A 72089-nucleotide genomic window follows, 5' to 3' on the forward strand; every position below is an offset into this window, starting at 1 on the left:
AGAGAGCTGAGGTACCTCATAAAGGACGAGGCGTTGGATGGGGGAAAAGTGCAACCACGGCATATCAAGGAATGTTAAAGGAAGAGACATTTCAGTGGCCGCCGCAGACGACGGTGGTGACACTAAAGAATGGTTAAGCACGGTGACTGCATCGGCTGTAGCCATTTTACCTTGGTTGGTGCTATTTGTGTTTGATGGAAAGATGTTCTTCTATTAAGAAAACAATAGGAAAGATGTTTTCTCTTTTGGTCTGGTTGGCGGATGGATATATCATAAATATGAGCTCGTGGCCTCGTATTGTAGTGAAGAGCGGCGGAGCACAGGCACGGGTGAAAAAATAAAATTTTTTTTTTTGTCGATACAGGGTGTTCGGGTCTATCCTTACGGGCCCGACTAATCCCTTGCGATTCGGGCCCGGCGCCCCAACTCGACCCGAATGTGATAAGTGCGCGGAGGAATCCAGTGGAGCGGAGACTCGAACTTGGGATCTCAAGGGTCACCGGTGAAAGGCGCTACCGCTAGACCATTCACGCGGGGCGGGTGAAAAAATAATTGAGAATGCTTCAGTTGAGTTTTGCCTAATTTTGTGCGGTTTGTAAATTTTTTTTTTGTGTAATTTTATGTGTATAATTCTATACTTTTTAGTAAGTTTTAACGTACATGGGAATTTCGTTCCCGACATCTAATTTTAGCACAGACGTAACTAGACCAAATTCCAAGATGTCACTGTACATCCGCCATTTTTTCTGACTTCCTAACTACGGCTCTTTGCGGATGTATGTCAAATCTTGTAAAATTACGCTAAGAGACGTAACTAGACCAATTCCAAGATGTCACTGTACATCCGCCATTTTTTCCCGCTACCGGATTACGACTCTTTGCGGTTCCTGCAGAGCAACTTTAATCTGCAGGGCCACCTATTGGCTTCTAATGTACCGTCTGTTGAAATAAGGGATAATTTTAGAAACCTCCTCTAAGGTTGCTGACAGTCTCACTCTCCGCTTATGAGGTTCTCAAAATAATTAGAAATTTCCTCTGACAGAATATTGAGTCCCAATTCTTACATCAACATGGGTGAAATGATTTAAGTACTCGCACAATTTAGCAATTATTTCACAATTATCTAGACAAATTTACCTAAGTTAGTTATAAATACGGTTAACATAATAAATGATAATTTATAAGTACAAATAATATCGAAAATGCCATGAGAAAATGGGCACCAAATTCAGGCACCATTTTCTGATTGATGTATAGCATAGAAAGTTGCAGGGGTAAGACGTCACTTCAATTAGAACAACAGAAGCAGGGGTTTTTAAACCATATGTGAGGATTCTCATTTTTGTTGAAGAGGATTCAAGAGGTCTTTAAGGCTCACCCTTTTGTCTCTAATTATTTTATATTGAAAATTTTTAATTCTTTGGCAGTTTATGTGGGTATAGTTGTTGTTTGTGTATGGTAGACTATGCTTAGGTAATTTTCTGTTTCCCGTGTGACTTGGGTTGCTAAGAATTTTAATTGAAAATTTTTATGCTTTGGCAACTTATGATGATATAGTTGTTGTTTGTGTATGACATGGAAAGGTGTGGAAAGTTAAAAAAAAAAAAAGAGTTACAATCGTAATGGTATCCATGAGAAGCAGTGCATTATCAACTTCTAGAATAATGCTGCTTTTCTAATCTGCTTTTCCTCAGTCTTCTATGAATATATGTGGTCAAGATCAAAATTTTCTTCTTAAAATTAAATTCACTACTTAGGAACATTAGTTTGGTTGCTTTTCTTGTACCTGACCAATCAATTAATCTATCACATATTAGTAGTTCTTATTGTTGCACTAAATGATGAAGCAACTGCTGTGTGGATGATTTGCTAGAATTTCACTCGCAATATCAAGACTAGCTACTTTTGATTACGTATAAAATCAACATTCAAGTAAGCATCGAGTAGCGGATTCACTGTTGAAGTACAATTCTTGTTACAATAATCATATTTTTCATATTTAGCTTGGCTTATCAAATAGATCAAATTGTAGTAGAAACATTTTGTTCTGGATGGACCAATCACCCTTCCCTACACGTAACTTATTTGCTCCATGGACTGCCTCTATAACCTTGGTGTTATTTGCTACAAATAAGCATGTTTCGAAAACATTTGATTCGGCCTCAGCCATTTTCCCTCGGTGTTATCTGCGTAAATGATGGAAAGATTCCTTCGTTTTCATGGGAGCATTTGTAGTTTTTCAAATTATCCAAATGTTAAAATAAATACGGGAAAAATGCACTTTTCATCCTCAATATTTAAGGTGTTCACTAATTTCATCCCTAAAGTTTCATACAAAACACATTTCATCCTCATAATTTTGTAATTTTGATCAATTTTATCCCTAAAGTTTATGTGGAACACATTTCATCCTCATAATTTTATAATTCCTACCAATTAAGGACAATTAAAGGCTTGTTAACCAATTTAGATATAATATCATCACATGTCCCATTAATAATTGTATTATTAATACTTAATTCAATTATTGATTAAATTATAGAAATAACAACAAGTGTTTTTAGATAGGAGATTATCTTTTTTTTTTCCCTTTAAATTGTGATATGATATATTTGAGACTAAATAAATAGATTGAAAGATAAATAGATGATTGAAAAACATGTATATGATGCAACAAAACAAAATTTTGCAAATAAATGACAATCTAAACCATTCATTCTTTTGCAGTAATATTTTTCTCCAATTAGTTGTAATGGGCATGTTTGACATTTTTCTTCAATTGGCTATTGTGGGATTGTTTCTTTCCCACTGACTTCATTTTCTTTGGATTTTCTTGTTCGATTGTGATTAAGAAGAAAGTAATGGTGGCTAAAAATTTCTTAGTCTTTTTTGTACTAAAATGAGAAAGTGAATTAAGAAAAGATTTTTGAGCTTTTAGTTAATCCATTTTTTTTACTAATGGGCATGTTGTGATCAAGTGACGCTATCCCATTCAAATTGCTTGACAATCTACCAATTGTCCTCAATTAGCCAAATTTAGGAAATTATGAGGATGAAATGTGTTTGCGTAAAACTTGAAGGATGAAATTAATCAAAATTATAAAATTACAAGAATGAAATGTGTTTTGCATGAAATTTTAGGGATGAAATCGGTTAACACCTTAAACATTAGGGATGAAAAGTGCATTTTTGCCACATAAATACTACTATAAAACTTTTGACATCAAACACAGGTCCAGAAAAAATTAACAAAAACTTAGAAAAAGCAAAAAGAAGAAAAAGTATTTGAAAACAGAAAATTGAAAGAAAGTGCTTTTTTCCGTATACACTATCAGTATTGTATAAATGATAGCTATGCAAAATTTGAATTTAAAATTTAATTTTTGAACATATGTTATGGATCCAACGGTGTAAGTGTATATGCTGTTAATGTATATAAGATTTACTCCTATTTAAAAGGAATTAAAAAAGATAAAGGAATTTATTCATATTAGGCAATCTTAGAATTCAAGTCAAATATTTTTTGGACTAATAAGAAGTTCAAGAAAAAAATCAAAAGAAAAGAAAAGACAAGAGCCAATAGTTATATGTATATGAATCTTTTGAAGGTGAAGGTCATTCTTTGTTCAAATTAGAAAAGCAAATATATGAGTTAATTGATAAAAAAATAAAAAAAGTACAATTAATACAAATTTATATAATGTAGATTATCTATAGATTTGTTGAAACTGACTATAAATTAAAAAAAAATGGTAAAAAAGGCTATAATCAATTGTTACAAAAAAAATTCCAAACAAAAAATATAATGTAGGTTAATTTTCTTACAAGCATTTGTAGTTTTTCAAATGATCCAAAATTTAAAATAAATACCATAAAATTTTTGACATCAAACACAAGTTGAGAAAAATTAAGGAAAACTTGAAAGTTTGAAAAAATAATGTGTGTGTCGTGTCAACTTCTACATTACTCTTACCCTTACTCTTATTCTGATTTATTTAAGAGAGGGTCCAACTAAATCAGTGAAATAGAAAAAGCGATTCATCTTGATTTTGCTATAGTGCAGTACAATCAGACCTGCACTTTGTGTTTTATTTGATGACCAACTTCGTTAAAATTGAAAGAAAGGACTTTTCCAGGTTTGACTGGTCAACCGCTGTTTGGGACTTGCATAATCATGTAAGCTAAAAAGACTTTTCTCTGGTGATTGTATATCAAATATTGGGATAATTTCAGAAACCTCTCCTTGAGGTTTCTGTCAATTTCACTGACATCTTTTGAGATTCTAAAAATTTCACTTATCTCCATTGCTTTTGAGTTTTTGGTAACAATACAGTCCAAATCACATTACAACGTTATTTTCACAAGTGAGATGATATTTTTATTCCATGGATGCCCTTTTGATCCTTGTATTAGTAGAAAATTGAAAGAAGATTAACTGATTACAATGATTACTAAAGCTGAGGGCGTATAAGTGCAATACAAAAACTTGTAAGCACCAAATTTTTCTTGAAGCAGTGATTTGGTAACAATTGCAATGGCTAGCTGCAAGTTGCAACGGCCAAATATTTCTTTCAATAGCAATAGTATATAGAGCATCTTAACTACCTCTACATCCCTCAAGCTATTATCATTCTTTGTTGCAAGTTTTGGAGTGATAACAAAGTTAATCTGTTGTGCTTCATTTAGAGCTCAGAGTGAAAAGATTTTAGTAGAAATTATGGCATCTTCAGGCCATAAGGGAGAATCATGGAATTCATCCACATCTTTCACCATTAAAAACAAATATTGCCATTGTAATCGCAAAACAACAATGAAGATATGTGAGAATGAAAAGAATCTGGACAAGTTGTATTTCTGTTGTGCAAAGTGCAGGTATTTTGAATGATGTGATGGAGGTGAAGAAGAAGAAGCTAATAGTAGAAGAAACAACCTCAATGTAGGACTTAAGTGTCTATGATCAACTCGATAATCTACTTAACAGACATATAATGTTCAATAGCAAGACTTAAGTAACAGCAAGATGTGGTATGGCTGATCAAGCAACACCAGTAAAGGAAAGTTAAGATAAGAGTGAAATTTGTACTTGTACTGTTGTGGTTGCAACTATTTCATCCAGTCAAATTCTTCACTTTGTTGCTACTAGTCCAACGCATATCAGGAGCACAAAATCTTTACTTTGCATCCATTTTGTTCTTCTTTTTCCTCTGTTTCTTCTCCTCTATATATTTCTTCCCTTGCACTTTATATGGTTAGGGTGTCACATAATTGATCCCATCTCATTGTCAAATCATAGCAGTCGCCAATTTTGTGACTCGTTGGCACCTTCCTCACTAATCCAGGTTAAGTTCATGCATTAGACATCAAAATTGTGTTATTACTGTTAAACTTAATTAACTACTTTAGATGCCTTTTTCCCCAACTATACAGAAGTAACAAACCCCAACTTCATAGGATATACTAGTAATTTTAGCCTTCATGACGTTAGCAAAAGGCCCCAATTTTCTGTAAAGGGAGGTCAGTGGAAATTTTAGAATCTCAGGAGATGTCAGGGAAAGTGTCAGAAACCTCAAGGGAGTTTTTTGAAATTATCCTATGAAATATTCCATCCATCCACCGTATGGTCATTATCAAAATTTTCTTCTTGCCAAGCCACTAATTTTGACTACACTATCCTTCAATTATCGTCCATATTATTGAGGCTCTAAGCCTCTAACTGGATCACGCGTCTTTTTTGCAAAGGCTTCCTAATCCCACGTGGGTTCAGAATGTGTCTCCAAGGAAAGGCGGTGGCTCCAGGGATAAGGTCCTCGATCCGGCTTTTTCACGCAGCTATGCGATCTCTAGCGCAGGCACGCTCTGAAAGGACTGGTCTTCTGAAAATTTGGCCTCTTTTTACTACTTTTGACACCAATTGCCTGCAACTGACACAAATACCAATTATGAGTTGAAACCCGTTACTCTGCACAATAATTGGCCAAAATTAGGACCAAACACCAATGTAATAAACACTCAATTATCGTCCTATCAGTGGACTCTGGGATAACTTTGACTTATGAATCATTCCGTGAATTGCCTTGCTTGGTGAGAGGTGATATCGCTCTTGATCGGTTGGGACTTCCAAGCTTTAGTAGAGTTAAAGTGTAGCAAGTCAGTTAGCAATAGTGCTCCTCTGCCTTTTGCTTTAAGAGTATGACCACCTTATATTTTATTAAATAAAGTCAAAGTCGTTCTTTAAAAAAAAAAGAAATATATATATATATATGGATTCAATGGAGCATCATCTTACCAGGAAAGTCAACGTTTGAGTTTTTTTAATCAATTTTACATCTGGACAAGCGAGAAACATACGTGGTCTAGTAATTCGACTCCAAAAGATATGTCAACTATAAGGAATTTGGTGAGATTCGAACGTATTCGAGTGTCTCTTCAGACAAATTTTACAACAACCAACTACATAGATATAAACTGAAATTACATTCTCAATAACTACATTCAATTGCACTTCCCTAGTACTTAAAAGACATTTGTTTCATTGTGATTTCTCTTGTTTCTTTAGCATGCTAACAAGTTTGATGACCAACCGTTTCAAAATTGGTTTGATCAATGTCTTAATGAAGGTTACAAAATATTTATTATTTCAATCTCTTTTCTTCGTCCAACCCTCTCCCCTCACCGGCACCCCCATATTTTTGGATTAGGAGCTTGAAAGCCTATATGGCGTGTAAATAGCTAAACATGCATGGACATTTTCAATTCCAACAACAAAATTGAAACCTATACTTGCACTTTTTTTAAATTAATTTTTTTTTTATAAGAGGAGGCTAAAAGCCTATTAGTGACTAACAAGAAAATGGATGGCTCTTATGCAATTTGCAAACATGAATGGCTCCAGCCTAAAAGGTGAAATTTAAATTTAGAGTGCAAAATGTTCAAAATTAAAATTTACGGTGCAAAATGAAAAAGTAGTATAAGTTCGAAAATACAAAGTGGAGTTAATCTTTTTTCAGAACCTTATTAAATGTGTTTCATTGTTTTTCTTACGTAATTGTGCTTCAAGTTTCCAAGGTTTTTCATTATCTCACTATATAACAAAAGAAATTCTTGACTATCAACTTTAAATTATATATCTGCTGAGTATACCACATTATTCTAGCCTCCCATTGATGTTTAATTCACTCTTAAAACATTTTATTCTCTACCTAACTGTTAGAAATGTAATCCTATTTCATTAAACCATTTATATGTAAAAAAATCAAAAGTCAAGATTGATTTATCTACTGAGTATAAGTTCGGAACCTTATTAAAGTGGCACAAGTTCAAAGATGCAAAGTAGAGTTAATTCTTTTCCAAAACCTTGTTAAATGTGCTTCATTACTTCTTTTTTTTTTAGGTAATTGTGTTTCAAGATTTCAAGGTTTTCCATTATCCCACTATACAAAAAAAAAATTCTTTGACTATGAACTTTGAATGATATATCTGCTAAGTATATCACACTATTCTACCGAAACCTACTGTGGTAGGTGGCCACCCATTGATATTTAATTCTCTTTTAAACTTTTTATGCTCAACCTAACTCTTTGAAATGTATTCCGATTTCATTTAAACCATTCATATGCCAATAATTTAAAAGCCAAGATTGATTTATCTGCTAAGTATAAGTTCAGAATCTTGTTAAAATTGTAAAAATTCAAAGGTACAAAGTGAAGTTAATCATTTTCCAGAACCTTGTTATATGTGTTTTTTAGGTAAAGGTGTTTCAAGTTTTGATGGTTTTCCATTATCACACTATATAGCGAAAGAAATTCTTGAATATGAACTTTCAATGATACATCTACCGAGTATACCACGCCATTCTATACAAACCTACTATGATAGGTGCCAACTCATTGATGTTTAATTCTCTTTAAAAACTTTTTATGCTCTACCTAACTCTTTGAAAAGTAATCCAATGTCATTTAAACCATTGATATGCAGAAAAATCAAAAACCAAGATTGATTTATCTGGTGAGTAAAAGTTCAGAACCTTGCCAAAGTGGTACAAATTCGAAGGCTCAAAGTGGAATTAATCATTTTCTGGAACCATGTAAAATGTGTTTTATTTGTTTAGGTAAATGTGTTTGAAGTTTTCAAGATTTCATTATCACGCTATAAAGCAAAAGAAATTCTTCACTATAAACTTTGAATGATAAATTTGCTCAATATATTACACTATTCTACCCAAATCTATTGTGATATGTGGCCACCCATTGATGTTTAATTCTCAGATAAAATTTTTCTTCTCTGCCTAACTTTTAGAAATGTAATCCTATTTCATTTAAACCATTTGTATGCAGAAAAATGATAAGTCAAGATTGATTTATCTACTAAGTATAAGTTCAAAACTTTGTTAAAGTGGTATAAGTTTGTATTGAAGATTATCTTGTAGATACGTGTTTCTTTGTACCTTTAGTTATTCTCTGTAGTCTATCTCTGTATGCATTTGTATCTTTAGTTCGTATCTGTGGTTGTTATCCCTGAAAGTTCTCTTAGGAGTAGTTGAGGTATGATAGAACTCTATCATTGAAGCGTGATAGGATTCTAATTTCAGATGGGTACGTGATAGAACACGGCCCTTGCTATTGATATATATGAAAGGCATGGCCACAAGAGGGACAGAGGTCCCAGGTTTTTCACATGGTATCAGAGCCATGGATGACGATGGGAAACACAAGAATGTTGGGAAGAAACTTGTCTCACCGTACATCTTGAGTTTGAATGACAATCCTGGGACTATCATTACCCAGGTACAGTTGAAGGGTGACAACTATGATGAATGGGCTAGAGCCTTGCGCACCGCATTAAGAGCCAAGAAGAAAGTGGGATTTATCGATGGAACAGTGGAGCAACCAGATGATGATTCTGCCGATCTGGAGGATTGGTGGACTGCCAATTCAATGGTAGTTTCGTGGATACTCAACACGATAGAGCCAGCCTTGCGATCCACCATAGCTCATGTGGAAACCGCAAAGGACCTGTGGGAAGACATCCAAGAAAGGTTCTCTGTCGCTAACGGGCCTCGGGTACAACAGATCAAAGGAGAGATTGCAGAGTGGAAACAAAGGGGACTTCCAATTGTGACTTACTATGGGAAGTTGAAGCAATTATGGGAGGAGCTTGCAAACTATGAACAAACTCCGACATGCCAGTGTGGAAGATGCACGTGCAATCTTTCGGTCCAACTTAACAGGAAACGTGAGGAAGAAAAACTTCATCAGTTCTTGTTGGGTTTAGATGACATGGTGTATGGAACAGTTCGTTCCAACATTCTTGGCACAGAACCTCTACCCAGCGTGGGTAAGGCGTATTCGTTGATATGCCAGGAGGAGCGCATCCGAAGCATGTCTAGAGGGAAAGAGGGACGTGGAGAGCCCGTGAGTTTTGCTGTTCAGACTAGCGTAGGAGGTAGGAAGCTTGGGACTGCAATAAAGGACAAGTCTGTGTTGTGTTCATATTGCAATCGTAGTGGACATGATGCTGGGAATTGTTTTCAGCTTATCGGATACCCTGAATGGTGGGGCGATCGGCCCAAAGGAAATGGACGCAGCTCAGGACGAGGACGCGGAAACCAGAATTCAGGACATGGACGTGGGGGTGCGCCTAGGGCTAACTCCATTCAGACGATTGGTCAGACCTCCTCATCAACGGTAGCCGCAGAAAGGGAGCATACGGCACAAGGATTGTTGAACGGTGAACAGTGGGCAGCTTTCCTGAGTCTGCTGAATTCTTGCAAACCTGGTACCAATGAAAAGCTAACTGGTAAGAATTGTTTGAACTGGATAATTGACTCGGGTGCATCTCATCACATGACTGGCAGTTTAGAATGTATGTCTGAATTAAAGGATTTGACGGGGTGTGCAGTAGGATTGCCTGATGGCAGCCAAACAAAGGCACTAAAGGAAGGGTCAGTTCAATTGGGGAAATATTTGAAGTCGAAGAATGTGCTTTATGTTCCCAATTTGAACTGCAATTTAGTTTCAGTGTCACAGTTGCTTGATGAATTGAATTGCAATGTTTTATTTACTAAAGAGTTGTGTTTTATACAGGACCGCACTTCGAAGATGGTGATTGGAGCGGGTGAACGACGTGAAGGGCTTTACTACCTCAAGACCATGGGAGAAATTAAGGCATGCAATACAACATGTCGGGATATCAACGGGCTGTGGCACAGACGAATGGGACACCCATCTACAAAAGCAGTAGGATTACTTCCTGATGTGAGTTCAAGTAGTAATAAGTATGATAAGAGAAAACCTTGTGAAATTTGTTTAAGAGCCAAGCAGACAAGAGAAGTATTTTTTCCTAGTGATAATAGAGCAAATGCAATTTTTGAGATGATACATTGTGATATATGGGGACCCTATCGAACTACTGCTTCTTGTGGTGCCTCGTATTTTTTAACTATTGTGGATGATTTTTCAAGAGCTGTGTGGATATATATGTTGGTCGTTAAATCCGAAGTAGAATATGTACTCCGTAATTTCTTTGCAATGGTCAAAAGACAATTTAACAGGGAGGTGAAAATTGTTAGAAGTGACAATGGCGTAGAATTCACTTGCTTAGATAGTTATTTTGCTGAGAATGGAATGATACATCACACATCATGCGTTGGAACACCCCAGCAAAATGGGCGCGTTGAAAGAAAACATCGCCATATTTTGAATGTGGCTAGAGCATTGCGTTTTCAAGCAAATCTTCCTATTGAATTTTGGGGAGAATGTGTGCTGACTGCCAGATATTTGATTAATCGGACTCCATCCAAACTTTTAGGGAATAAGACGCCATATGAATGTTTGTTTGGACAGCCACCCAATTACAAACATATTCGTGTATTTGGATGTCTGTGCTACGCTAGAAATGTGAATCGAGAGAGAGATAAATTTGCTAATAGGAGTCGGCGTTGTTTATTTGTGGGATATCCCTTTGGTAAGAAGGGATGGCGGCTGTATGATCTTGAAAATGGTGACTATTTTGTATCCCGAGATGTGGTGTTTTCAGAAGATGAGTTTCCGTATGCAGATGCAAGTGCAACTAATACAACCAATGATGTTCTAGGGACACGTCCAGTTGGGCCAATTGATCCTGCTAATGATGAGGTGGTTGATGCAAGGGAATATGATTTGCTTGCAGAAGTTACGAGTATAGTGCCGGAGATCACAAATCGGGATCACAATTCTGAGAATGACGATGAAAGGGGGGGCACCACCGGCGACGAAGTTGAATCGGTTGATGAGCACCTTGGGAGAGGTCAACGATTGAAGCGCCCATCTAGTCGTTTAAAAGATTATGTGACATACACAACTCAGTGCATAAGCCCTTCCGCACGTTCACCCAAACCAACCCCATCCTCAGGTACTCCTTACCCTATAGCACATTATGTCACGTGTGATAATTTTTCTGTGCATCATCAGTCTTTCTTAGCAGCTGTGACAACCGGCAAGGAGCCAAAGTCCTATAGTGAGGCAGTGAAGGACTCTCGGTGGCGACAGGCCATGCAAAATGAAGTCGATGCACTTGAGAATAATGGAACATGGACGGTAGAAGACCTACCACCGGGGAAGAAAGCCATAGGTAGCAAATGGATATACAAAATTAAGTACAACTCAGATGGCACTGTCGAGCGGTATAAGGCACGTCTGGTGATCCTTGGCAATAATCAAATTGAGGGAATTGACTACCATGAAACATTCTCTCCTGTTGCAAAAATGGTGACTGTTCGCACTTTCTTGTCTGTGGCGGCAGCAAAGGAATGGGATCTTCACCAGATGGATGTCCACAATGCGTTTTTGCATGGTGACTTGGCAGAGGAAGTCTATATGAAGATGCCTCCGGGTTTTACAACTCCACAATCTGGAAAGGTGTATAGGTTACAAAAATCTCTTTATGGGTTGCGACAAGCTCCTCGTTGTTGGTTTGCTAAGCTCACAACTGCCTTGCGACAATATGGTTTCTCTCAATCTCATTCCGATTATTCGCTATTTACTCTGAGTCAGAATAACATACAAATTGGTGTGCTTGTGTATGTTGATGACCTTGTGATTGGGGGCAATAACAGGGCTGCAATTCAACAATTCAAGGACTATTTGTGCCAGTGCTTCCATATGAAAGACTTAGGCGTGTTAAAATACTTCTTAGGATTAGAAGTTGCTAGAAATAAGGCTGGAATTTTCTTATGTCAACGGAAGTATGCGCTGGATATTATTACTGATGCTGGGTTATTGGGTGCTCGGCCAACAGGAATTCCGATGGAACAACATCATCGGTTGGCAATGACAGAAAGCATGCCTTTGATAGAGCCAGAGAAGTATAGGCGGTTGGTGGGCCGGTTAATTTATTTGACATTAACGCGACCTGAGTTGTCTTATGGTGTCCATGTGCTCGCTCAGTTTATGCAGCAACCCAAAGAGGAACATTGGGAAGCTGCCTTGCGGATGGTTCGCTATTTGAAAGGCAATCCTGGCCAAGGCATATTCCTTCGATCAGATTGCAATTTGCAATTGCAGGCATATTGTGATTCGGACTGGGCCGGTTGTCCTTTGACACGTCGATCCCTCACTGGATACTTTATTTCATTGGGCAACTCTCCTATCTCTTGGAAAACCAAGAAGCAACATACAGTGGCAAGATCATCTGCTGAAGCAGAGTATCGGTCTATGGCCGTGACTATCTGTGAGCTGCGCTGGTTGAAGGGTCTGCTAGCTTCCCTTGGAGTGGTACATTCTGAACCTATGCAACTTTACTGTGACAGTCAAGCAGCCATGCATATAGCAGCTAATCCGGTGTTTCATGAGCGGACAAAACATATCGAGGTACATTGCCATTTTGTGCGTGCTGAAGTTCAAAGTGGAAATGTTACCACTAATTATGTGCGTAGTTCAGAGCAACTAGCCGATATTTTTACCAAGTCGCTTGGGAGACATCAGCACGAGTATCTTCTTCACAAGTTGGGCGTTCGAGATCTCCACGCACCAACTTGAGGGGGGGTATTGAAGATTATCTTGTAGATACGTGTTTCTTTGTACCTTTAGTTATTCTCTGTAGTCTATCTCTGTATGCATTTGTATCTTTAGTTCGTATCTGTGGTTGTTATCCCTGAAAGTTCTCTTAGGAGTAGTTGAGGTATGATAGAACTCTATCATTGAAGCGTGATAGGATTCTAATTTCAGATGGGTACGTGATAGAACACGGCCCTTGCTATTGGTATATATGAAAGGCATGGCCACAAGAGGGACAGAGGTCCCAGGTTTTTCACAGTTTGAATATGCAAAGTGGACTTAATCCTTTTCCGGAACCTTGTTAATTGTGTTTTTTTCAGATAAATGTGTTTCAAGGTTTTCTATTATCCCACTATATAGCGAAAGAAATTCTTGGCTATGAAATTTAAATGATATATCTGCTGCGTATACCACACCATTCTACACAAACCTATTGTGATAGATAGCCACCCATTGATGTTTAATTCTCTTTTAAAACCTTTTGTGCTACACCTAACACTTTGAAATGTAATCCTGTTTCATTTAAACCATTTATATGTAGAAATATCAAAAGTCAAGATAGATTTAATTGTTCTACTATAACCATTTGTAACTGCCACTTCTTCCATCCAATAAATATAGTCATTGAACAAATTATGTTCACCAGCTAACTATTTGTTCTTCCTTCTTTGTTTATCATCTAGCCTTACAAAATGGCAAAAAGTTCAGCTTTAGCATCCATCCAAATTTCCCTTGTGCTATTACTAGCAATCGTTGTTTGTTTAGAAGTTAATCTTCTTGACCCTTACTGTTGCTACCGTGGGAAGGAAACAAAGATCACTGCGTACGTTCAACTATTTTTAGGCGGACCAAATGTCACAACTGTCCCAGTTGCTGGAGCCCTCGGTAGGCCGAGAATTCCTAAGGAATTTGGAACCATTTCTGTTAATGATGCTCGCTTAACAGAAGGCATCAGCATCAATTCTCTAACTGTCGGTCGAAGCCAAGGTCTTTATGTTTCTGCATCCCGTGATAATGTAAACTCATTTGACCTATTTTCCTTCCTTTTTACCAACGCACAATACAACGGTAGCACATTGGAATTCCAAGGACCAGGACTTGACTTACAAAATGTTACTACGGTGAGAGAAGTTTCGGTAGTTTCTGGCACCAAAACGTTTAGGTATGCTCAGGGATATGCAACTTTTCAGACAGTTCTACGAAGGCCAGCAATGAATTATACGGTTATAAGGGGCATTGTTACCATAAGGCACTACTGAGGAGGATGGGAAATTTGATTAATAAAGGGAAAACCAAAAATTAAGAAAGCCAGTTACAGATATTTAGTTTTATTTCAGACCATATACGTACTTGGTGGTCTATGTTTCTTTATGTACTCCTTGTTCACTCGACTATCTTAATAAGAACTACATCTAGAAGGATGGGAAAAAAAAATAAAAGTAAAATAATAATTAAGAAAACCAAGTATAGATTTTTATTTTTATTGCGGACTATTATGTATACTTGGTGATCAATGTGTGATGTTTCTTCTTGTACTTCTAGTTTCATCAATATGTCCATCGTAATCAATGTTTTAAAAATCGGACCGTTAATTGAATCGGTGAAATGAAAGGATCGAGATTCAATCGGTCGGATTGGTACAACCCCGGTTCAATAAATTTTTTAAAAGATAATTTATATAAATATATATATGCACAAAATAAGACATGTAATGGACTAATTTAATACTTTATATGATGAAAAGTTTACTATTTTTTAATAACTTGGATTTTTAAAAATAAAAAATTTAAATTATAAGTTAAAACAAGTAAATTTCATTTCAATTTCAATTATATCTAAATCCAACCCAAAAATATCACAATATTTTGAAATTATGCAAAATTCACGTCTATGAGAATTTAGACATTGTGAACTTAAATTTTAATTTACGCTTTGGGATTTAGAGATTGCAATTTATAAAAGAAAGTTTGGAGTTCGAAGGAAGTCAAGAGAATCGAAAATAGAAATGTAAACTTAATAAGAAACAAAAATGAGATAAAAGTGAGTGGTTGTGACATTAAATAATTTGGGTTAAAGAAAAATAATTCTTTTTTAACTTTTTTCAATTTAATGGACAAAAACAAAATTAAAAGATGGAAGAAAACATCAATAAATTAAAAATAAAGAGGTTTGATTAAAAAGGGAGTGACAAAAGAAAAGAGGATAGCACAAGAGAGAGAGAGTTGAAAATTAAAAAGAAAGAGCCATGAGAGGATGAGATTTTGTAAGAAAAATGAAAAAAAGAAATATGAGTATTTGAAATATGAAGAAAATTTTTTTTTAAAAAAAATCAAGATGCGAGCTGGAGAAGCCGAGAGTGAGAAACGGAGGAAGTGAAATTGAAATGAAATGTGTCGTCTGCACTTTCTTGATGCTAGGGTTTTTTTATTTAATCTAATTTTACTTTTTAGTTAAGTATAATTCTACACAACAATACCTCGTCCTTGGGCTGTGGTGTAGTGGCAACGTACCTTATTGTTGGCTCAGAGACCCGAGTTCGAATTGGTAGTCTCCATTCTTGCTATTATTTTGAATTTGAGGTTATATTGTTTGAAAATTTGAGAACTGCCGGTTCGCAGTTCATACGGGTTTTAGCGGTTCGTCGGGTTCACGCGGTTCGTAGCGGGTTTGATATTGGACCGGACCGATAGCTTGGCCGGTTCGCGGTCGGACCGGTCGAACCTGCCGGTCTGGTCCGATTCTGAAAACATTCGTAATAAAAACATTGTTGGTGTTCTTCAATTACACTTGACTTCGTATTACGTAAGCTTGTGAATGTGTTAACATAAGCTATGTGCATTTACCAATAGAGATGTGTATTGAAACTTAGATAAAATCTACACCTAATTGTGGAATTTGCTTGCACCGATGGTGTACATTGATTATTGCTTTTTGCACATGCAAAATCCCCGTCTCAATATTTTGGGAAAATTTTTAATAATCTCCCCTAAAATTTTTGAATATTGCAGCTACCTCCTCTAAGGTCTTAGAAATTTATGCTTACAATACTTGATGTTTTGAAAAGACTATAATGGTCTTCACAAAAACTTAAGATACTAAGTGAAAATCATGTTGAAAAAAGGAAGAGGGAAACCCTTTTAAGCTGATGCCTCTCTATTCTAAAAGTTCTAAGTCTATCTGATGTAGTACATTATATTCCATTCCCAATTGTGCTAAATGGATTTCTTTTTGAGTTCTATGAAGAGCTAACCAGCTAGTAGGAAAACATTTGTTAAAAGAGATCTCTTCACAAATTAATTAGAAAAAAGGTATAGTCCAAGGACCAAAAAATGATGCCTTCAAAACATGGTTCAAACTACAAAGAACTATTAAAAATTTTTTACCCAGTAGGTATTTTTTTATTTTTTGGTAATGGTGATATTTGACTTTTTTTAGCATCTAATTTGTTTTAGAAATCAGATAGGGGCAATGGCTCATGTTATGACATGTTTAACTTGCATAAAAAAAATTACAACTGAGATTTGATGTGCTTAAGCACGGCCTCCCCATTTTATGACATGTTTATGAAGCCACACATTTGATGTGCAAGATTTTCAGTTTTTCACTTGCACAATTGAGACCGCATAGATTTGCTTGTAAGCATGAGACTGGAAGAACCCGTTTAGGATTTGTTGTACATAAGTTTTGAATGGATTTGTTCTTTAATCTTTCATTTCTCGAATGAGGATCAAACCTGCATGATACTACGCCATATTACTCTGTCCGAAACCGTGTTCAGTATTGAGAAGTCAATTGACTGAAATTTAAAAGCATTGAGTAAATTTTAGTTCTTACTTGTTGCTATGTTAAACCTATATGGACTTCTCAGATATTTTAGATATTTCAATCTTTTGAAAATTCCACGTTTATTCTATTTCATTTCCAAGTTCCAACAATTCTCTCTAGTTTTATTCATGTCTTTCACAAAAAAAATTATTTCAAAAGGAACGAAATTGGTTTCTTACAATTTTTTCTTGTCAGTGTTTGAGTCCTGTAAGAAACAAATACCTTGTTAGATCTAAATAAATACCTTGGATAAGGAGAGACTTATTCCAATCTCCCCCACCAAAGTCACTTGATTATCAAATGCTCCTCGATCCTCATGTGTATGTATCTATCTCAATGGTTGGTGATTTTCCCTTATTATAATCGTCATTACACATATATATATAGTACTAAAAATAAGTTTTTATGTAGAAGCCAAAATACAAGTGTTCCAGTAGAATTTTACAGCCCATTTGTTAAAAATAGCAGTTAAAAGCATCCATTCTTGGCTTGGAAAGGGATAAACCAACCTCAATATCTCCATCTGTTTCTCTACTCCCACTAAGAGAAATGGCCCCTGAAGTATCAATCGAAACGAACTCGAACTTTTTAGGCTTTCCCCATCCAAAATCCAGATTGTAATAGTTATACCTTGGTGAGCCAGCCACGGAAACCAGCCTGTCCAAATTTATACCCGCAGTATCCGGCAACCACTTGTCAGCATCGTCGAAGAGTGAATCATTGTTCTTCAATCTCTGATGAATGCACTTGGAATTCTCGGTGACATGTTTTTCTATGCCAATCCAATGCCACCTATAGTATTGCACAAAGTGTCCTGTTATTATTTACACTTATGTTAAACCAAACCAAGTTGAATTATTAGAAAATTAACCAAACCAAGTTGAATTATTAGAAAATTAACCAAACCAAGTTGAATTATTAGAAAATTAAAGTGTAAATAATAACAGGACACTTGGCACAATATTATAGGTGGCATTGAATTGGCATAGAAAACATGTCACCGAGGATCCCAAGTGCTGATGAATGGCATCCCCGATTAACTCAACTGCAATTGGAAATCCTTCTTCTCCAATTAACTTTCCATTTTTTCATTTTTCCTAATAAGTGTTTGGCAATTGCCAAAATAATTGGAAGGTAAAGGTGGATCCATACGTCCTCTACAATCAGCCAGGCAATAAAAGTATTCCACCTCACCTTTATCCACTTGTTCTCCACTTGGACCACGACATTTTACCAAGCAAGTCCAAACATGGGCACAAATTACCGTAAATGATGATAAATGAACTAATTGTGGCCGTTTTTGCCGGGCTAAGTTCTTGAGTTTTTCAATATTGTTTCTGCTAATAACAAAAGATCTGCGAACTTTTTCTGTTTTGGTCGTAGGTTTTGTTGTAGTATCAGTAGAACTCTCATTTTGAAAAAACTTTAAGAAGACGACCCCTTGGTCCCGAAAAATTGAGTTAAGTCCCTTTGTGTCTTTGATCATAGTCCTATCGTAACATGGTGGAGAATCACTTGCTAGAGTTGCTGCAACATCATCTCTGTCGATATTATCTTCAAGACATTTGGAGCATAAAGCAGCCCACGTCTTCATAAATCTGAAAATGCTGCCGGCATCTCCGACAGTGTGGTGATTTGAGATTCCAATAGACATTCCACAGTCTGGAAATAATGTAACCTGAAGAGCAAGAACTGGGGTAGTCCTGGCTGTGGATCCGGAATCATCCTGATTAGATAGTTTCAATTCAGGAATCAGCGGATGAAAATCACAACAATTCCGTGCATGGTTTGCTGTAAGATAATTGAAATCAGTCGTGGTACACTCGGCAATGATTAGTGCTAGTGAACTTCCATTTTTGTAAAGAATTTCGGGCGTGCCAGAATTTGAATTGGAAGGAACTATCAAATTCCCGGCTAGGGGAAAAAAAGGTTGGAGTGTCAAGGAGAGTGAATGTTCAAGGTTAGGAATAATGTGCTCGATGAAATGTGCTCTAGAGAGCTGAGGTACTTCATAAAGGACGAGGCGTTCAACAGGGGGAAAGTGCAACCAGAGCATATCAAGGAATGTTAAAGGGAGAGACATTGCAGTGGCCACCGCAGACGACGGTGGCGGCACTAAAGAATGCTTAAGCACGGTGACTGAATTTTCTGTAGCCATTTTGGTCTAGTTGGCGAATGGATATATGAGCTCGTATTTGTGATCAAGAGTAGAGGAGCACAGGCACGGGTGAATATAATATATATATATATGTATGTATGTATGAGGGCAAAATGCCTCAGTGACCCTCAAATTATTATGAAATTTAACTTTTAGCCCTCAAATTATTAATTGATAAGTTTTACCTCTCTAACTAATTTAAACATATAATTCTACCTTTCAGTCAACTTGAGTGGTTATGTTTAACAGATATAAAGGATTCATGAGATGTTAGTGGAGCTCAAACTATTACAAATTTTAACTTTTGACCTTATAATTATTAACTGATAAGTTCTAGTTCTCCAACTAATTAAAATGTATAATTCTACTCTTTCTATAAATTTGAGTAGTTATGTCGAACAGAAATATCTATTAATAAAGAATTTGGAATGTGCCCAACTAAGTGTTTGATATAGTGATATAAAGTTTGGAGAAATCTTACTAGAGAATTGATTATTTGAGACATAGAAAGTTCAAACTTGGAAGTAAACCAAGACTTTTGGAATGTTCCTAGAAAATGAATCGTGCCATATTTATGTCATTAAGAGAAGCAAATGAACCCAATGGATTTGGAAGAACAGCAAAAAATGAGTGAAATTCCAAATCAACTCAATTAATTCAAGTTGCCTCTCTTTGCTAGAATTTCTCTATTTAGGGTTTTGGTTTTAGGTTTTCAATTGATTTTGGTCAAATTCAACAATTGGAGATTTGGTAAATTAATTTATGAGTCAAATGGAGTAAAATAATTTTACCCCAACACATGTCCTGCAAAGATGAAAACACCCCTCGATTATTGCCTTGCCATGCACGTGGTGATTTTTTTTGTTCAACATAAGGATTCAAATTGGCAGAAGAGTTAGAATTATATGTTTTAATTAGTTGGAGGTGTAAAATTGATCAGTTAATAGTTGGAAGGTTAAAAGTTAAATTTTATAATAGTTTGAGAGCTACTGCTGCGCATGTGCTGCTATTTTTGTTAAACATAACAGCTCAAGTTGATAGAAGAGTTAAAATTATATGTTTTAATCAATTGGAGGGTTAAAACTTATCAATTAATAGTTAAAGGGTCAAAAATTAAATTTTATAATAGTTTGAGGGCCATTAGAACATTTATCCTATATATTATTAAGCGTCAATAATCTATATCTGCACCTATTCCTACTCTTAGGAAGGGGATAGACCCAGTTAGATTATTAGGAAGCGGAGGAAACTAAACCACCTTTGAACTAAATGGATACCATTCAACATTCGTTAAATTTAGAGAAGCCACGTGGAGTGACAATTGATGAAAATAAAATTCGAAACCTTAACCTTTCATCCACAAAATCCTTAAGTGCCTTTGTGGATGTCAACCGCCCTAAGGGGCCGTTGGATGGATGAAAAAAATAATTGGGAATGTTTCAGTCAAGTTTTGCCTAATTTTGTGCGGTTTGTAAATGTTTTTTTGCGTGATTTTATGTATAATTTATACTTATAAGTTTTAATGTACGTGTGAATTTCGTTCACGACATCTACTTAATACATGATAATAAATAATTATTTTGATGTATATTAAATCTTGTTAAAATTACACTAACAGACGTAACTAGACCAAATTCCAAGATGTCACTGTGCATCCGCCATTTTTTCCTACCACCTGATTACGACTTTGCGCGGCTCCTGCAGAGCAACTTTAATCTGCAGGGCTACCGTGCTTCTAATGTACCATCTGTTGAAAAAGGTTATAAATTTAGAAACCCCTCAAAAGGTTGCTAACAGTCTCACTCCCCTCCTCTAAGCTTTTCAAAATAATTAAAGATTTTTTTGACGGAATATTGGGTCCCAATTCTTATATCATTGTAGGCAAAATGACTTAAATATCCATACACCTTAGCAGAGATTTCGCAATTATTTAGACAAATTCACTTAAGTTAGTTATAAATACTATTAATGTAATAAATGATAATTTTTAAGTGCAAATAATATCCAAAATGTCATGAGAAAATGGGCGCCAAATTCAGGCACAATTTTCTGATTGATGCATATCATAGAAAGTTGCAAAGGCTACTTTGGTTGCTAGTTTGGTTGCTTTTCTTGTACTTTACCAATCAATTAATCTATCAGATATTAGTAGTTCTTATTGTTGCACTAAATGATGAAGCAACTGCTGTGTGGATGATTTACAAGAATTTCACTCGAAATATCAAGACTAGCTAATTTTGATTACGTATAAAATCAACATTAATAAGCATGTTTTTCATATTTAGATTGGCTTATGAAATAGATCAAATTGTAGTAGAAACATTTAGTTCTGGATGGACCAATCCCCGATCCCTACACGTAACTTATTTGCTCCATGGACTGCCTCGATACCCTTGGTGTTGTTTGCTACAAATAAGCATGTTTCGAAAGCATTTGATTCGCCCTCAGCCATTTTGCATTTCCCCTCGGTGTTATCTGTGTATATGATGGAAAGATTCCTTTGTTTTCATGGGAGCATTTGTGATTTTTCAAATTATCCAAATGTTAAAATAAATACTATAAAACTTTTGACATCAAACATAGGTGGAGAAAAAATTAAGGAAAAATTACAAAAAGGAAAAAGAAGAAAAAAGTATTTGAAAATAGAAAATTGAAAGAAAGTGCTTTTTTTTCTGTATATACTGTCAGCGTTGTATGATTGATAATTATGCAAAATTTAAATTTAAAATTTAACTTTTGTATATATGTTATGGATCCAACGGGTAAGTGTATATACTGATAATATATATAAGATTTACTTCTATTTAAAAGGAATTAACAAAGATAAAGGAATTTATTCATATTAGGCAATCTTAGAATTCTAGTCAAATATTTTCTAGACTAATAAGAAGTTCAAGAAAAAAATTAAAAGAAAAGAAAAGAAAAACAAACACACATAAAATAGGTTAATTTTCTTACAAGCATTTGTAGTTTATCAAATGATCCAAAATTTAAAATAAATACTATAAAAGTTTTGACATCAAAAACAAGTTGAGGAAAAAAAATTAAGGAAAACTTGAAAAATTAAAAAGAATGTGTGTGTATGGTGTATACATGCATGCACGTCAACTTTTGCATTATACTTACTCTTACTCTCATCTTGATTTATTTAAAAGAGGATCTAGCTAGATAAGGGGTTTGATGCTGTCTGGGACTGGCCTCGTCACAAACGTCACGTAAGTTCAAATGACTTTTCTCCAGTGCACTTGACTGTGGCCATTATCAAGTTTTGATCTTACTAAGCCACTACTTTTTGACTACACAATCCATCAATTATCGTTCATATTATTGTGGCCCTAGGTCTCTAAAAGGATCTCAATTATCTGTCAGCAGCAGGGACGTAATTGCAATTGGAGCAAAAGTTTTAGGGGTGTTAGTGTAATTAGCTTATGGAGCCAAAAACTATTAAAAGTTAGTTATAACTGAATTTGTTAACATCAGTTCATTGCACGGGAATTCTGTGGCAAATGGATTCGGATCCATCATTGGAGTTGTATAAATCCAAGACAATGTAATGGATTGGACAACAAGAAATACAATCACAATTTTCTCCCAAATTCTTATTTTCTCTCTCTCTCTCTCTTTCTCACCTCTTTCCTCCTTTCTGTTCTTTTCTTCTTCATTCAAATCTCCCCTGAATCTGCTGGTCACATTTCTTTCTCAATTCTACTTTGGAAGGGCCTGACAAATTGGTATCAGAGCTGACGATCCTTCGGCAGCTCAAAGATCAATCAATTGCAGAGAGCACACGCTTCAAAACCTTAGAAGATCATCTCCGAAAGCAGGAACTCAAGTTGCAGGAAGTCATGGAGGATATGAAGAACATATAGCTGCAAGTAAAGGAAGAAATGGCAGGCAGGGACAAGAGATTGGATACGATCACGCTAGGCATGGATCAGAAGTTTGAGGCACTCAGTTCAATGATGAAGACACTGCTGAGCAGGGAGAAGAGTGCAGAAGAAGAAGGCAAAGCTGGCAGAGATCGTACACCATTACTACCCACACCTCCCATCCACCAGAGGCTGAACTTGGGAGCAGATGAGGAAGCTAGAAGTTGCGAGTTCTTGGGTAAGATTCCTGGCTATAATCCTCCAAAAATTGAGTTACATATGTTTAGTGGGGAAAATCCTAGGGAATGGATCAGAAAATGTAACAAGTACTTCCTACTGAATAAGGCAATCGAGGAACATAAATTGCTGGTAGTAGAGATGTCTTTAGAAGGTAGAGCTGATAATTGTTTCCAGGGAATCAAATTAGAAAAACCAAGGCTAACATGGGGGGAATTTGGGGAGCTGCTCTGTCAGAGATTCAAAGGATCATGTTGTAGAGATATTGTAGAGGAATTCAATAAGGTACTTCCTACTGAATAAGTACTTCTTGCTGAATAAGGTAACCGAGGAACATAAATTGCTGGTAGTAGAGATGTTTTTAGAAGGTAGAGCTGATAATTGGTTCCAGGGAATCAAATTTGAAAAACCAAGGCTAACATGGGGGGAATTTGGGGAGCTACTCTGTCAGAGATTCAAAGGATCATGCTGTAGAGATATTGTAGAGGAATTCAATAAACTGCAGCAAATGAGTACAGTAGAGGTCTACCAAGAAAAGTTTGAGGAGTTAAAGACATTGATGCTAATTCAGAATCCAAGCCTTAGTGAAGAATACTTCACTTCCAGTTTCACCAGTGGTCTCAAGGAGGAGATTAAACCTATGGTGAGAATGCTCAAGCCAAATACTTTTTCTGGAGTTATGGAGGTGGCTCATTTGCAGGAACAGGCTCTCAGGTTACAAGGAAGGACAGTCAAGGATGGCAACAAGGTGATGGCTGAACCAAAGTTTGGGATGTACAGGCATCCAATCTCTGCCAATAGAGGGATCAGTATTTACAAGCTACCACAGAACAACTGGCTTGTTTGGAAGTGAAGTTTTTGGCCAAGTTTTTTAGCTACTAGTTTTTTAACAACTTTTGCTACAGGAACCCCAAAAAACTTATCAAAATTTTTTACCTACACACTTTAAAATAATACACAAAAAACTTTTTTCCAAAATCTTAGCCAACGGCGGGAAAAAAAACTTTTTTCCTTTGCTCCTTTAACTCTGCTCTCTCTCACAAGTCATAAGCACCTCAATCCTGCAATTCTATGCAAACCCCCAGGCGGGAAAAAAAATCAAATTTTGCATTAAATTTCCAAAATTCCAGATGATGCTTAATATGAAAGCCTCCCCGGAGGCCCGGATGACGTCGTTTTCATCATCATCGCCGTCCCTCTCAATCGTTACAGCGGAGAAGGCTTTCTCGTTCATCTCCAAAGGATGGAGCGAGGTCCGCTACTCTGCAGGTGCTGACCTCCAAATGATTAAGAACCGGGCGAACAGGGGAACAGGGGAATAGGGAAGGGGGTGGCGGGGCAGAGAGGGTGGCGTGCGAGGGGAGGGGGAAGGGGCAGGGCAGAGGGGCTAGCGGGGCAACGGGGGAAGGGCTGGTGGGGGGAGGGGGTGGCGTGCAGAGGGGAGGGGAAGGGGCAGGGCTGGCGGGGGGAGGGGGTGGCGTGCAGAGAGGCTGGCGGGAGAAGGAGGCGGGGGGGGAAATGCAGAGGAGAGGAGAAGGGGAAAAGGAGGAGAGGGGTGGCGGGAGGGGGAAGGAAGAAGAAGAAGAAGAAAGAGAGGAAAGAAAAGAAAAAGGAAAAAAAGAAAAAGGAAAAAAAGAAAAGAAAGAGAAAGAAAAAAAAAGAAAAGGAAAAAAAATTCACCTTACAAAAACTTTTATAAAATTTTTTATCTTAACAAAACTTCTACAAAAAAGTTTTTCACCTTACAAAAATCTTTACAAAATTTTTTTAAAAACTTCTACAGTGCGCTACAGTAAAGTTTTAGACAAACTCCCTAAAAACTCAGATTCCAAACAGGCCCAACATACCTAGGGTAGTTCCCAAAAATCCAGACAAGAGTCCAGAATTTAAGAGACTATCTCCTCAGGAACTGCAGTTCAGAAGGAGTAATGAACTGATGTTAACAAATTTAGTTATAACTAACTTTTAACAGTTTTTGGCTCTATAAGCTAATTACACTAACACCCCCTAAAACTTTTGCTCCAATTGCAATTACGTCCCTGCTCCTGACATTATCGTCCATATCATTGTGGCACTAAGGGTCTGTTTGATAATAAAAAATAGTGCTGAAACTGAATCTTTTCAGACATTCAGATGGTTTGATTGTTTGATAAATGAAAATTCATCTGCTGAACTTGTTAACTAGTGCTGAACTTGTGTGTATTTTTTTCAGTACAAGAATCCTAATTGAATGCTTAATTTTGATAAGAATCAATAGAATTACTTCAACTACTTTATTTTATCTATCAAATCTACCTTTGTTTATTAATTATGTTCAAAATTCTTATCTAATTAAACAATATAGTATTCTCTATCTAACGATTTTTTGTTTCTCTTTTTCCCTTTTTAATGACTTTCACGTATTCTCCATACTCCTCATATAATATATATAATCCTTTATATTAATTTGATTTAAAAATAAATATTGTCATTTTTATACCTAACAATTTTAAACTAATTAAATCATAAGTTCCATTTCTTTTTTGAATGAAAAGATATAAGGGCAAAATTGTCAAATGAAACTTATTAAGCATTCAGTTATAAATATTTATCAAACAGTATAAATAGGTTTAGTATTAAAATTCAGATATTCATATATTTTTTTTCAGTGCTTAAATTTCAGCAAATTAATTATTTTAGTATTCAGATTTCAAAATTCAGACTTCAGTATTCAGATTCAATTTTATCAAACGAAACCTAAGTCTCTAAATGGATCACGTGAAAGCTACACCTTTGATGTGCAAGATTTTTGCTTGCACAATTGAGACCACATAGTTTTGCTTGCTTGTAAGCATGAGACCATACCAGGCAATTGAGGTGGGCAAAAAATTAACTAGTTTTATGGGTGCAGAAAATTACAATAAGTAGGTCAGACAATAATGATTTTTTTTTAAATTTAAAATGTACTTTGAAATTAGAAACTCACCAAAAGCAGATGTCGATTACTCAATTGTGACTAGAATGTAGCATTTTCAGATGTCTTTGGAATCTGGCAGCAAACTGTGGTGGACAAAGAAAGCACAAGAGACTATCTATCAACCATCCTCTATACGCGTAATTCCATCCACAAACCAGAAAAAAAAAAAAAAAGGAAGCTGGAATTCAGTTTCTCAGCATCTAATCCTGAAAAATAGCAGCTTGAATTCCCCGTCTCGGCAGGCATTGGAAAAGAATTACACTCATCGTTGTTGTTTGGTAATTGTTTCAGCTCTCTTTTGGCGAGCAGAGAGACATAGAAAAGAGCATTTATTATCTCAGATTGACTGAGTCTATGCCCAAAAAGTCTGCCATTTTGATAATGCACTCTTGGTGGGATGGAAAAGGAACTTACAAAATGATAGTCCTTTGGTTCTTCCAGCAACGGATCCAAAGAAGTAACCAAAAGACAAAAGACTATGAATTGGAAATTAGGATTTGGTTTTTATGGAGAATTAAGTCAAAGCACTATGTGGGGAGAGTAAATAAGGGAACGACAGCAATGCATGCAGATGCAGAGTTCGAGGTTGTTTTGGTAGGAGAGAGAACAAGAGGCCAAACCGCTATGTTAAAGAGGGAAAGAGCCGGTGCAAAACCGGCAGCTTATGATCACGTTACAGAAAGGGCAAGTTCAAAGGTCTTCACCAAATACATTAAAAAAGTAAGAAAACAATTTATGAACAAAAAACTCACAAGAAATTAAGAATGAATAAAATTAATTTTTGGTTCCTTGAAAGTACCTAAAATAAAATTTTAAACATAAACTCAAGTAATTTTGCCTTGTAGTGGTTGAAGTGTTAAAGGTACCCAGCAAACTTGAAAGTTCCAATCTTTGCACTATTGTCATGAAATTCAGATCCTGAATAAGGTATCTCACTAAATATATTTTGAGGCTTTTTAGTTTTAATGATATTTTAACTAATAAAATGCAAAATGATGGAGTATTATAGGACAACAATATGATTTTTGACAATTTGAAAAATACAAAGCAATGCATAAAACTTTTAAGATTAACCATAAACTTTTGAAAAAAAATATTCTTTTTCTTTTGATACCTTAAGAACATATCAAATTTATATTGAAATGTAAGAGTCAAGGATTTTGCCTTTTATTAGTTAAAACATAATAAAAAAAGTTAAGCCATTCTTCGTGCCAGTTTGGTATCATTATATTTTGACTAGAAAAAGGAAAAGTACTTAAATTTGTGTTCAAATTTATATTTGAGGTGTTATTAGAAATACAATAATTTTTCCATCTATAGTAAACTATATTGAGTAAATTTTATGTGCTTCATAAGATTTTTCATTCTTTTTTTATCCAGACTAATGGAACGAACACCATTACCCAATTCTATCGGTATATCTAAATTTTCCATTAACGATTGATGACATTACATTGGCCAACTTTATTAACCGACTAAATTAGTTTGTCATGATAACTAAGCGTCATATTACATAAAACATTAAAGCTAAAAGATTAAAATTTTGTATTCAATCTTCTCCAATCAATTTGTGTTATAGTTTATCTCTCTTCTAACAATTTTTATCTTTCTTAAAAAATTTGCATTATCTTTTAATTCATATGGAGCATATGAATTATTCTTTTTTATCTATCTAAAGTAACTTTAATTATGACATTGCCAAATTTATTAACATTGATAGAAATTGAATATTTATTGACAAGAAAATAGATTTTTGTATTTTTTGTATTTTATTGAAATCAAATATCCATTTTGAGGTTTATAATCATTGTAAAATTTTGAAAATCACCTCAAAGAATATCTATCAATTTTTTGGATATCTTTTAGAAAATTTTTCACCGATGTTAATTAGTACATCGTAATGAATATACTTATAGTTATTTTTTAAAAATTTGTATGGTTGTTGACTTAGAATGCATTAATATTGTAGATATTAGCATTTTTTTAATTATTTAGCAAAGCTTGGGCTTTCCTTTATCCCATTTTGACCGCATTTTTCACCTTTTCAATTCCCACTATTTCCAATAAGCATTTCATTTTTCTAAATAAAATTTTATTTTTCTTGATTCAATCTATTCACACATTAGTTGTGCTAATACAGTTAGCACAAATTGGTTAAATTGGTAAGATAAATTATTTTATAATAAAAGATAGCATGCCCAGTTCTAACTGTTAATGTAAGAATCGTGTTGGAGAATAATTTATAAATACCATATAAGCGACTTATAGCCACGGGTGGAGGTACATATTAGCCAAAAAATATTACATTTTTAGGTATAGTTCTTTTTTGAATTTTTTATTTTATTGAATTATTTTGTAATTGTGCTTCCACTGGTTAAATGATAATTTTTTTACCTTTAGTATTGGAATTTTTATTATAAAAAAAACTAATTTACATATGTTCTTATAAATAATAATTTTTTTTGTAGTTGTGCTTAAGTAAAAAAAAATGTGACTTAATGCATTGCTTTAATGATAACTACAAGTCCAATATTTTACGAAACTTAAGGCTTGTTTGTAATTGCAGTGAGCTGGTGGCTTATCAAAAAGCACCTCAATTAGAACCCATTTGGAGTTGCGGTAGCTTATCAAAAAGTACTTTACATAATAGAGTTTCTAATAAAAGTACTTATTAAGTGCTTAAGTACTTTTAAATATATTATTTGGATATATAGTTCAACAAGTACTTATTGTATTGGATAATATTTAATTTTAAAATTTTAAAATATATTTATCTCTTTATTTAGTTTATAATATAAAATAAAATAATTATATTTTATTTTTTATTTTTTAAAATACAAAAGCAATTCTAAAAGCACCAAATTTGAATGTTTACTAAAAGTGCTTTTAATACCAAAAACTTCACTCCTTATTTTATGAAATGATGGTCATTAAATGTTTCAAAAGTATTTTTCGCACCCAAAAGTGCTTTTTGACCAAAAGCACCGTAACCCCAAAACGAGCCCTTAGTAGAATTTTTAGTTAGAATACTTATTAAATGTCTAATCATACTGTCTGGGTGCAAACTTGCATAAGAATTTTTTATTTGATAATATGCAATTTTAAATTTTTAGAACATATTTATCTCCTCATTTAGTTTAAACTTTAAAATAAAGTTGTTAAATTATTTTTTTAAATACAAAAATTATTCTAAAATCACCCATTGTGAGCTTATTTTTAGAACTACTAATGGTCAAAAATTATACTCCTAAATTCAAGTAATGACACTCACCAAACACATTAAAAGTACTTTTTTTTCTTGTAAAACACCTTTTTAATATATGTAATGTAATCCCAATTGGACCGTTAGTCCGCTAAATAATTTTTTTTTATATACATAATTTCATATTTTAAGAAATTGTACATATTAATGGATTTTTTAAAGGATTAATTTTTTTTTCTACAATGACAGTGAATACACTATCAGTATTAGATAAGTAACAACTATATAAAATTTGAATTTAAAATTCAACTATTGCACATATACTATAGATCCAATGATATTAGTATATACACTATCAATATATATAAGATTTTCTCAAAAGACTATCAATTGATATGGACTCTCAAAAGACTATCAATTGATGTGGGACTGCAAAAATTAGCCTGAAACTTATTGACTACGGGCTATGGAGACCGTTATTGTACTCTGCACTCTGGACAGCATTATTGTAAGAGACAGCAGCAGGGAAAGCAACAATAATTTCTTCGTGTTTCATTGTTCATTGACCACTGTGAAGTCTTGGCCTGTCCACTTAGGGATTAGGATAAGAATCCAAGACCACCAATGGTTGATTAAAAAAAAGATTCGGGAAACATTTATTTCTCTTGTTAAGTTAGGGAAAGGTTAATCTAAAGATTATTCTTGTCTGAAAAGGTATGAAGGGGACAATTTAGAGCTCATAGCAAAATGTTGAATGTGTTAATACACACTTAATTGATCAACAACCAATATTGAAAAAAGAATTCAAAAAAGAAAACAACGCTGCTTGTTTGTTTTAGTTTTCTGAATTGTAGCACTCAAGCAACAGTTGAAGATTGGTGTTTTTCTGTTTTTACTTTCTACAAATGCTTGTTTTTGGTGCTTGTAAGGCGCATGAACGTGTCTTAGATATTAAATAGCCATCAACTACAATTGTCAATGGATTGCCGTTTTGCTGTAACAGTGTAAGAAGCTATCTACTTAGCTTTTGTGCGATTTATTTGGTGACCTGTTTTCTAATAAAAGGATGGTACTGCAGGGTTTGCTTAAACCTTTAATGTGGGATTTGAATTTGATAATACCCAATTAACCCAAAAAATCCCCACATAATTACAGACCAATTTGAAATTTTCAACCTATTAACGGATATAATTTGTTTATCCATTGAACTTATACTGAAGATTGATATCAATACAGTGTGATAAACATGCCATTCCCTATAGAAACTTACCAGAACGGTAGAAAAGTACACAGTTCATCTTTCTTTCAAGTTCTTGCACTTGCTAGTTAATTTTCTTAAACTGAAGAGTTGTCATATGCCAAAACAAAAAGAAGTGAAAGGGTATTATTGCAACCAACTACTTTAGAAGTAATTGGTCATCGGGAGAGTTTTAGAGGTCTATTTATGTGTAAGACAAGGGATCAAATGCGTTGGCCTGCATTCTAAAATATCCAAACTTTCTTCCAAAATTCGCATCCATCTCGTTTGAGTGTAGTTCAGCCTCCTTTGAGTTCCCCTTTGACTCCTTTGAATCCCTCTCTCCCCTTGCAGAGAGTCCCTGGGAATGGTAATTATTATTAGACCCCCAAGGATCATATGACCACTTGTTTGCTGTGTAATTGTTGAAACCAAAATAAGAGTCGGTCATGCATTCAAATAATTCTAAATTAATGATTGCAAAACATTTTACTCTCCCAAAAAAATTAATACTTATTAAGTTATTCTATTTAGCGGTACAAAGCAATTTCTGGCGGTACGTTTTATTTTATAAAAGAAAATTTATAGCTAAAAACTATGCCAATTTTACTTTTTCCAATGCCATTGGTTAGCTTCTGTTACCATTTTGGACAAAAAAAAAAATACCATAGGTTAGCGAAAAGACAATGAAAATAGGGATAGATTCTTTTAGTTTTACAAGTCAGACTTTTTGAAGTTACCATACATGTTACAACGAGAAGACATGTGTCTCCTCATCTGAGAAAGTCTTCTTTTTTCTTATTTTTCTATTTTCTTCCCCAGTTTTCAGGCCAACGGGGATACGCTACTAGGGCCAAAGGTTTCACCCCCATGAACTCCCGATGAAGCGAAATGTAATAATTTTTTCATACCACGTTAAAATTAGGATAATTTCTGCTAGGGTAACCCGTTTAGGACGATACCAGGTCATAATTTTGTCAAGCGTTCATCCACTACTTTTGGTAGCTATCCATTTCTCTTTTTTAGTCTTTGATGAAAAGTGAAAACCAAACGCCAAATAAGTAAACTAAACATTCGTAAACCAAACACAGGGATTATGTTAAAAGGAACGGAATTGTTTTCTTACAAGTTTTACTTGTCAGTGTTTGAGTCCTGTTAAGAAACAAATACCTTTTTTTTTTTTTTTTTTTTTTTTTGTCGAAACGATAGGAATATATTGATTGGAAAAGGATAATACACAGGCGAGACTAGCTCGATGCTATACAAAGTGCATTTTGCACTATAGATTGGGGTTAACCCATTCTTCATCAAAATAATTGCTCAAAGCTTGAGCACTGAACAAACAAACTAGATCATTCCTTCTATATTTTCCTATGCAAAAAGAGCATTTGTGAAACATCTTACTTAGCTCGCGGATGTCCTCTATTAGGGTCGCTAACCACAAGCCAACTGTTTTTGTTCCCTGTATTTGCTGCAACAGGTCCATATTAGGAACTCCAATACATACCAGCCTCCATCCTTGTTCTGCTGCTTTGATCAGGGCCCATTTAACACCTTCAGCTTCATGTTGAACTTGGTTTGAGCTTTCTCTATCTCTCATTTTCCATCCCATTACATCCTGTCCTCTACAGTTAGATCTAAATAAACCAGAAAAGGAGAGACTTATTCCAATCTCCCCCACCATAGCCACTTGATTATCAAACGCTCCTCGATCCTCATGTGTATGTATCTATCTCAATGGTTGGTGATTTTCCCTTATTATAATCGTCATTACACATGTAATTGGTAGTACTAACAAATAAAGTTGTAGAAGCCAAAACGAGATACAAGTGTCCCAAAATTGACTTTTATAGTAGAATTTTACAAAGAATCAAGCCCATTGAAACGAACTCGAACGAGGTACAAGTGTCCCAAAATTAATTTTTACCGTAAAAGTTTATAAAGAATTAAGCTTGTCGTTAAAAATAACAGTAAAAGCATTCATTCTTGGCTTGCATAAGATCTTCAATAATTCAAGAAATCAGTGAATAACATAATCTCATTGAATTATCATAATTGGTAGTACTAACAAATAAAGTTCTTACAGAGAACAACTTTTACCGTAGCAACCAAAAACCAGAAACGACATACAAGTGTCCCAAAATTAACCTTTACCGTAGAATTTTACAGAGAATTAAGCCGGTCGTTAAAAATAACCGCAAAAGCATCCATTCTTGGCTTGGAAAGGGATAAACCAACCTCAATATCTCCATCTGTTTCTCTACTCCCACTAAGAGAAATGGCCCCTGAAGTATCAATCGAAATGAACTCGAACTTTTTAGGCTTTCCCCATCCAAAATCCAGATTGTAATAGTTATACCTTGGTGAGCCAGCCACGGAAACAAGCCTGTCCCTATTTATACCTGCAATACCCGGCAACCACGTGTCGGCATCATCGAAGAGTGAATCATTGTTCTTCAATCTCTGATGAATGCCCTCCCCGATTAACTCAACTGCAATTGGAAATCCTTCTTCTCCAGTTAACTTTCCATTTTTTTCATTTGTCCTAACAAGTGTTTGGCAATTGCCAAAATAGTTGGAAGGTAAAGGTGGATCCATACGTCGTCTACAATCAGCCGTGCAACAAAAGTATTCCACCTCTTCATCATCTACATGTTCTCCACTTGGACCACGACATTTTACCAAGCAAGTCCAAACATGGGCACAAATTACCGTAAATGATGATAAATGAACTAATTGTGGCCGTTTTTGCAGGGCTAAGCTCTTGAGTTTTTCAATATTGTTTCTGCTAATAACAAAAGATCTGCGAACTTTTTTGGTCATAGGTTTTGCTGTAGTGTCAGTAGAACTCTCATTTTGATCAAAAAGCTTTATGAAAAGGACCCCTTGGTCCCAAAAAATTGAGCCAAGTCCCTTTGTGTCTTTGATCGTAGTCCTATCGTAACATGGTGGAGAATAACTTGCTAGAGTTGCCGCAACATCATCTCTGTCGATATTGTCTTCAAGAAATTTGGAGCATAAAGCTGCCCACGTCTTCATAAATCCGAAAATGCTGCCGGCATCTCCGACAGTGTGGAGATTTGAGATTCCAATAGACACTCCACAGTCTGGAAATAATGTAACCTGAAGAGCAAGAACTGGGGTAGTCCTGACTGTGGATCCGGAATCATCCTCATTAGATGGTTTCAATTCAGGAATCAAAGGATGAAAATCACAACAATTCCGTGCATGGTTTGCTGTAAGATAATTGAAATCAATCGTGGTACACTCAGCAATGATTAGTGCTAGTGAACTTCCATTTTTGTAACGAATTTCGGGCGTGCCAGAATTTGAATTGGAAGGCACTATCAAATTCCCGGCTAGGGGAAGAAAATGTTGGAGTGTCAAGGAGAGTGAATGTTCAAGCTTAGGAATGATGTGCTCGATGAAATGGGCTCTAGAGAGCTGAGGTACCTCATAAAGTACGAGGCGTTGGATGGGGGAAATGTGCGACCAGCGCATATCAAGGAATGTTAAAGGAAGAGACATTTCAGTGGCCGCCACAGACGACGGTGGTGACACTAAAGAATGCTTAAGCACGGTGACTGCATCGGGTGTAGCCATTTTACCTTGGTTGGTGCTATTTGTGTGTTTGATGGAAAGGTGTTCTTCTATTAAGAAAACAAGGAGAGATGTTTTCTTTTTTGTTCTTTTGTTTTTTGGTCTGGTTGGCGAATGGATATACGAGCTCGTATTTGTAGTGAAGAACGGAGGAGCACAGGCACGGGTGAAAAAATAATTGAGAATGCTTCAGTTGAGTTTTGCCTAATTTTGTGCGGTTTGTAAATTTTTTTTTGTTTAATTTTATGTGTATAATTCTATACTTTTTAGTAAGTTTTAATGTACGTGTGAATTTCGCTCACGAGTCACGACATCTAATTTTAGCACAGACGTAACTAGACCAAATTCCTAGATGTCACTGTGCCTCCGCCATTTTTTCTTGCTTCCTTACTACGGCTCTTTGCGGATGTTAAAATTACGCTATGAGATGTAAGTTAAGGTTATCAAAATCGTGATTCAGACGATCCTACGATCCTGATCAGTAAAATTGATCCGGATTGTGTATAGAGTCAAAAATTGTCTTAATTTACATAGGATCGTTAGAATCGTTAGTGGGAACGTAAGATTGTATATAGGATTGTACGATTCTACGATCCCATTGTGATGCTATGAATTTTTGAGAATTTTGTAAATGTGGGGCTAAATTTTAAAACTAAATGGAAACATTTTGAGCATTTTTGTAATTTATCAAAGAATTAGATCCTTTAATTATAATTTTGCAACAATTTTGGTCTCAAAAACAAAATGTACAATAAAAAAGGATTCGGGAACAAATGAATGAAATAAGTAGAGTCAAAGTTACAAAGGATGAAGAGAGAGAAAGCTTCTTTGGTTCTTCCCAATCTCCATTCCATACTTTTTCCCTATCAAGATTCAAATAAAATTTCACAAAATTTTGCCAATCTCCCATCTCTAATTCTCTATTGTCTTTGTACCCTTGTCCAAGTTCAAAGAATTTTCTGCAAAAGAAGTCACCCAACGAAAACAACAGTGAGTACTCGTAACCCTTAATTTGATTGTTTCTTTTAATTATGCCTATCAGCTATATATATGTACTAAATGCTTTTACTATCAAGCGTTAAGATAGGTTGTTTCTTATTTCTAATTAGACAAGATGCTCGGACCTTTTCTTTTATTTTAGGGTTCTGTTGCTTTATTTCTTGTCAAACTATAGGTAAAAAATGTTATATGTTTATAAATAATTTACTTATTTGATATTTTTTAAGTTGTACGAAACTGTATATGAACTTTAAATTAATTAATTTAGTTAATTTGGGAGTTTTTGGTGGGATCTTACAATTCTACGATCCGATCTTACGATTCGATCCCGTGAAACTAAAATCAATCCTACGTGGGATTCCGATTTTGCAAACCTTACTAGACCAATTCCAAGATGTCACTGTACATCCGTCATTTTTTCCCACAACCGGATTACGACTCTTCGTGGTTCCTACAGAGCAACGTCTGCAGGGCTACCCTGCTGCTTCTATTGTACCATCTGTTGAAATAGGGGATAATTTCCTCAGAAAAATTACTAAATTTTTCGTGAACATATTTCTCTATCATCTTTTTACCTCACATATATCAAATTGCTACAATAATTTTTCTACAAAAAATCCAGAAAAATGCAATCCAAACCAGGCCTTATTGAAAATACTTCCATAATAAAGCTTTTAATAAAAGTATTTATTAACTGGTAAATGCTTTTAAATATATTATTTAGAAACATAATTCAATAAATATTTATTATATTAGATAATGTGTAATTTAAAAATTTTTGTAAGTGTTTATCTCTTTATTTAGTTCATAATATAGGATAAAATGATTCAATTTGATGTTTTATTTTTTAATTCATAAAAGTTACTTTAAAAATACCAAATTTGAACTTTTGCTAAAAGTGCTTGTAACATCAAAAACTTTACTCCTAATTTTATAGAGTGATATTCACCAAATATTTTGAAAGTATTTTTAGCACATAAAGTACTTTTTTACCAAAAGCATCGCAATCCCAAACGAGGCCTTAGCTATTTTCCCTAGGTGTTATTTGTGCATATGATGAAAGGATTCCTTTGTTTTGATGGGAGCATTTGTAGTTTTTCAAATTATCCAAAATTCAAAAACACATGTCAAGAAAAAAAATTAAGGAAAATTGAAAATTTGAAAAAATGTGTGCGTGTCAACTTCTACGATACTCTTACTCCTATTCTTACTTTTAACTTATCTAGGTGAAGGTGCAAGTGTACTAAGGAAGATTAGAGGGAGTAATCTACCTTGATTTTATTACAGTGCATTTAGGTTTGTACCCTGTGTTTCACTAGATGACCAATTCATCTATGGTAAAAATTGAAAGAAAGGACTTTTCCTGAGTTTGACTGGTCAACTGCTGTCGGGGACAGGCATTGTCATAAATGTCATGTAAGTTGAAAAGACTCTTCTCTAGCTCATCAAGTTTTTGATCTTACAAAGCCACTACTTTTGACTACAAGATGCATTTCTAAACATTTCTCTTTTAGTCTTTGATGAAAATCAGAAGCCAAATAAATAAAAATTTCTCTTTTGTTTGGATAGTGAATTAATCTCAAATAATTTATTTGCATCATAAACACAATTTTTAATTTACATTTTTATATTTTCAATCATTTTTTTATCTCACATACATCACATCACAAAAAGTGTTATAGTAATTATTCCAAATAATATTTCAAATAATACTCTATCCAATCAGTACATTTTTTAATTATTTTTTAATTTACATATATTATATTCAAAAAGTATTACTGTATTTTTTTTCAAACAATATCTCAAATAATTTACTGTTCAAACACACTCACTAAACCAAACACCAATAGTTAAGGGACATTAACCACTTTTTCTTTTTATTCTGGCATCAAAGTAGTTTCCATTTTCTAATAGATCAGAAGGACATTAGAAAGAGATATCAAGAATTTCCCTAGACCACATTTTCATAATTTGGGTAACTGGCCTGTGTTTAGACTTAATGAGGATCCTAACCTTGTTTGGATTGTATTTTTTGGATTTTTTTGTAGAAAAATTACTGTAGCGATTTGATGTATGTGAGAAAAAAAATAATAGAAAAATGTGATCATGGAAAACGACGTAATTTTTCGACAGAAAATGGCTGTCCAAACGGGGATAGCTTCTCAGCAAAACATGCCATATTAGTTGGTCAAAGAATTTGTTGTACACAAATTTGAATAGATTCGTTCTTCAATCCTTCATTTCTCGAATGAGGATGAACCTGCGTCATGCTACGCCATATTACTTTGTCTGAAATCGTGTTCAGTAGTGAGAAGTCAATTGACAGAAATTCAAAAGCTTTGAGTAAATTTTTTCTTACCTTTTGCAATATTAAAACCGATATGAACTTCTCGGATATTTCCAATCTTTAGAAAATTCCACGTTTATTCTATTTCATTTCCAAGTTACAACAGTTCTATATAGTTTTATTCATGTCTTTCACAAAAAGAATTATTTTCAAAAGAGCGGAATTGATTTCTTACAATTTTTACTTGTCAGGGGAAACAAATACCTCGTTAGATCCGCTAATTACTCAGAATATCGATGAAAAAAAAATTTTCAGACATGTATAGATCTGACAAAGATAGGTATTAAATTATGGCTGCTGGGCTGACAAAAGAGATTTTTTTTTTTTTTAAAGTCTGACACTGTCAGCCGGGCAGCACAAAACAAAAATTTTTTAAAAAAGATTCTGCCGACTTAGCCGGCAGAATCTGCACAAACTTTAAAAAGCTCAGTCCGGCGGCTAGTCCAATTTAAAAAAAAAAAAAAAGTTTCCATGCTGGGCGGCGGAAGAAGAAGCATGAAGAACTCAATTGTGTTTCCACTTCTTTTTGTGTCTCTTGTCTTGAGTCTCTTTATGGCCCCTTCTATAGGCCAGCAACCCAATCTTTGCCCGACAACTTTCAGTTTCCCAGTTAAAGCTATGTGGAATTGAAGGGAATCCGAGATGCTTTGATGAAGCACTGAAACGGTTTCCAGCAAGTGCAAAGCCTTAAAAATGTTCATGCAGTGATGCCAGACCAGCAAGTAGCCAATGCCTGTGTTATATTGTTTGTACCAGTCCCGCAAACAAAACGATTGTTAAGTAATTGCAGTTGCTTTTTAAAAACTTATATTTGATAAATTAAAATAGTTAATTAAATATTCTATTATAATATAAACAACTATATGTCATTGAGTTGATTGAATAATATTTTCTTTTTCTTTTTTGGCATTTCAAGTAATTGTCAATTAAGTTTCAATTGAAATAAAGATTTTATAATTATTTAAAATATTCAATAAAATTATCAATTTAAGATGAACATAAATATAAATACATTAAATTGTATTATTGAAATATTTAATTTAATATGAAGGAAAGACAAGAAGAAATGGCAAGAAATTTTTAAAAATTCATGTGAGTCCTTTATATTGGTAATCACATTTATTTGTTATTATAATCATAATGGCTGATCATAACCGATTGAAACTCGTATTCACAAGTCGTATAACGATTTGTGTTATACTATTTACAACTAAAATTACTATATACTCAAATTAAAATTTTCTTTTTTCCACTAAATTTTCTTTTTTATGTGATTTATGTGTTATCATTTGTTGGTAATTAATTTAACGAAAAGATGCTCTTTAGGCTAATATGTTTTGACAATGTGGATTACTTTTAAGGATCTTAATGAGATTTAGAACACATTTTTTATGCATTTAATCTAATTCACATTTTATTCCATTTGAAATATAATTATTTAAAACATAAGGGACCAAAAAATATGAAGTCAAACTTTTGACTAATTCTAACTTGATTTTGACCGTTAGATATTATAGTTTTCTATTAGTTGTCCTAAATTTGGCTAAAATAAAAAATTTGGGATCATATTTATTTTGGTCAAAATATAAGAGATTAGTTTAACTCATAGACCAAACATTGGGGGGACCAAAATTGCACAAGTTCCTTTATTTTAATCATGTTTGATATCCCAACCCTTTCTTTTATATTTACGCTTCAATTATTTCAAATATGAAACTCAATTAAAAAATTAAATCTACCACAATATTTGTTTTGACATGTACAAAATTCACTAAATAATGTTGAAAATTTCACCCATTTTTCACTACAACAATTTCACCTTTTTTTTATTAAAAACTTATGCCACTTGACGTACTAAACCCGACAATCTTTTTAGTTAATTAATTAACGTTTCAAAGTTGAAACGTAAGAAAAAGGTGAAAACACATTTATTAAAACAATAATTATTTGATTTATCTTATGTTAAAAAAAGGTTTTGTAAACAAAAAATCTCATTCAATTTGCAATCAGATACAGTTCTCAAATCGTCACAAAATAATGGTTAAAATTACAATGTATAAGATTTGATATTAATTTTTTGTTATAAAATGTATAGAAAAATAAAAAAATGTATACATTTATTTTGCAATTTAAAAATAAAAATGGAAAAAAAGAAGAAAAAATATAGGAGGGCGTACAAAAGGTATGCTACCTGATGTGCTAAACCCAACATTCTTTTAAGTTAATTAAATTACGTTGAATAATTGGACCGTAAGAAAATGATGAAAACAGATTTGTTAAATCAATAATTACTCCTATAGGATGCTAAACCGAAAAAAGGTTTTTGAAAACAACAAATAAATATTCATTTTACAATAAGATATATGTAATCAAATTGCTGAAAAATTATTTGTTAAAATTATTATGTAATTTGTAATGTACACTATAATTTTATAAATATAAATTATTGTGCAATATAAAAACAAAAAGGCAAAAAAATGAAAAAAAATGCACAACGTGCCATTGTGAAATTGTGAAATTTAAAAATAGCAATAAGCATTATAATAATTAAATAAGCATTATAAATAGCAATAAGTAATTGTGAAATTGTTTGGACTTTGCACTGAATTAGTTTTTCAATTAATCTGAACTAGTCAATGCTCACTAGTAGTTGTGTCACCTTTTCATAGTGCTAAGTGCTAACACGGGCATGAGAGATAGTTGAACTAGATTGGTTTGCCGGCCTATAGAAGGGGCCATAAAGAGACTCAAGACAAGAGACACAAACAGAAGTGGAAACACAATTGAGTTCTTCATTGCTTCTTCTTCCGCCCAGCACGTTTGGAAACCTTTTTTTTTTTTAAATTGGACTGACTGCCGGGCTGTCGCTCAGCACGTTTGGAAACTTTTTTTTTTTTTAAAAAAAAAATTTGGACTGGCTGCCGGGCTATTAGCTTTTTAAAGTTTGTGCAGATCTGTCGGCTGAGTCAGCAGAATCTTTTTTTTTTTAAAAAAAAAAATTTGTTTTGACACAGCCTGGCAGCGGTGTCAGATTTTTTTTTTAAAAAAAATCTCTTTTGCTGCCGTTAGTCCGGCAGCCATAGTTTGATACCTACCCTTTGTCAGATCCATACACTTCCGAATTTTTTTCTTTTCATCGATATTCTGAGTAATTAGCCGTTAGATCTAGGGAAACCGGCAAAGGATAGACTTATTCCAATCTCCCCCTCCATAGTCAAACGCTGCTCGATCCTCATGTTTATGTATCTATTTCAATGGTTGGTAACAAGATGCTGTCAGGGTATTAAAAGAAAAATTTAAATATGCATCGCAAAGAATAGCTTATGAGCATATGGACGATTAACATACAATTCTTCTGGCCTTATTTATCCATGTTATATTAGTATCAATATTTGTTATAGTATTGTCTATACAGTATCCTATTGTTGCCGCTACCGATAGTAGAGGCTTCCGGTCCATGTTTTTTCCTATGTACCATGGCTTACTGAATGCTAAAATTTTTCATTGAAAAGTCTTATTCTAGATCAATTACCCTTCCTAGCTATACATGACATATTTGCTCCTTGCATTGCACAAGATCTTCAATAATTCAAGAAATCAGTGAATAATCTCATTGTATTATCATAATTGGTAGTACTAACAAATAAAGTTCTTACTAGTACGTAGCAACCAAAAACCAGAAACGACATACAAGCGTCCCAAAATTGACTTTTACCGTAGAATTTTACAGAGAATTAAGCCGGTCGTTAAAAATAACCGTAAAAGCATCCATTCTTGGCTTGGAAAGGGATAAACCAACCTCAATGTCTCCATCTGATTCTCTACTCCCACTAAGAGAAATGGCCCCTGAAGTTTCAATCGAAATGAACTCAAACTTTTTAGGCTTTCCCCATCCAAAATCCAGATTGTAATAGTTATACCTTGGTGAGCCAGCCACGGAAACAAGCCTGTCCATATTTATACCCGCAGTATCCGGCAACCACTTGTCAGCATCATCGAAGAGTGAATCATTGTTCTTCAATCTCTGATGAATGCCCTCCCCGATTAACTCAACTTCAATTGGAAATCCTTCTTCTTCAATTAACTTTCCATTTTTTTCATTTGTCCTAACAAGTGTTTGGCAATTGCCAAAATAGTTGGAAGGCAAAGGTGGATCCATACGTCGTCGACAATCAGCCGTCCAACAAAAGTATTCCACCTCTTCATCATCCACATATTCTCCACTTGGACCACGACATTTTACCAAGCAAGTCCAAACATGGGCACAAATTACCGTAAATGATGATAAATGAACTAATTGTGGCCGTTTTTGCAGGGCTAAGCTCTTGAGTTTTTCAATATTGTTTCTGCTAATAACAAAAGATCTGCGAACTTTTTTGGTCATAGGTTTTGCTGTAGTATCAGTAGAACTCTCATTTTGAAAAAGCTTTATGAGGAGGACCCCTTGGTCCCAAAAAATTGAGCCAAGTCCCTTTGTGTCATTGATCATAGTCCTATCGTAACATGGTGGAGAATCACTTGCTAGAGTTGCCGCAACATCATCTCTGTCGATATTGTCTTCAAGAAATATGGAGCATAAAGCTGCCCACGTCTTCATAAATCCGAAAATGCTGCCGGCATCTCCGACAGTGTGGTGATTTGAGATTCCAATAGACATTCCACAGTCTGGAAATGAATGATTTTGAACTAGCTATGTCACTGTTCATCCTATTGCTAGTTGCGTTTAATATGAAACATTTAAACATCAAGCATACATGAGCTACCACCTTGGTAAAGTGTGTCAATTGCACAAAGGCCCCGTATGTTTCCCATTGTTTCCTTTAAAAATTAAATATTTGGTTCATTTTAATATAATTAGTACTAGAGTATGTACGCTGCATGTTGCTGGTATTACTTTTTGTGATACGTAATCAAACATTATTTTGCTTTAGATTCATTAAACATATGATCTAACTATTTTAATTACTCTACGTTATTTTGCCTTTCATGACAAGGAAAGAAGAGTTCCATCCCAAAAAGAAGGAAAGAAAAAGAAAAAATTACTTCGAAAACTATACTTGTCTTTCAATAAGAAACACTTGCACAGTATTTCATTTCTATATCTTGGTAATAAACCTTAGAAAAGTAATGAAGAAGTTAATTTTTAAACAATTATTTTTCTTTAGATGACCTTTATCTAGACGCAAAAATACCAAAAAAGTTGTGGGCCCACAAGAAATTTCAATATCAACGACATGTCTTTGCATCACGTATCATTTTCTCTAAAAGTTTCTCAGCAAAAGTGATTCAAGCCCCCTCCTCCATATCTCAAGTAACTTTTTTTTAAACATCTAATTTTTTTTTCTTTACCCTCCCACATCTCCGCACATCCTTTCCACTCCCTACTATCAAGTACAAAATTCGAATTCTAAACCTGTCATACATATCAAGTAATTAATCATTGCAAGTATTAGGGCTATCATCTCAATTTCCATCTCAATCACGTTCGTGTTCTAGAAAATGTTGAATCCTACCTTGAGTTGACAGATATAACTTAAACCATTATAATCATAAAACTACTTCGGTGAAACAAAGGATGTTGAAAAATGAATAATGAAGTAGAAAAGTTTGTTGTATATATTGAAGTACAAAATCAAAAAGTAAAATCCGGAAGCACCATAAACTCAAGTATTCCTACAATGCTACACGTGAATACTTTTCCCAGAAAAGTTACATAAACCCCCCTCTCATGCCATGTTATTATAAAAGGTATTGATAAGTGTTGAATTTGCATATTTTTAGTGTATTTTATTACTTGGTTTTTAGTGTGTTTTAATTATTATAAGAGCTAAATAATCTAGGTTTCTAGTAAATTTTACATTTTGTGGTTAAAGTAAGAAAATTGCATTCCTATGGATTTAAATGGTTAAAACTTCATTTTTTGTAGGTTTTAATGATCAAATCATCAATTGAAGCGAAGTGAGAAAATATTTGAATGATTCTCGATGATTGCAAGTGATTTCAAGTGAACATGAAGTACAAAATGTTCAATGTATGAAATGTAAGCAAGTTCAAATGAAGAAAAGATTGACAGTCCTGACAAGTTCTGGTATTTTGGCTACAACTTGAGTTATAAGTATTGAATTAAGATGATTCTTTAAACATTTTAAAGATAAGACCAAAAGCTACATTTCTTATGAGACATCAAAGTCCAATTCACATATTTTGATGGCTAAAAGCTGAAATTCAGAAGTGCATTTCCATAGCTATGATCTAAAATAGGTTTCTGACTATTTGAGGATGGTATAGTCATTTATCAGCCTCGACAGCTCCAAATGGCATGATTCTTGATTCATTGGAAAGCTAATGACGAGATTTAAACCTACACTCCAAATTTATACCTAAGAGCTCATTAACTGTAGGTATACGGACCATCAATTTTAATATGGAGGGATTAGGGTCGATCCCATGAGAATCACTTTCAACTACTAAGGCTCTTAGCTTACTCAATTATCTAGACTAATCAAGAATTATAACTAAATAGAGCTATAATAATGCTAGAACAATGGAAAGAAAATTATCAAATTTGAAGGAACTCAACTAAACACAAATGTCCTAGGATATAGAATCCATTAAATGCACTCAACTATAAATGAAATGGTCAAATTATCACTAATGCACCTGTCTTGCTAAGGATGCATTTCACTCAAGTTATCGGAACTTGCTTTCATCAATAAACTAAATTTAGCCAACATTACAATTTTCCTACTTTCATGGTGAAATCTAAAGTGAAGAATTAATCTAGATTTAGAAATGCTAAAAAAATCCATGTAAGGGTACCACTACTTTCGTGTGTCTACTCCTTAGGTTCCACCTATTTCATTTCCAATATTGTCAACTACCTTCATAGATTAACAACAACTAACATGGCATGCAAATGGTGATCAAGCATTCACAAGTGTTGACATAAAAATAGGTGAACTACCAAGTATAATATATAGGAATAATCAACTTTATTCAACCATAATCAAGAAACAAATATTTTTATCTTTCCCTATAATAAGAAGATTTAGTTAGACATAGTAGATTCAACTATAAAGCTTATATCTTCAATGTACCTAAGCATTAATGCAACAATAAAGAGATTAGAGAGGAAGAAATACTCATTCAAGTAAAGAAACAAGATCTCCAAGTTTCATCATCTTCATTGCCATTAAAAATACATTGTTACACCAAGAGATCTTGCAGTTTCTCCAAGAGAAATGAAACTAGAACTAAAACTATGCTATTCTATACTAACTATGCTAAAACTAGTGTTAGAGAGGAAAAGTGGTTCTTCTTGCCAAGAACATAAACTTCCCCCTACAATAATCATTTCTTTTTGTCCAAAAGTCAAGAAATAAAGCTCCTAGAACCCCTAAAATTCTGCTACAAAATGTGGTTTTATGTCAAATCAAGAATGCAAAAGAAGCAAAAAGTCAAGCAAGTGGCCAACTTGTTTTCGCCCAGAAACTCTCGAGGGTTTCTTAGAAACCATGTAGGGATTCTTGGAACCTTGCTTGGTTTCTTCGCTTAGTTTTCATACTCTGTTTTGCTCATTGAAGAAAACTTTCTGCCACTAATCCCTAGATAGAAACCCACCTTGCTGCATAAAATCCCTCGAGGGTTTCTCCTGCCCTGTTTTCTTTTCCATTCCATTTTTCATCCATTCATATCCTTGAGTTGTGCTGCTTCAATTAACCATTGTTGTGACTTCTCCATCTTCTAAACATCTCTTTGTTAGTCCACCATTTCACTCCCAACTGAGTTTCATCATTTTACCCTACAAAGACAAAGAGATCATGCAAGTAAAATGACAAAATCACAACTAATGCTTATATCAACTCAAGGTGCAAATTGAAGGCCAAAATGAGCAACTTATATAATTTAACTTTACAAATTGGCTCAAAAACAATATAAGCACCTTCAAAATAGTCAAAAAATTAGCCCTTATCAACTCCTCGATGAACACTTGAATTATTGCTTGTCCTCACACAATAGTGACGACCAACTCAACCAAAGATTCAAGTGTCTAACCAAAACACATGCCTTTTCAAATTCAAATCCCACCACTTGGTAATAATTCATTATGCAATCATTCAAATTACACTAAATACTCATAATATCTAATAAAGGAGAGACAATTATGCTTGAATCTAACTATTTTCAAATTCAATCTCTCACCCTAACCTAACTTCATAAGTAAGAAACTCATATAGTCATAAGATAGTTAACACTCTCCTACTATCATCTTTTCCTCAAATGACAAGCTTAAAAAGGGAATTATTCATACGAACTATAAATAAATACTTAAGTTACGAGAATGCTTTTTGACGCGAAAATCGACACTTTTAGGCGAAGACCTCCCCGGTTATTCAACATCCGCACACTCAAGTCACTCAACTACTCCTAATTCAAGTACCTTTTTATGCAAAAGTCAATATTTTTAGATGAAAACTCTTGATTACTCAGTACAAGAATTATTTGAGTAACAAATATATATTTTTTCTTTTTTTTATACAAAAATAGAAAAATACACTATCCCTCCTAAAGTAATATATAGTAGGAAGAGTATCACTTAATTAACTATATCAATAACTTACTTATAAACTTAAGTAAAAGGAAGAAATCTTATTAAACATGCACATATAAGTATAATTTTCCCTACTTTACCAAATACACTTTGTAAAATGTAAAAATTCTAATCACATAATAATTAATTTCAAGTTATATGGAAAATGAATTCTCAAAAAGCATACTCCAAAAATTCAGCAAGTGGGTAAGTTAACTTTTTGAAATTATTATTTGTTAACTGCTTTCAAACTTTTTGGGCTTTTTGGGCCATAGTGAAATTTTGAAAAAGATTTTGAAAAAATTTGGATTGAATTTTCCCTTATAACTAGACAAACTCCCTGCTAGCAAACCTAATTTTCAAGAAAATTTTAACAAGGCAGCAATTATAATATTTTTGTTGAAACTCTAATTCTGTAATTTGATAGTTAATTTGAGTAGCTAATAACTAATTAATCATTGCAAGTATTATGGGTGTCATCTCAATTTCATCTATAAACTTTGCATTATTCTCTCTATATACTCCCCCCTTATATTTTTTACATTTTCTACCCTTTAACACAAATAGAAAATAAACAGATGTCATGCGCATTGAGTATTAAATTGGATGTAAATTAGGTATTAAATAAGTTCCACTAGGGACCATTAGAAGTACCTTAAGTGGAACTTTCTCAGAAAATGACCCACTATGTGCATAGGGACGATAATCAATTACGTGAAACTGACCTTCGCCTACCATTATGATGTTATTTACTAGAAGAATAACTACATTAAATCAATAGTATTACTAGCATGCTAAAAGTTGTTGATATCTAGATGCCTAAACTGACTTATTGAAAATCTGAAATTGGTGGGTAAATTCTTTGCATCCTCCTCCTTTGATGTCCAACAATGGCTATAAGGATTAATGATCCTCAAATGAAGGTGGATTTGCATAGCCTAATCAGGCTAGTTGGGCTGGTTTTACTTTTAGACGTCTCATATTTTGTTTTAGAGTACATTGGTAAAAGGCCCGATTAAAAAAGTGCTTAATTACGTACCTCTATAAACATCATGAATATAATTTTACTTAATTTGAATATTATGTTCATTGAAGAACCTTTTAATTTTTATCATATTGATAATTTCAAAAACCTCTCGTGAGGTTTTCCACAATTTCACTTAGCATCCCTAACATTTTAAAAATTACACCTATCTCCTTTACTCATTTAAAATGCTTATATTAATCTTGACATTCTAATGAAACATCTATATTTTCTACTTTGCTATGCATACACAAAGTATGAGTTTTATGTTGCTTTTTCCTTTTCCCTTCTCATTCATTACTCTTATATTTTGTTAGCAAAATCATAATACTATCAGTCCCTAGCTTTCATCATGATAATCTTTTTAAAATAACTTTGAATATCGAATGCAGCTATGCATCAGAAACGGGACTCTCTGCAGATAGTGTTGCCTTCTATTCCTCTGCAGCAGCACACTTCCAATGTTTCGGAGATAGCTATTATTGACACTATTGTTGAGTTTCCACCATTATCACCACTGACAACCTCAAGTATTAATCAAGCCAATTCTTTTCAAGCATTGGAAAAGGTGAGTCCAGATGAATCCCTTAAAGATGTTGATAATGCTGCAAAAGAAACTAACGTGGGAGTTAAAAGATCTATCAGAATATTAACAAGGAACCGGGACCCTAAGAAGAAAAATGGGGGTAGTGGCTCTTGTCCTGTTTCTTCATGAATATAGCTTGTTGGAATATTAGGGGTCTTAATGACCCCGTTAAACAATCTGAAATTAGGAAATTAATAACTAGTCACAATATACATGTATTTGGTGTGGTAGAAACTAAAATCAGGAGATGTAATTTTGATCAAATGTTTCAAGTTTTGCCTCATAGATTAAATAGTACAATTTTGACCTTGATTCCTAAGGTTGCCAATCCTGTTGGGATGAAGGAATATAGGCCAATCGCTTGTTGCAATGTAGTTTACAAATGTAACTCAAAAGTCCTTACAGAAAGGTTAAAGAAAGTCCTTGACAGTTTTGTTTCTCAAAGACAAAATGCTTTCCTTAAAGGCAGGAAAATCTCTGACAACATACTGTTAATGCATGAATTGGTCAGAAATTATCATCACAAATGAGGTAAAGCAAGATGTGTGTTGAAAGTGGACATTATGAAGGCGTATGATACTGTAAGATGGGAGTTCTTGGCTGCAATTTTATTAGTGCTTAATTTTCCACCCTTATTTATTACTTGGGTGATGAATTGTGTGACCACAGCTAAATTTTCTTTGAACATTAATGGAGCTCTTGTCGGGTACTTTTCCAGTGCACGTGGATTGAGACAGGGAGATCCTATATCTCCCTACCTCTTCTTACTCGTTATGGAAGTTTTTACCCAGCTATTTGATACTAACGCTGCAAGTTTTGGATATGACTTTCATCCTAGGTGTGCTGAATTTCAAATCTCTCGTATCTCTTTTGTTGATGACCTATTCATCTTGGCAGCTGCAACTCAAAAATCTATGTTAACTATGAAAGATACAGTGGAAGAATTCTCTGCAATGTCAGGCCTTAACCTGAATTTGGCAAAATCTGAACTTTACATGTCTGGTGGTGATGATGAACTTGGTAAGACATTTAGTTCCCTTATTGGCATGCCACTTGGACACTTGCCTGTTAAATACCTTGGTATTCCCTTGGTGTCTACAAAGCTCACATCTGTGGACTGCCAGCCTATTCTAGACAAAATGTTGAGAAGGATCAAAAGCTGGTCAGCTAGGAAACTATCATATGGGGGGCGCTTGATTCTGATTAAATCAGTCCTAAAAAGTTTTGTTGTGTATTGGGGTAGCATATTCATTATTCCTAAGATGCTTATCAAGAAAGTGGAAAGTGCTTTGAATGCTTTTTTGTGGTCAGGTGTTGAGATGAAGTCAACAAACACTACAAGAAAAAAGGGCATTAGTGACAACATTTCCTAGTGATGACAAAAAGTCGTCACAAAATGAGGTTGTTTAGTCACGACATTGAAGGTTGTCACAATTGACTCAAAGCAGCTAAGTTTTCAGTGACAACCATTAATTGTCGTCACAAAACTACTTTGCGCCATGGGACTTGGAAGGCGGGAGTTTTGCGATAGTGACAACTTGATAAAAGTTGTCAGTAATTCTACCTCTTTCTTTGACAACTTTTCATTGTTGTCACTATTTATATTTATTGACGAGCAATTTTTGTCAGTAAAACTATAATGTAGTTAGTGACAACATAGTATCATCACTAACTTGAACATCTCCAATGCATTTATTTAATTGTGAGTCTCAATATTAATTTAATTTTTTTAAAATTTAATAATTTATTAAACTAGTCATAGTTACTCAAATAATAATAGGTTTTTAACTGGAAAAAATTAATGAAAGTTTCTAATTAGAACAACTATATAAACTATTACAACTTGAAAAAGAGTACATTTACCAGTTGTTTGAATTTAGCAAAAAATTTTCATCCATTATAACCTTTTAATAAATATGTTAAGAAGTAGTGATTAGAAATATATTAGTAAATTTAAATAAAAATTGAAGCTAAAAATTGACTTGGATTGTCTTGATTGACTAGTATCAAATATTTGTTCAAGCTAAACATGAAAAAAAATGGCCCGGCTACTATACAATATACACTAGAAAAGGAACCACTCTTACTCCCCACTTCCAGATGCCTTTAGTACTCTTAACACTCTCAATCCCTCGATCAACCCAACCCCCTTTATTCATTTTCCAAAACCTGAGCAGCAGTAGAGGCGACAATCGGCAGCTGCCGCCGTAAAAAATGCAAATCTTCATGGAAATCCTGATGGGGAAGACCATCACCCTTGTGGTGGAGTCTTCTGACACCATCGACAATGTCAAGGCCAAAATCCAGGACAAGGAGGGGCATCCCCCCGAAACCAATAGCGCTTCATCTTCATCGGCAAGCAGCTGGAGGACGGCTGTACCCTAGCCGACTACAACAGCCGAAAGGAGCCAGAAGGAGTCCACCATCCACTTCTTTCTCCACCTCCGTGGTGACGCAACACCAAGCCCAAGAAAAAGAAGGCAAGTTTATCAGAAGGCTGGCGGTGATTGAGGGAACTCTGGACTAATTGTGCATTCAACGCTGAAGGGGATCGATGTGCTCTCCCCCAACTCTCAGGTAGGTCCTCTTATGTCTCTCCTTGTTTCCCTAATTTTTTCCTCAATTAATTTGCCCTAAATTTTTCCCCAAATTTTTGGCAAAATTTTTACAGTGCCTATAGTTTGAGTTGTGGACTCCTTCTAGTAGAACTGTTTGATCTATAGTTGCAATTGCTTAAGTTATTTTTGTACAACCATGGGATGTAGACTTGATCACCCAATTCCATATGTGAGTCATGGTGACAAAATTCAATGGGTTTATGTGCGGGTGCGGTTTTGGCTTGGGACTAGGTGGGGCAAAAGTTGATGCCTAATTGGATGGTGGTGAAGGGAGTGGAAGAGAGCAAGGAGGTGATTATGGTACGATGTTGCTATGAGTGGCTGCTGGTGAGAGAAATAGTGGGTTAAATGGTGCTGGGTGGAGTGGGAATTGGGGAGTGATTAGTTGATTATCTATGTGGCTGAGCAGAGAGGTAGCACATTAAAGTTTGATCTTCAAAATTTCCAGAAAGCTTCAAACTTTGCTTGAAACTAAGCTAAACTAGAACCACCTATTAAAGTACCTACAGAAACGATTCTTGAAAGGGGTTCTTCGAAATTATTTGGATTTTTATCAAAAATCAAAGCAATAGCTACTGGCTCGTTGTTAATGAGCTTTATTAATTAGTAATAGTGCTAATAATAATATTTATATACATGCTGTTACAATTATCCAATGAAATGACAGAAAAGATTTGAAAGGTAGGAGGTGTGATTGGATGAATTGTGTGGTCTGTTTGAAGCTTTGGTCTTTTCTGGTAGACCAAATATATAGGCTGAAGATATCTATAATTATAGCCCTAATATACATAGGAAAAGAAATACAAATATATAGGCTGACGATATCTATAATTATTTTCCTAAGTAGCATGCTGGTCAATTTGATATTTGTGATTGTTTTCATGGTCAATCTAATTATTCTACACAATTGTATGGTGGCCATGCATGCTATATGATAACATCATGATTTCTCCTTAAAGTTTTAGTAATTGTTTTTCTTTTTTGACTTCTAGTTTATCTCATGATTAACTAATCATACAAGTAACTTGAAACCTATTATAACTTAGAAAGCATCATTCTAAGTTATGAATATGGAGTTCATTCCAGTATGCTACTTCCAACATTGAATTGTACTCATATTCCCTTTTCATATATTGTTGATTTGGCGTGCTACTTATATGCATATAATTATATAAATCAATATAGTGTGGATTAGTTTTAGGTAGATCACAAAAATTACTTTATTTCTCTTAGATTTGATTGATTTCTTATTTTTTGTAGCAATTGAAGTTGTTGACATAGGCTTAGGGTCTTCCTCGGATATTCTCATTGAGTTGCATTTTTCACTTTGAGGTACTTTACAGGCACTCTCCCTCAGTCCTTTTTCTTTTGTTTAGTAATCATGAGTACACTTTACTAGAATTTTTGCTTTGCAAATGACCTACAAAAATGTACTGCTGTTCACCAGTACTAATGTTTATTTAAATTATAAGCATTGAGTTGTCATCTGATGATAACGCTGATTTAATAGTACATCATGTTCATATTTGTTTTACTTTTAGCACATGCACTTGATTGTGATCAATTTGAATGATAAAATTTGTGTTTCATTACTTTGGAGTTTCTTTGTTGCTGTTTGCGATGATTAGTTTCCCCAATTTAGTTATTGTGCCTTCATTAAAATAATCTTGGATGCATATATCTTTATGTTAGGATACAAGACAGAGAAAACATGGCTAGGAGTTAGATGATTAAAAACTACCTAGATCCCAAATATTTAGATGGAATTGGATGTCAATTAAAACTTTTTACTGCCTCATTAATCTAAGGCTGTTTATGCCAATAAGTGATTCATTGAAAAGGAAGGATAAAAAAATCATGAAAATTTTCCTTATGAAACTAAGGTGGCTATTTAATTTTGTTGTTTGTTTTGATTTATTTGAGTATCAATTTACAAGAACGAATAGGTAGTCTTTGTGTATCCCTTTCTTTATAGATGAATCCAATAAAGACTATTTGTATTCGTCTTGTGTTTTTAATTTCATTCTCAGCTGTGAAATTAGTCATGTACTGTTAGATTATAACAGATTTGTCCCTAGTCAGTCAGATTGAGATACGAATGCCACTTTGGTTAGTAGCATCCCTAGAGATTCTGTTGTGAATAAGATTCTGCAGCATGATTCTAATGCGATACTTGCCAAGTTTGCTACCTTGCTGTCATAGACATGTAAAATTGCCAGATAATCAGGAAACATGCTAATTCGGTTGCTTTAGATTAGGGGATTTGTCTGGTTCTAATGACTTTATTAGCCTATTGTAATCTCTCAGGTTTCTAGAATACCTGAGAAAATGAGCGAGTGTGGACTTTAATTGTGTCAAAAAGTTTGCTATCCAACATCACTATTATTCCCTTTTTTTGGTGGTGTGAAAGACTTGGCATTATCATTGTTAATTATCACTTTTAAGTTTCATTTCCTTATGATATTCTAGGAAGAGTTGCCTTATGTGTTTTTTTGTAATGTTAAATGACGTATTGAGATTGATAGAATAGAGCATTTCCTTAAAGATGCAACGGAATGATCTTTTGACCAGGATTTTTGTAAGAAGCTGGCATGGCTTTTCAAGCAAGCTAGGAACTTTTTGTGCCTTTTAATTGTTGGAGAAGATCAATTTGATGAATTTCTTATTGGATGATTACTCCTTCCTTTGACATGCTAAAATTGCTACCATTCTAAAGGTCATGCTAGAAAACCTGTTGTAAAGTGGATTGAGGTACTCTTGCTCTGCCTTCTTTCTAGACAGGCTAGTGGTCAAGTTGATCATTTTTTACGTGAATATTAACAATACTTATGTTACTGGATGCATATTTAGGTCCATAATTATAGAAAAGGCAGTAAAATTACCTCTATGAAGATGGTTCAGCTGATGCAACAAGAAAATTAACCCCAAACCATTTTTCCAAAAGCTGGCTTTTTGATCAAGACGAGTTAGAATTCCCAGATGCCAAAAGGTGCTTCTTATCAATATGCTTTTGCTTTTGTGTGGAAATATAGACAACCAGTATTTGTGCATGCATCAACCCCAAACCATTTTTCCAAAGATTTTAAGCACGATTTTGTGGTTAATATGTTTATTTCACATGCAAGTGCTTTCCTACTAGCATAGTCTCTCAAAAAGTCACCTTTAGATCTGGTTGGCATGATAAGAGGACAAATTTCTTGGCTACAAGTTGATGAACTAAAATTTTTTTGTCTTGTAAGATGCAACTTTTACAAATTGTTATATTTAATTAACTCATAGATTTTAACAATGTAAAACATATACTAAATAAATTCTAACAAATGTGAGATAGCTTTAAAGCTGATAACTTGTGTTCCACTCCTTTGTTCCAAATGGATGTCCTAGCTAGAGTCGGCTCTACTTTAAAATGAACTTAGATAACAATAATGTTTGAAACTTAAATAAGAAGTGGGAAAGACATGGATTGCATTATGAATTGAATTTAATAAATGGAGAAGGTTGGGTAACAAGTAGTCAATGGTAAAATTGAGAAAATCATTACCACTCTTTTTCTTATTGCATGGCATTAAATGCAAAGTTAGACATCAATTTATCGTGAGCAGGGAGTAAGTTGGGATCTTAGTAGATCCACAGAATCTTTATATTGTATAAGATTAAGTTTCCTAAACCTTCACAAGTCCAGCTGGGTACCCTTTCCTTGACTAACTTTTATGTATAGAACTCAGGTATGTAGAAATTTATCAGGAATAGAGGTGTTGAGGACACTTTCTGATTTGATTGTATTTATTGATTGTCTTGTTTGTAAAGTCCTAGGAAGGCCTTGTTCCTTCAACAGCATGTTTTCTCTATCCAATCATGAAAAGTATGTACAGCCATTTGCTAGCTATGATTTCTTGCATATCTCTGCTTGTAGTTGGTTTTCTATTACTGTTTTGAGTGTGTGTAAAATGATATCCGATAATTTACTATTCGAGTTAGAGATAATATTCAGTCAAAAAATTCTTTGTTAGTTGGCTCCATGACTTTGTTAGGAAGACATGTTAAGCCACTCCGTGAAAAGCTAGTAATATTTTTGTTTGGCCTTGAGTAGTTTGTTAAAAAGGTATTGACCTCACTAATACTTAACTAGCTAACTTCTAAGCTAATTTGGGATATTGTCCTTGTTATGTTAATTTTCTGCCTTATTTGTTCTTGTCTTGACTGAGATTCTAATCGTGATTGAGTTTTGTTGTAGGTAAATATAAGATAGTTTATTTTTTTGCTCCAAGCTACTTGTTACCTACTAATTATTATACTACTTTATGCAGACTTGTATTGCTTGTTCAAACTCTTTTGGCCTCTAATCCACAGCTACTAATTGATTGAAGAACAATGAAGACAAGGTTGTGTTTTGCTCTTGAAGTGTTTCGGCAGTAGCTGCTAGCTAAGTTTAGGACTTAGATTTATTTTTGTAAAGCTGTAGCAGGATGTTGAACTTAAGTATGATATTTTGGCATTTCGAATGTAATGGATGTCTTCTGTTTTTAATTAGCAGGCTTTGTTGTTATTTTTCTCAATTCGTGAATTGAATTGTTGGATTGATTAATTCCAGTATAATTTTCTTTATCAAACTACACGGTTACAGTATATTGTCACTAATTAGACTTCTCCACTGACAATGAAATGTTGTCACTAATTAGTATCTCTAAACTTAAAGCCTACAGTGATGACAAAAAGTTGTCAATATCACGTCTATTTTAGTGACAAGCGTGAACCAAAGTTGTTAGTAATTAGTCAATACAAGCAACAATCATCAAGAAGTTTCAGTGACAATGTTATTGTGGCCATCACTGACAAGATATAAAGTCATCACTATATTTGTACTTTTTATTGACGAAGTGAGTTGTCAATAAAGAATGCTATTTACTGACGACATATAAAGTTGTCACTGTACATCTTTACCGACGGGCATTCACTGACGACTCTGTGGCGACTTAAATTTGTCAATAATTGTCATCAGTGACGACTTTTACTTTTTTTGTGACAAGAGCTGGTTGTCATTGATGACCTTTTTTCTTGTAGTGAACACAAGGTCAGTTGGTATGAAGTGTGTAAACCAATGAAGGAAGGTGGTTTAGGGTTACAAAACTTGAAATTGTGGAATAAGGCTCTATCAATTAGGCATATATGGGATATTTACCATAAGAAGGACGCTTTGTGGATTCAATGGATCCCATTTTACTTGCTAAAAAATGAGACTTTTTGGGCAATCCAACCAAAGACTGACCATTCTTGGTGGTGGAGGAAGCTGTTGAAGTTCAGGTCAGTAGTGAGAAGCTGTGACAAGTGACCAATTTACATTATATTTGAATGATATTTTATGCTATTTTTAGTCACTTTGGCTATGTTGTATGAAGAAAATGGATTATTTTGACTATAATTAGTTTAAAATGCTCTTAAGTGATTAAATGAGGTTTTTGTCATTTTTACTTGTATTTTGTCCATAATTTGCATAGGAGTTGGAAATGTACTTCATTTGGATGAAATGGAAAGTTGACAGTTTTGGCACATTTTCGTATTTCAGCTATAACTTGAGGTACAATGATCAGATTGAAATGATTCTTGAACCATATTGAAGATAAGAGATAGATCTACAATTCATGTGAAGACATCGAAATCTGGTTTGAAGGTTTTCTAAGTCAAAAAGCCGAATTACAGTAGCTAATTGTCTATGGTCGAAGCTGAGACAAGGCAGTGAGCAGTCAAGGGTATTTCTGTCATTTCTCTGCCTACACAAATCCAAATGAGGTGATTCTTGATGCATTGGAAAGCTAACCCAAGGAGCTACAAGTTTTATGTTTTGTTAAAGAGTTAATTTAGCTTCTATCATTGAGAAAAGTTCATTTGAAATTGATGCAAAAATTGGAATGCCATGAAGACTAAACAGAAATTGTAAAGAAAGGCAGCAATTCAGCTGATTTGTGGCCGGATTCTGGTCAGAAATGGCTGCTCTCCACTTGTACAACTTGTTTCCTCCTCCAATAATTCACAACTATTGATGGACATGTGACAACACTTTGAAGCTGTAAAAGTGATGTTTGAAGCCTCATTTCTTGACTAAATCATCTATAAATAGTCATGGACTTGCAAGGACAAAAAGAAGTTGGAGAGTGCAAGAATACTACAAAAAATGTAGTTCTTACATTTTTTTAGTGTTAGGTTAGTATAGTATAGGATAGTTTAGCTAGTTAGTTCATCCTTCATGTTTATTAGCTAGATTAAGAAGAGGTTGGAGGATGAAGAAGGCAAGGAGATGAACTCATGTGACAAGAGTTACATTCCTTTCCAAACGCTCCGTTTGGATTAGCTGTTTTGGGGGTGTTTTTAAAAAAACTTGCTGTAACAGAGTTTTTAGAGTACATTTTGGAATATTTTTAGAAAATATTTTGGAATATTTAAGAGTAAAAAGTTTCTAGAATATTTTTGAGATATTTTTTTAAAGAGAATTTTGTCAAATTGGTCCCTAACATTTACCAAAAATACTTTTTTAGTCCCTAACATATAAAATCAGCCAAAATTGTCCTTCACATTTAAAATTGTGATCCAATTTGGTCATAATGCTCGTTTTTGCTCCTTTCTCCGGCTAAAAATAGCACGCCCCTCTCACGTGGTCATATTTTCAAGGGCAAAATTGGAAAATAGGAGATGTCCAATCTTTACAAGGCCCTCGTAAAGATAGTAGTACTCAATGATCCAAAAGTAGCACTTGCATGAGTAGTTAGGGATACTATAGGCTAAGGAGCTTTTATCTATTATTTTCTAGCATAAGTTTAGCATAATTTTATCTCTTTTAATTTATGATCGTCTAAATAATATAGAAGTTTTAGTAGTGCCGGTAATTGTCCAATTTTTCTCGTGGGATCGACCCGATATTTGCTCTAAACTACTAATTTGACTTATATACTTGCAGTCAAAATGGGTATATTTCGGAATTAAACTTGTACTTATAGAAAAAAACCCGTCAAGCTGCATCAAGATGGTCATTGGCAATGGCAAACAGACATTTATCTGGCATGATAGTTGGCATGCTGTAGAAATTCTTACATATCTTTATTCTCCTCAATTACTGAAGTTACTTGGAGTTTTAAAAAAGGCAAAGGCCTCTGCTATAATAAAAGTAGGGAATTGGAATTGGCCAATGGATAGATGTCGGAGAGGTGAATTGACACAGTTGATAGATGCCACCCCTTCTTATTTTATTCCTGATCCAGAGACTGATGATTATGCTGTTTGGACATGTAAATGGATCCATTTTTACTTGCTAAAAATGAGAGTTTTTGGGCAATCCAACCAAAGACTGACTGTTCTTGGTGGTAGAGGAAAATATTGAAGTTGAGGTCAATAGTGAGAAGCTGCATCAAGATGGTCATTGGCAATGGCAAACAAACATTTATCTGGCATGATAGTTGGCATGCTATAGGAATTCTTAAATATCTTTATTCTCCTCAATTACTGAAGTTGCTTGGAGTTTTAGAAAAGGCAAAGGTCTCTGCTATAATAAAAGCAGGGAATTGGAATTGGCCAATGGGTAGATGTCGGAGAGGTGAATTGACACAGTTGATAGATGCCAACCCTTCTTATTTTATTCCTGTTCCAGAGACTAATGATTATGCTGTTTGGACATGTGATGTTCATGGTGTCTATTCAGCAAAATCTGCTTTAAAACTTCTTTCATCTTTTGGAATTAAAGTGCCTTGGCACTCACTGGTATGGGGTAAGAGACATTATCTCAAGCATTCTTTTATACTATGGCTTGCTTTTAGGCAGAGATTAAACACAAAAGAGAGACTATGCTCTTGGGGATTGAATGTGAGTTGTGTTAAACATGTGATGAAACTCTTAGCCACCTATTTTTCTTGTGTCCATATTCCACTTATGTGTGGGAATAGGTCCAACAAAAGTGTTTGGTTTACGGGCAGGCTCTTGAGTGGGATAGAGAATTGCAATGGATGATCATGCATTGCTCTCAACAGAACTTTGTTTCTCAAGCAAGAAGGATCACGTTTGCAGCCACTGTGTATCACTTGTGGTGGAGCAGGAATCAACAAGTGTTTAAGAAAATATTGCATTCTCCTGAGTATATAGTTCATATGATTTTTATGGATGTTCGAGGCCTAGTAATAGGATAGAAATAGGTGGATAGAAAGTAGGAAAATTTACAACTATGCACTGAACTTGATATTCCTTTGCATCATTGATGACACTGTATGGACTTGTAGTATAGATTATAGGTTTCTTTTATTGATTTGATGTATATGACTAAGGGACAATCCCTTCTATAGTGTACATTCTTCTCTAGATCAATAAAAGATTAGGAATTTACAAAAAAAAATTGAATATCATCTAATTTTTTGCAACTCTTGTTTGTTTGTTTGTTTTTTCTGCTATCAAAATCAACAATAAACCAGCAATAACTAAAACATAAATAACCTAAACTCACTACCAAACTATGGTAGATCCACCATAAGACTATTTTACAACTTTAAAAAGATTATGGTGGCACTTTGTTTTGCAATCTTAAAAAAAATTATATCTCCAATAAAGCACCATTAAAAATAGTCTATCGTTAATATGGGCATAAAATTTGACATACATTCCTTTGTAATTGTGTTAAATTACTTTACAATTATTTAGAAGAATAAATTAAACTTTATTAGATGAGAGCATTTTAGGACATCCAATAAATTTTTGACGCTATTTTAACATTTGTGTACTAAAAGTGTCAAATTAGGGGAAGTAAATGTAATTTTAAAACTTTGAGAGAGTTTAGTAAAATTGCTGGAAACATCAGGAAAGGTTTCTGAAATTATTCCTTTATCATAAAACATTCTACCATTCCTTCAGAGAAATAACAATAATGTTGTTACTACAATATTGCCAATGTAAACATTTGTTTAGTGCTATTGGGCCTCCCTAATATTGCAAATAAATTCTCTTTAAATCACATAAATTGAGCAAGAAACATACAAATTCTATATATTATATAGCACAGCTTTCATATGAGGCAGCATATATGTAAGTTGTGACTCTGTGTCACTCTGACTAGAAAATCAAAGTAATCGTTTTGACAAAAGAATAGCGAGCTTGAAACTCTGGAAAATGAAGGCCGTATTACATAAATATTGAAGAGATTTTGTAACAAGATGGTATGGCCTTTTTCTTTTAAGTAAAATTTGGATAGGTTCGGTTTCAATCGCCACCACTAATCAAGTCATGCCCTAGACCATAGGTCACTATAAACTATACAAGTTGGTCCAACAAAGTTCATTATCATTTTTCGTATAAAAAAAAAGTTGTAGAAAACAAATATCTGTTTAAGATTGTAGTATCAATCCAACTTTGTAATCAAATCACATTATAGTGGAGCTATACTACTTACCGGAAAGAATATGTCAAACATTTAGCAAAAGATTGCCTAAGCCCAGCAGGAATATGAATGATTTACATGAGTTGTAAATTGTTTGATTCTCTAGCCCATAAGTTCTTGGGCACTAAAGCAGACATTGCAACTTAGCACATGAGCAACATGGCTCATGTATGGTACCATTTTTTTTCTTTTTATTTTAATCAAACAAGTCACATGTTGTATGCTTGACCACAGAAAAAGTAAACATGTTAACCATAAAATGTTGCTTGTTTAAAATTAAATAAAATACAAATGCTATTACACCTTTTCCTTTCCCAACTCAACAATGGAAATCAGTTTATCAAACTATCACCAATTTTTCCAGTCTTATGGAATGGCAGATTAGTCATTATAATTTCTTGAGCATCAAATACGTGTTTGCAAATAGTTGATATATGGTTTAATGGTCTTTCTTTTTCATATTTTTTCCTTTCTCCTGTCAATTTATGCCATAGAAATCCCTCCCAAATAATATGAGCCTATGGACCAAAAACATCAACAGATTTAGTACTGCTTTCGAAATTTATAGGTTTGGTTTTTTTTTCTTCGCAATTTGTGAAAAGTTAGTTAATTTTGTTGGAAGAATAAATCTAGTTTATCATCTTCCTAAAATTCTCTTACATTAAATGGAGTATGACTAACTAGCTTTACATTAAATAAGTTAGATTATACTCAATAACAACTTACATTAAAAAAAAAGGGCATTTTAAAGAAATTATAAGTGAACTACATTCTTCAATTGAATATTGAATTATAATTTAGAAGAATGAAAAAGGAAAATAAACCTATCAAAGTAGGACGGAGAAAGTAAAATTTAATCTGCAGTTCTATAAATAGGCTCAGTTATCACTAATAGAAGTATAATCTTCCACCCTCCACAACCGAAATTTTTATGTGCTAATCGCTATACTGTCGCTGGGATGATGGGCATAGTGTTTAAACTTATCCTTCTGATTCTCCTGCTTTGCCCCCCAGACAATCAACTCAGCTTTCAGTACCTTACTTTTTTGAAACAATGGCCGAGAGGCTATTGACCGAAATAATCCAGCTAATCCAACAGATGTCAAAGAAACCTCTCCAACCGTTTTCACAATACATGGTCTTTGGCCGGGCAACATTCACCAAAATTTTGCAAAATTGCACAAGTTCTCCTTATACTTCACTACGGGTAATTCTATAGGCTTTCAAATGTCTTGAACATGAAATATGCACTTACACAGGTTCACAATGCAATGATCATTCTTGTAAGCAGACTTTCCAGATTTGGACAACAGAAACTTACGGTGGCCAGACCTCACCAAAACCATCGCCTACTGCGCAAACGTTTCGACAGGAGAAGTTTCAATCGTTTTGGAGACATGAATGGACAAAAGCATGGGACATGCTCGGAAACATGTATCCCAAGCTACATACTTCAGCAGGACTTTCACTAAGTCAAAGACATAATATTTTGAACTATCTCGCCACGAGCAATATACGTCCGGCAGCATCCTACCGTAAGTTCAGTAAATTCTACTATTTACAAAGCTATCAGTAACCATGTGCCAGATTTGATGTGCGTGACTCCTCCCCGTCAAACTCCAGTCTTGGTAAGAAAATTGGCATTTGTTTCAATGCTACTATGACAACAATTATTGATTGTCCTTCAGGATTTCTGCGAACTAGGAGTTGTGGCACCAACACGATAAGTTTCCCTGCATAAATCATCTCACCATTTCCAAACACTTTAGTATTTCCTAACTAAAAAATGGCATTGAGCATCGTTATTGTGGTGGAAGATCATGTCGCAAATAAGATGAATTCTGAGATGAAGTGTATGAAATGAGAATAATGAAGACAAAATAAAATTTGCTCCATTACAAGAGAGCTATTGTAGTATTACTGACTCGCTGTGGGATTTCATTCATTTCTCAGCTTTTCATTTCAAGCCGAAGCATTTAATTAAATTCAATCACTAAATTTAGTTTTGCTTTCGTTGCTTAAGTATAAGTTTCTGCCGACATTCAAAAATCAAAAAATATTCGCGAAAATACCAATTCATTTATCAACAATCATATCAAAGAGATTTAAAAAAAAAAAAGATAACTGATCTAAAAAAAATTGCTCAAATACCAATTTGCTTTTCAGCCTTTACTTTTAAGATTAAAACAATTACTGTTCGGAAAGCATTAACCACGGACATAGCTAGATCGAATCCCAAGTGCACATCCCAAATCCCTAAATAATTCAGTGACTTGAAGGTACCTCTGATGTTAAAGATCCTAGGATGTCACTATACATCCTTCATTTTTATAGCGACTTGATTATTATTTGGGGTCCATGCAAAGCAACTTGCTCTGCCTTGTATTTATTCTGCAGGGCCACCAAGCTTCTGTCCTATCTCACCGGTAGAGGAAAGTTTCAAAACTCCAATGCCAGATTCTTGATTTTTTTTTTTTTGGCATGCTTTTCACCATAAATGTATTTTTAATCATTGTTTTAAAAGGTATTTTCGGATGCCCTAGGGCGAGGTCAGCTCCGAAGGTCCCGGAGCGTTTGAATGGGAGGCAAGTGTTATTGGGCATTCACTTCACACTATGAAACGAATGTCCGAACGGTTGGGGCGTTGGGCATTGGTGTCAGGGCATTTTTGTATTTTTATTCTTTTTTTCATTTTGAACTTTAACTTTACTATTTTATCTTACTCATCTTTATTTTCTGTCATTATTATTATTTAATAATTGAGTTAATTACATTTACCTCCCTTGAGGTTTAATCAAATTATCAAAGAGCCCCAAAGTTTGAACAAATAACAGTCTAATCCTTCGAATGAGCAAACATTTAACCAATGCCGTCACCAACAGCTAAAGATTCTACTGATTCAACAAAAAACTAATCTGATAATCCAAAAATTCTCTTTATCATCGCCCCTTTGTCATGAGACATACAAGATGCTAACAACAAGAATCTCAAAAAGCTTAGGTAACAGCACTCACTTAAGTGAAATGGGTTTTCGGGTTTCGGTCTCCATCTTTGGCTATTGATTCGTGAAATCTTTTTTTTTTTTTTTTTACTAATTTGACGGCTATATTTTTTTCCTCCCCTCACATGCATAATTGTTCTATAAATTTTGTGGGTTTCGGCAGATTGAAAAATAAGTGGAGCCTTCAGTAGTTCTAGGCTCGTTTGACAGGTTAGTGGCCACTTTTGGCCAAATCTAATGCGAGAATCAGGATCTAGGCAGAAAATTGGGTCTGAAGGTGAAACTTCAGAGAAATTTTGTGTTTGGACAGGAGATTATTTGTCTAAATTTATTTGCTTACATCATCATTACAATTTTTAATACACCTTTTTATCTTTTTAATTACCTTTTTATTTCATATACATCATATCACAAAAAATACTACAGTAAAAATATCTCAAATAATTTACCATCCAAACACACTCAATTGTTATTGGAAAATAGCTATGACTAACGGCAGTGAGAAAAAGCATACCTCCTACTAAGTGGCTGGGATGATATCGCTACTGCACAGCTGCTACTTGGAAAGTCTCAAGAAAAGTGAGAAAAAGACAACGAAAATAATAAGAGTAGATGTTAATGTGTTGAAACTACATCCGTTCATTTGAGGGTGTTTGGTCTTTTTCGTTGAACCCGTCTGAGATGTTTGACGGAAGTTACTCAAAGGGGGGAATCTATTATTTGGCCAAACTTCGGGGTTTGATTGGTAGTTTGGTTAAATCTCTAGCGAGGTAAGTGTAATCAACCCTTAATAGTTTTGCAGAATGATTCCATTTATCTTCTTTTTTAGAAATAATTTGAAAAAATAACAAAATAAAAGCATCCATGACTTTGTTTCCTATATTTTTTCCTTCTCTGGTCTCAAAATATAATTATTTTTTTTATTAACATGATTCTAGATGGCTAATGTATGATTTAAAGTTCTATTGTGATTTTACTTGTTAGACAATAATAGTAGTTTTGTAATTTTCTTAATTTATCAATTTTTTTATATATTTAAAATATCAAAATTCGTGGGACTTACGACTCATGCTTTGGGGCTTTCACCTTACATAAGCAAATATAAAATGACTCGCTCAACGCTCTTATCTTTTAAAACATTATTATCGACCTTGTTTACACTCGCAAAAAAAAAGGATAGGATTTGTTAAGCAGGGACTTTATTAGACAGTTGAGACTATCTGTGCATTGGTCCCAGAAAGATTGTCCATGTCCCCCTTGTGCCATTGTCTGTTGAAGTCCTATCATAAAATTGTACTTTTCTGCATCACTATCAGATTATCAATATGATTGGGGAAAAATTAAACCAAACATTTATATGTTTTATTAACTGAGTGGCCATGTGTCGTTATTTGGTTAGTAGAGTTTGGTTGCATGTTTGTGGCAGTGGTTGCATGTAATTAATACCCATCACTTTTAGTGATTAGTCAGTATTATTAGTATTTTGTTTGACGTTTGGTGTAGGGGTGTGCTGGTAAGTCAGCCGCATAGGTTTTATACAAGGGAATAGCCTGGGGAGTCGTTTCTGTATCAGAGTAGCCGCAGCAGCCTTGTTTCATCTACAGAGAAGAAAATCCATTGTCTCTATGTCGTTTTTTTTTTTTTTTTTTTTTTTTGCAACGACATTTCTATAATCTAATTTATGCTAATCTAAAAAAAGAAAAAACTAAAAAAACTGTGTCTAAAAAATTAGTATATATAAGAATCTGATTATATCAAAGGAGTGATTTAACACCTTTTCTTTGAATTTTTCTTGATTGCTCTCGTGGATATACTTTTGTTTATCAATTTAGGTCCATCAAGTCATACCATATGAGCACCGTACGAGCACGAAATAGGATTCCTGAGGAGTGCGAGCTCGGCAGGCCCAAGACCGAAGTTCCTGCAAAACAACACAAGAGAGACGGGCTGGCCCTCGATTCCACTCTGATGGTAACATTAGTAAAGTTGGAGTTCCGTAATAAATAAAATATGAGATTGGATTAAACCAGAGAGGCATTTATAATCGAACGAATGGATGGTTATTGAACTTCGGATCATTTTAATGAGATAGAGCGCGGTTAGAGGTCGGCTATAGATCTGCTGTCTTGCTAGACAGGCCTGCAAAAATCTGTCAAGTGTTAGGAAGTTACGTCAATCACTTCATGTTGCCCGCATATTGGGCTCATGAGGCCTTTCGAGATATATGGACGCGATTCTGCTTGACAAGTAGACCATGGGTGGGGTAAGGGCCGAGGAGTAGATCTTGGGTGCCTCAACAAACATAGAGGGTTTCTGTTTCCGTATCCAACAGCATTGTGGTGGTTTCATATTCCCGGGGATATCAGTAATATGGATATCGAATTAATGTAACCTGAAGACTAAGAACTGGATCGAGTAATTAATGCAGACCCAGCAAGGGAATTATCAATAGGAGATAGCATCGGTTTAGGGACTAAGGTATGAAATTCGACATTGTTTAGTGCGTCATCCATTTCAAGATACAAATTGAAATTAATCGTGTACACTCTGACTTGTTCTTAGGAATAACTGATAATCAATAACAGGGTTTCGTTAAGGAGTTCTAGGCATGTTTGTTTAGGGCTTATTGCAGAAAAAACTTATCAAAAGCATGTTAAAGGAAGGGAGATTTCAGTGGTCTAACAAGAAAATGCTCAAAGCTCAAGCAGGTGACACAGTAAATGTGAGCATAGCAAATTAGTCCCTATCCCGGGCTATTTTTTTTTTTTTTTGAGAAATGAGCAAGAATGATTCTTGCACTGTATAACACAGTTTACCTTACAATTTATCGAGAACTGTTCACACAGTTTTGTAACAGAGGTATGATATTCAGTTATTATTCGTAAGGGTTATATGTATTAACTGCGGTTCTATCACAAAATTGTACAGTAATTTATAATGACTTGTTCAGATCGTGCTACATCGTAATGTATGTAGTGAGAATAATTCTGGCTAAATCCTCTGACCTATCTATTGTATACAGGCGAAAATATAATTATGAGGTCACTTACTTACGTTTGGCCAAAGCTCAAATTTGTGGTGAAGGTTGGAGAAATACTAGTCATGGATGAAGATAATTGATGAAGTAGAGATGATTTTACAGATTTGCATGTGGATAACTGCAAGTATCAAAGATGTCTTCCATCTGCTTTCCCTTTGGACCAACTTGGTCGATCGGCAACTTATCTCTTGGCCTGCAGGACTAACATGCTTCCTCTGTATTATAATAGGTTGTGATTGGCTAAGAATCAATGGCCATGCAAACTTTAATGTGCACAATCTCATGTTCAGGAAAATAAATAAAATTTTGTCTACTGTGCACTAAAACTCTTAAGGGACTAATTAGTAGTTTTTGTTAATTCTAGAAGACCAGAATCTTTAGAAACCAGTTGATTTCAATCCTGTTGAGTAGCCTGAAGTTGTAGTAAGGAATATCATAATTGATGTCCAATCGACAATTTTCAGTTGTAAGAAGCTGAGGAAGAGTAAGGAGAATTAACAACTAAGGAATTTGATCATGTTGGAGCTACAAATGAAAAAACAAAAAGGGTTCTCTATTTTAAACTTCAGTTGGATGCCACAAATCATGTTTCAGAGATGCATCTCCATCCCCAACTATATTGCTCTCAATCAAATGCCAAGCCATGTTTAAGCTTTGGCATCTTCCTCCAACACCAAGAGTAATCAACCGGGGGAATTAGTTACATAAAAAATATTAGGATCCACATTTGATTTTTTTGAAATATGAAGGACAATATTGTGATGTTACCCCAACATTAGGGACTCAAACAATAATTATTCCAAACATTATTCAAGGCATGTGACTAGTTATGCATGTTTTTGCTGCAACAAGGGATAGAATTACTTTTCAAGGTATACAACAATTTGTGCTGTCCAAATCCATAAAGTATTGACAACATTTAAGATATACAAAGTGTTAATCACATTTGAAATGTGTAGTGGAAAAAGTAATTGTGCTTATAGGTATGTACATGAACCACTTCACTAGAACTTTTATGGCTTTTAAAGTTACGATTATGGTAGGACCCTCTTTTTTTTTGTAATGGACCTTTTACATTCAGACTCGAAGACTTGTGTGGTGCAATAATCCAATTTTGAGTCTGTGTATTATGTAGTTGTCTTTATTACAAAAATTAAAATAAAAAGAGTGTGTGTAGTTCAACCTTAACATGCTGTTTACATAAACATTTCATGCTTGTGGAACCACTAAGAAAACGTGCATGGCATCGCCACGAGTTATTTGACCATGTTGGTGTCAATGTCAATACTTAAATTCGAGCCATGTACCATGTTTACATATGCTCTTATGTTCTCACAACGCAATCTGTACATAATAAAATTATGGGCCCTTTGGTTTTATCCTTTTTGGTATTAGCTAGGAAAAATGTCAGAAACTATGTTTTGAAATTCGGACCGGACAGTTACTCGATCAAAATTAGGGGTTAAGGGTTAATGAATTCGATCGGAGTTGGACCCATTTAAGAATTGAATGACATCATTATGATGTCATAAATATATTTTTAATTTTAAAAATTAATATACTATATAAAATTTCTAAAAGCATAGTAATCTCAAGGTATGTTCATGCACATTTAATATTTCTAAAATATTTTGCAAGAAAATATAAATAAAGTAATAATCAAGTAGCAACCTATACAATTTAAAACATATTCAACAAGTTTGGAATTAAATTGGGGGGCTTATTTAAAAAATAATAGTAGAATTTAGGACAGAAGTTATAAATTACAAAATGTTTCTAGGTGTATTAATAGTTTTCTAACACTATGGGTCAAATCATAAAATCAATAAAACTTTGAAACCCCAAAACTGATTTGAATTCAATGGCTAGAATTCAATGGTATGGACTAGGGGTGAAATCGAGCCGAGTCGAGCTCGAGTAGTGGCGTACTCGAGCTCGAGCTCGACGCAGACCATCAGAGCTCGAGCTCGAGCTCGAGAAACAAAAGATCGAGATCGACTCGACACAAGCCTATGGAGCTCGAACTCGACTCGATCGAGCTCTACATGTACCTCGAGCTCGATATCGAGTCGAGTACTCGAGCTCGAATGAGCTCGAATTGTTCCTGGTTCTTGCACAATTCCAAAGAATCTAAAGAATTCTCAACGATGGGCACTGAGCACTACTAATTTGTATTAAACAATAAACTAAATTGCACTAAACATTCGAATTAAAGTACATTAATATCAATTGAACAAGATTAATTGCAATACAAAGAAATCAAACTTAGAAGCCATAAAGTCCTGGAGCCAGAAAGTCTTGCAGACTTGCACTAAACATAAGGTCAGATGCAATCTTGCACTGCACAGCAACATGCACGACAAGGGAGAGTGGACACAAAGAACTTCATTGCTCTACGCCTCTACATCTACAAAAGCTAAAATTTACACCATAGCTCGGTGGCATATATGTATACATATTACACCACAAAAGCTACTGATAGAACTCAATATGAGCAAGTTTTAAATTTCTCCTTGAAGAGGTAAACCAAAGAGTCAATCCAACCCATTTGGAATTCCATGCAGCAACATTTTGCATAAATGAACACAAACAAAAATTCACCTCTCTGTTTTATGAAGCAAGTTTTCCTATCCTGGTTGGTATACAAACCATTGATTGTAAGATATTAGGCACCCAAAAACAAAAGGGAATAAAAAACCCAGCAAACGTCTTCACTAACTCAAAATCAGCAAATAGGAATTTCCACTTGCAAATCATCACAAAGCCCAGATTGAAAAGCAACACATGCTTCTTACCCATCCAAATAACTGTTCTTTGGACATTCTTAACATACAAGTCCTTTTTCTCTACCGGAACATAGTTAAGAGTTAAGACCCATGATTCTAACCTTCATGCCAGTAGCGATTTTTTCAGAAAACACACGGCCAAAAGCAAAGAATCTACCTCTGTCAGATGCTGGAATCATCTTGGATACATAGAGCATAACCTGTTCCTTGGGACACACCTGTCCATCTTGTTCACAGGTTAAGACAAGCCGAATCCTTTCTCCCAGAGCCTGTCGAAGGACAGTTTCTGTTTAGACACACACACACCCTCAATACAATCAACCACCACAAATGCACCATCAGTAATACAAAGGGCAGCAGCAGCAGTCACCTCAGATGAGAAATCAACATGCCCAGGGGAATCAATAAGATTAATAAGGATTCAAGATTCAAGAATTTTAGCTTCCAAAATTCAGAAATTTCGCAAAAGAGAAGCCAATGAGAAACAAAAGGATAGGCAGATTAAAGAAACACCATACGCATGCAGAAACTAAGTGGCCATGATCCACATTAACATTTCAGCAATATACATAAGCAACAACCTGTTCTCAACATCATCAGAATTTCACGAAAATAGAAAAAAGAGTGTAGCCAATTGAAAGGAAAAATTTAGGGAAATTTAGGAGTGCAGCCATCAGAATTTCTGGAGTCTAATAAGCATTTAGAAGCTCCTGTTTGTAATCTGGTAAATAAAACAGCTTGTTTGCTCCTTATGCATCTTCAAACTTCGGTGTATAATCTACGATACCTAGCCATACACAATAGACAAATCAACCAACTTATGTACAATATAAATTTAAAATTTGAACACAACTTAAAGCAAATTAAGAATAAGAAAATGAGAATTCACAAAAAAGATGGACCTGATTTCCAGCAAGTTATTTGCTCCTTATGCAACTTCAAACATTGGGCAGCTCATATTCAAGGACAACTTTTTGTGGCTGCATTTAGGTGGTGGAAATGCAAATAATGTAATACTTTAAAATCAATAAACAAACTAATAAATACTAGTTTATTTCTACAATAACAAATTTATATAGATATAACTTACTTTCAATTTCTTTTTGACCCCGTGTAAATTTCTACACCAATCGCCTGCACACATTAACGTCTGAACTGTCTCTGGAGCAAGTGAAGCACGGTATGAATCAATCACCCTAGTTCCAGCACTAAAGGTGGACTCAGATGCGACGGTAGTGATAGGAATGGCCAATACATCAGCTGCTAGTTGAGAGAGTACCGGGTATGCTGATCGGTTGATTTTCCACCAATCAAGACATTTGAAATCCTTTGGATTTTGCCCAATAGGTTGGCGAGGCTTGTCTAGGTAATCCACCAACTCACTCTTATGGGGTTCATCAGATTCGAGTTCACCACAATACTCATCCAAATCATCCCAATAGTCAGCACTTGCTCGAGGTGGACACACTATTTCAGATGCAAGATTTAATGAACAACCTTCCCCTGCATTTCCACTTGTACCCATAGCAACGTACTCCTCATAAAGCTCAAAGATGGCTTTTCGAACATATGTGATATTCTCTTGAGCTTCATATGTGGAATACATCTTAGGGAAGGCAAACTCTATTGCTCGCATTTTCTGTCTAGGATCCAAGATAGCTGCAATGGACATCAATAAATTGCACTCTTTCCAGTATTTGTCAAACTTGAGCTTCATTCTTGTAATCATACCCCGGACAAAATCATCTTCATCATCTACTCGTGCATCCAAGAGTTTCTTCACCTTTAGAATCTTAGGGAGGAATAGATTGCTAGTTGGATACTCACTCCCCGAAATTATGTGCGTGGCTGTGTAGAACTTCTCTAAAATGGTGCAAACTTTCACAACTTTCTCCCAATCCTCTGAAGATGGACAATACTCATAAAGGGGCTCTCGAACTTGAAAATGAGGAAAAACCTCTTTATATTTTATAGCACAATTCAACATTTCATATGTTGAATTCCATCTCGTCCTACAATCATGGAGCAATTTTTTTCCAGGAATTTGCAGGTGTTGAGCAATTTCTGCAAATAGCAATGCCCTACCATCAGATTTGTTCACAAAATCTACACTATCTCGAATATTTTCACAAATGTCTACTATCTCTTTCAAGCCATCTTGAACCATAAGGTTCAAGACATGGGCGCAACAACGAACATGAAACAGCTTTCCTCCACCCAATAGCTTCTTGCATCTCCCAAAGTCATCTTTCAACAATCTCACGGCCACATCATTGTTTGAGGCATTGTCCACGGAAATAGTGTGAATTTTTTCCTCATTTCCCCATTCCTTTGCACACTTAAAAACTGCATCCGAAATCTCAACTCCTCGACGTGGTGGTCGAATATGAACAAAATTTAACACCCTTTTCTGAAGCTTCCAATTTCCATCAATCCAATGTCCGGTCACCACCATGTATTCAATTTTCTGATTCTTTGATTTCCACATATCAGCGGTCAAGCTGACTTTCTGTACCTGCCTCAGCAAGTTCTTCAACTTCTTTTTCTCTATCTCGTACACCTGTGTACAATCCTTTTTAGTTGTCATACGTGAGATCTTCTGCCACTCCGGCCAGCCACGTTTCATCATTAGGTTGAAACCCTCTTCCTCCAAAATTGTGAAAGGATGCTCGTGCATCAAGATCCAATGTGCAGCAGCCTCTCTCATTGCTTCCATATCAAATTTGCCCGTGTGCAATGGTGGTACAGTTGAAAAACGCTCATCCGCCGGCTGAAAGTTAATCTTTGTTTGCTGCTCAGCCATCCTAAGCTTGGCTTTTCTAACGGAACAGTTTTCTCGATGCCTCCACATGCTGCTGGTTTGTTTAGTTTTTCCCCGATTTAGTTTCTTGCTACAATGTTTACAAATGGCATAATATATGCCATTTTCTTCCAAATCGTCGAAATCTTCCCATGCCTCAGATGTTTTATTCCTTTTAGGTACTCGGAATTTACCATCATCTTCAGCCGCGTCTCCTTGGTGCCTATTGGTGTCTTCGGTTCCCCATTCTTGTGTTTCACCACCCTCCTGTGTGGGATCACAGCCATCACGGCTTACAAATATTGGGCTATCAATCATGACTGGTGTGGATGAATCAGCCCCAGACACACGTGCTATTGAAGTAACCTCGGGTGGACTAATAGACATGCCTTTAATAGAAAAACAAACATTTGCATTGAAATGAGTTCCAGTACAAACATTTGCAGCATGATACAGAGCTTAAAATAGGCCAATCATACTAAAGATTGCTCATATTTCTGCTGCACAGATAACTTTCAGCAACTGGAAGAATAACAGTCATGTGGTTTAAGTTGATAGGCATCAAAACATATTTGCATTGAACTCTTAGTGTTTCATATTCCTATCATAAGCACAAGGGTTAGATCTTATGAGCACTTACCAACCAAAAAAAAAAATCAAACACGGTCACCATCACCAAACAATATATTCCAAGCACAATTTCTCAGATTGAACTCCAACCATCAGGATATTTCAGATTAAAAGTTGCAGAAGAATTAAGAAATCAAACCATAACAA

General features: G+C 34.6%; 6 protein-coding genes and 1 pseudogene across 6 annotated transcripts in view; 2 read left to right on the forward strand and 5 right to left on the reverse strand.

The window, feature by feature from the left end:
- The window catches only part of LOC113770692 (malonyl-coenzyme A:anthocyanin 3-O-glucoside-6''-O-malonyltransferase-like), a 1612-nt gene extending 1384 nt beyond the window's left edge, over nucleotides 1-228 (reverse strand). The window contains exon 1 of the mRNA XM_027315240.1: nucleotides 1-228. This exon is cut by the window's left edge and continues 1384 nt beyond it. Coding sequence (XP_027171041.1) covers nucleotides 1-165 — 165 coding nt within the window. The 5' untranslated portion in view covers nucleotides 166-228.
- Nucleotides 229-13723: 13495 nt separating this feature from the next.
- LOC113771730 (dirigent protein 22-like) lies at nucleotides 13724-14290 on the forward strand. Its single transcript, XM_027316297.1, has one exon. The coding sequence runs from the start codon at nucleotides 13724-13726 to the stop codon at nucleotides 14288-14290; it is 567 nt and encodes a 188-aa protein (XP_027172098.1).
- Nucleotides 14291-17311: 3021 nt separating this feature from the next.
- Nucleotides 17312-19014, reverse strand: LOC113771731 (malonyl-coenzyme A:anthocyanin 3-O-glucoside-6''-O-malonyltransferase-like). The gene is made up of 2 exons (XM_027316298.1): nucleotides 17934-19014; nucleotides 17312-17670 (listed from the first exon to the last, which is right to left on the reverse strand). Exons 1-2 carry the CDS (start codon nucleotides 19012-19014, stop codon nucleotides 17312-17314), a joined length of 1440 nt encoding a protein of 479 aa, XP_027172099.1.
- A 13641-nt stretch (nucleotides 19015-32655) lies between these two features.
- LOC113771732 (malonyl-coenzyme A:anthocyanin 3-O-glucoside-6''-O-malonyltransferase-like) lies at nucleotides 32656-34118 on the reverse strand. The gene has a single exon (XM_027316299.1). It carries the CDS (start codon nucleotides 34116-34118, stop codon nucleotides 32679-32681), a length of 1440 nt encoding a protein of 479 aa, XP_027172100.1. The 3' UTR covers nucleotides 32656-32678.
- A 7015-nt stretch (nucleotides 34119-41133) lies between these two features.
- Nucleotides 41134-42273, reverse strand: LOC113771734 (malonyl-coenzyme A:anthocyanin 3-O-glucoside-6''-O-malonyltransferase-like). The gene is made up of 2 exons (XM_027316300.1): nucleotides 42216-42273; nucleotides 41134-42126 (listed from the first exon to the last, which is right to left on the reverse strand). The coding sequence occupies exons 1-2, from the start codon at nucleotides 42271-42273 to the stop codon at nucleotides 41186-41188; spliced, it is 999 nt and encodes a 332-aa protein (XP_027172101.1). The 3' UTR covers nucleotides 41134-41185.
- An 18371-nt stretch (nucleotides 42274-60644) lies between these two features.
- Nucleotides 60645-61426, forward strand: LOC113770041 (annotated as a pseudogene).
- Nucleotides 61427-67991: 6565 nt separating this feature from the next.
- LOC113771735 (zinc finger BED domain-containing protein RICESLEEPER 2-like) lies at nucleotides 67992-71699 on the reverse strand. Its single transcript, XM_027316301.1, has 3 exons — nucleotides 69603-71699; nucleotides 68614-68781; nucleotides 67992-68066 (listed from the first exon to the last, which is right to left on the reverse strand). Exons 1-3 carry the CDS (start codon nucleotides 71697-71699, stop codon nucleotides 67992-67994), a joined length of 2340 nt encoding a protein of 779 aa, XP_027172102.1.
- Between the last annotated feature and the right edge of the window lie 390 nt (nucleotides 71700-72089).

The sequence above is a fragment of the Coffea eugenioides genome, chromosome 5 (genome assembly GCF_003713205.1).
Source record: "Coffea eugenioides isolate CCC68of chromosome 5, Ceug_1.0, whole genome shotgun sequence".
In the NCBI taxonomy this organism is placed as follows: Eukaryota; Viridiplantae; Streptophyta; class Magnoliopsida; order Gentianales; family Rubiaceae; genus Coffea; species Coffea eugenioides.

Bases quoted from the DNA above. Each gene is read 5' to 3' on its own strand.
- LOC113771730 (XM_027316297.1), top strand. From the start codon at position 13,724: ATGGCAAAAAGTTCAGCTTTAGCATCCATCCAAATTTCCCTTGTGCTA.
- LOC113771731 (XM_027316298.1), bottom strand. From the start codon at position 19,014: ATGGCTACAGAAAATTCAGTCACCGTGCTTAAGCATTCTTTAGTGCCG. The intron at 17,671-17,933 runs GTTAATTGGAGA...AAATAATAACAG, and splicing joins GAAAAATGAAAAAATGGAAA to GACACTTTGTGCAATACTAT.
- LOC113771732 (XM_027316299.1), bottom strand. From the start codon at position 34,118: ATGGCTACACCCGATGCAGTCACCGTGCTTAAGCATTCTTTAGTGTCA.
- LOC113771734 (XM_027316300.1), bottom strand. From the start codon at position 42,273: ATGGGAAACATACGGGGCCTTTGTGCAATTGACACACTTTACCAAGGT. The intron at 42,127-42,215 runs GTATGCTTGATG...ATTCATTTCCAG, and splicing joins TTACCAAGGTGGTAGCTCAT to ACTGTGGAATGTCTATTGGA.
- LOC113771735 (XM_027316301.1), bottom strand. From the start codon at position 71,699: ATGTCTATTAGTCCACCCGAGGTTACTTCAATAGCACGTGTGTCTGGG. The intron at 68,782-69,602 runs GTAAGTTATATC...GTCCTTCGACAG, and splicing joins GGGTCAAAAAGAAATTGAAA to GCTCTGGGAGAAAGGATTCG. The intron at 68,067-68,613 runs GTTAGAATCATG...GTTGCTGTGCAG, and splicing joins AAATCGCTACTGGCATGAAG to TGCAAGATTGCATCTGACCT.